Raw genomic sequence first — 60,948 nt, forward strand, 5'->3', positions numbered from 1 at the left:
TTCAATTTTTTTTTTCAAAAATAAAACATCATGAACCCTTGAGAATTTTTCGAGTTCTGTCAAACACAAAACACCAGGAACTCCAGAGATTTTTTAATTCTTTTAAAAATAAAACACTAGGATCTCCAGGATTCTTTCTCTTTCTTTTAAAAAATAAAACATCAGGAGGTCCAAAGATTCTTTCAAATTTTATCAAAAGTAAAACACCAGGAGCTCCTAATAGTTTTTCAAATCCTTTCTGAAATAAAACACAAATAATCATTCAGATTTTTTGAATTCTTACAGAAATAAAACACCAAAGCTCAAGTACTTTAAAAAATAAAACACCAGAGTCCCCTACGAATAATTCTAATTCTTTTCTAAGTTCTTTCAAATTCTTTCCAAAATAAAACACCTTGAGACCTCGAGAATCTTTCGAGTTCCATCAAACATAAAACACCAGGCGCTAAAGAAATGTTTTTGAATTCTTTTAAAAGTAAAACTCTATAATCTCTAGGATCCTTTCTAATTACTTCAAAAATGAAACACCAGGAATCATCGAGATTCTTTCGGATTCTCTTAAAAATAATACACCAACATCCCTAGGGATTCTCTCAAATTCTATCAAAAATAAAACACCAAGAATTTCCGAAATTCTTTCGGATTCTTTCAAAAATAAAACACCAGAGACCCAGAGATTTTTCGAATTCAAGTAAAAATAAAACACTTGGATCCCCCAGGAATCTCCCAAGTTCCTTCGAAAATAAAACACCAGAAGATCCCGATTTTTTTTTAAATTCATACAACAATAAAACACCCAGAATTCTCGAGATTCTTTCTGATTCTTTCAAAAATAAAAATTCCAGAACCCCTCAAGATTCTTTTAAGTTCTGTCAAAATTGAAACACCAGGAATCGTCGAAATTCTTTTGGATTCTTTCAAAAATAAAACAGCAGAAACCCCAAATATTTTTTAAAATTAGTATAAAAATAAAACACTAGAATCTCATAGGATTCTTTACAATTCCTTCATAAACAAAACACCAGGATCGTCGAAATTCTCTCGGATTCTTTCAAAAATAGAGCACTAGTATTTCTTAGATATTTTTCGATTTTTTTCAAAAATAAAACGCCAAGGAGGTTTGTGGTTTGTTTGAATCGAAAACAAAAATAAAACACCAGAATCCCTAAAGATTTCTTTCAAATTCTTTCAAAATTAAAACGCCAAGAATAGCCGAAATTCTTTCGGATTCTATCAAAAATAAAACACCAGAAATCCCAGAGGTTTTTTCGAATTCATGTAAAAATAAAACACTTGGATCCCCTAGAATTCTCCCTAATTCCTTCAAAAATGAAACACCAGGAAATCCCGGTATTTTTTCGAAAATAAATTACAAGGAATCGTTAAGATTCTTTAAAAAATAAAACACTAGAATCCCCTAGGATTCTTACTAACTCCTTCAAAAATAAAACACGTCGGATTCTTTTAAAAATAAAACATTAGGATCCTCTAGGATTCCTCTTAACTCTGTCAAAAATAAAACACTAGGATCATCCAGATTATTTCGGATTCTTTTAAAAATAAAATACCAGAATCCCAAAAGATTTCTTTCAAATTCTATCAAAATTAAAACACCAAGAATCACCGAAATTCTTTCGGATTCTTTCACAAATAAAATAGTTGGATTCCCTAGGATTCATAATAAAACACCTTCAGAAGGCTGCGAATTTTTTTCGAATTCACAGACAAATATAAAACACCAAGATTTGTCGAGACTCTTTCGGATTCTTTAAAAAATAAAACACTAAAGCTCCCAAAAATTTTCAAGCACTTTAAAAAAACATTAGGGTCCCCTAAGATTCATTCTAATTCTTCTTTATGGGTTCTCAAAATTCTTTCAATTTTTTTCAATCTATGAAATATAAAACACCAAAGGCTCCAGAGATTTTTTTCCAATTTTTAAAAAACAGAAGACTAGAATCTCTGGGATTCTTTCAAATTCCTTCAAAAATAGAACACCAGGAATCGTCGAGTCTCTTTCGGATTCTGTTAAAAATAAAACACCAACATCCCTTGGGATTCTCTCAAATTCTATCAAAAATAAAACACCAAGAATTTCCGAAATTCTTTCGAATTCTTTCAAAAATAAACACCAGGGACCCAGAGATTTTTCGAATTCAAGTAAAAATAAAACACTTGGATCCCCTAGGAATCTCCCAAATTCCTTCGAAAATAAAACACCAGGAGATCCCGAAATTTTTTCAAATTCATACAAAAATAAAACACCAAAAATTCTCGAGATTCTTTCTGATTCTTTCAAAAATAAAAAATTCAGAACCCCTCAAGATTCTTTTAAGTTCTGTCAAAATTAAAACACCAGGAATCGTCGAGATTCTTTCGGATTCTTTAAAAAATAAAACAACAAGAACTACAAATATTTTTTTAAATTAGTATAAAAATAAAATATCAGCAATCGGCGAGATTCTTACGGATTCTTTTAAAAATAAAACACTACCATCCCATAGGATTCTTTACAATTCCTTCAAAAACACCAGGATCGTCGAAATTCTCTCGGATTCTTTCAAAAATAGAGCACTAGGATTTCTTAGATATTTTTCGAAAATAAAACACCAAGCAGGTTTGTGGTTTGTTTGAAACGAAAACAAAAATAAAATACCAGAATCCCAAAAGATTTCTTTCAAATTCTTTCAAAATTAAAACGCCAAGAATCGCCGAAATTCTTTCGGATTCTATCAACAATAAAACACCAGAAAGCCCAGAGACTTTTTCGAATTCATGTAAAAATAAAACACTTGGATCCCCTAGAATTCTCTCTAATTCCTTCAAAAATCAAACACCAGGAAATCCCGGTATTTTTTCGAAAATAAATTACAAGGAATCGTTAAGATTCTTTAAAAAATAAAACACTAGTATACCCTAAAATTCTTTCTGACAATTTGAAAAATAAAACACCAGGGAGCTCCGAGGTTTGTACAAATTCATAGAAAAAAAATCCAGAAGCCCCCAAGATTCTTTCAAATTCTATCAAAATTAAAACACCAGAAATCGCCGAGATTCTTTAGGATTCTTTCAAAAATAAAACACTAGAATCCCCTAAGATTCTTACTAACTCCTTCAAAAATAAAACACTAGGATAGTAGAGATTATTTCGGATTCTTTTAAAAATAAAACACCAGAATCCCAAAAGATTTCTTTTAAATTCTATCAAAATTAAAACACCAAAAATCGCCGAAATTCTTTCGGATTCAATCAAAAATAAAACACCAGAAAGCCCAGAGACTTTTTCGAATTCATGTAAAAATAAAACACTTGGATCTTGAATTCTCTCTAATTCCTTCAAAAATGAAACAAGGAAATCCCGGTATTTTTTCGAAAATAAATTACAAGAAATCGTTAAGATTCTTTAAAAAATAAAACACTAGTATCCCCTAAGATTCTTTCTGACTATTTGAAAAATAAAACACCAGGGAGCTCCGAGGTTTCTACAAATTCATAGAAAAAAATCCAGAAGCCCCCAAGATTCTTTCAAATTCTATCAGAATTAAAACACCAGAAATCGCCGAGGTTCTTCTGGATTCTTTCAAAAATAAAACACTAGAATCCCCTAGGATTCTTACTAACTCCTTTAAAAATAAAACACTAGACTAGTCGATATTATTTCGGATTCTTTTGAAAATAAAACACCAGAATTTCAAAAGATTTCTTTCAGATTCTATCAAAATTAAACACCAAGAATCGCCGAAATTCTTTCGGATTCTTTCACAAATAAAACAGTAGGATTCTCTAGGATTAATAATAAAACACCTTCAGAAGGCTCCAATTTTTTTTAGAATTCCCACACAAATATAAAACACCAAGATTTGTCGAGACTCTTTCGGATTCTTTCAAAAATAAAACACCAAGGAGCTCCTCCAAGGTTTGTTCGAATTCATGCAAAAATAAAAGTCAGAATCCCAAAAGAATTCATACGAAAATTAAACACCCAAACTTTCTTCAAATTCTTTCAACATAAAACATCAGAGCTTCCAAAAAAATGTCAAGCTCTGTAAAAAATAAAACACTGAAGTCTCCTAAGTTTCATTCTTATTCTTTCAAAAAAAGAACACCAAAGTCCTCGAAATAATTCAAGATTCTTTCCCAAATTAAATACCACATTCCTCAAGAAAAATACAGAGTCTTTCAAAAATAAAACACCAGGGGCCCTCGAGTCCTATGAAACATATAAAACTCGAGGGTTTTAAGAATTTTTTAGGATTTATCTTAGGAACCCAACAATGGAATCTCTGATAATTTTTAGTAAAATATAAAGGTTGATTTAGCGGTTATTATAGGATATTAATGAGATTTTATTTATTCGTGTAATCCAAAAAAATAATGAAGTCCCATTATTTTAGGTTTAGACAAAAATTATAGTCTAAATCTTACAATTTGTCTTAGATTGACACGATGAACTCCTTCCAAAATCTATATCACCTGATTTTGAACAATATTTCTTGCCACGTCTTCAGCGTACTTTTAAGAACTTACACTTGCGCAAGCTTTAAATTCCACATTGTTTGGATAAACACCATACAAAACCGAATCGCTAAACTCCGCATTGTCCCCCAAATCTCTCCTACAAATCGAGCAAATAATTTTTTCAAAATCGTCACACCTTCGCTTTGTCCCCGTAATCCCACCACTCGAGTCCCTTTCGAAAAAGCCGCCAAAATCCGTCACGGTTTCTTAATTTCCATTGTGCCCCCGTAGACAAAGGTGCGAAAATCTCATTCAGAAATTCGTCCTCCCGATGTGTCGCTTTCAGCGTAAAATAGAACATTTTTTAAATTCCACACCAAGTGTTTATTGTACATTCGACAATGGTCCCAGTCCTTTGTTGCCTCGTAACAACGACAAGTGCAGGCATTCAATTGTTAAACGATGTTTCTTCAGGCGGCTTTCGGCCCAAACCTGCGAAAACACTCGACAATGCTCCAAAAATATTTTCACAAAACAGGCGATTTTCGAGTGGGTGCAATTCGCCAGCCGTCGTGGTATGCAACCAACAAAACGCAACTACCTATCGCGAAATTTTGATTCCCGAATCTACTTACACAATTTGGAAAAGATCTGCGGCGAGCGGAGAAAGGTAAAGGTAGTCTTCGATAAAGATCGGCTAATTGTCATTAACCTTTGTATAGTCGAGTGATTCTTTCACAATCGTGCGATCTAAATGCAGGAACGAGACACACAAAGATATAATTTAATAAGTGTGTTTGATAAAGAACCGCCACACATGAGAAGCTAACTGGATAATATTAATCATCGGGAATTACAATATCCGAAACCGACTCACTGTGTTATTATTTCAAGGAGTGTTATCTGCATGACGCAATTATACATATTAAAATTTGATTAAACTGTCTATCAGGGTTCAACGCAAGCAGAGGACCCATTAAAGGTTTCACACACCGACGGGCGCAGGTGTGGGCAATCGCGGCGAGCTCGACGCACGTGTGTGGTTTTTTATGCGCGGGTTAGCAAAATGGGACAGGTTTTTGCCGGTGCACGATTTGCCGATTAACAAGAGTGCTGGCTTCAAAAACGCACTTAGCGACAAGTTGAAAGTTGAGATTTCGGGGATTTTCGGTGGGATACAACACGTTATGCACATCCGCGACACGACAGTTTCGCGCTGAGAAACGAGTGATCAGCGGAGAAAAATTCAGCTTGTTTTTGTTTCTTTTTTTTTACATTCTACGGTAACTATCACCTTTGGTTGAGTGCTTTACTGGATGGCCAAAAACCTTTTGAGTCGGAGATGGCCTTTATTAGAATACTACATTTGGAATTTGTGGTGTGCTTATTCCTAATTTCATGATTAGACTCTCCCAAAATCACTAAACAACAAATACTAGGGGCTGTTGAATAAAAAAAAATACATCAAAGGTTGCCGAAATGTTTTCGAATTATTTAAAAAAACAAAAAACACCCTTCGAGATTTTTCAAATTCTTAAAAAAAGACGGTTGGGGGCCCCGAGATTCTTTAAATTCTTAAAAAAAAGACAATCGGAGATCCCACGAATCTTTAAATTTCTTAAAAAAAGACGTCTGGAAAAAATAATCGAATAGCCGAGAGTAATTAGAATTCTGAGATTCTTTAAAAAAAAAAAGACGTAGCCTCCGAGAATCTTTCAAATTCTTAAAAAAAAACAGTCAAGGTTCACACGATTCTTCTGATTTCTTAAAGACACTCGGGACCCCCAAGATTTTTTCGAATTCTTAAAAAATTTACACTAGGATCCCCGAGATTCTTTCACATTTTTCAAAAAAAGACACTCGGACCCCCAAGATTCTTCTGAATTCATGAAAAAATACACCGAACCCCCGAGATTCTTTAGAATTATTTAAAAAAGAGACAGGTGATTCTCCCAAGATTCTTCCAAATTTTTAAAACAACAGAGTCGGATCCCTCGGGATTCTTCCGATTTCTTAAAAAAAAAGACAGTCGGCACTCCCGAGATTTTCTCGATTTCTTTAAAAAATGATTCCAGGATCCCCGGGTTCTTTCAAATTCTTTAAAAAAAGACACTCAGGCCCTCTAGAACCCTTCCAAATTCTTAAAAAAAATCAAGTCTCCAGAAATTCTTCCCAATTCTTATTATAAAAGGGATACTCAAGTCCTTCAGGATTATTTCAAATTCTTAAAGAAAAGACGACAATCGCGACTCTCAAGGTTCTTTAAAATTCTTAAAAAAATACACTCAGTGTCCCCAAGGTTCCCCAAAATTCTTTTAAAAAAGATACTTCTGGTCTCTGAGATTCTCTCAAATTCTTTAAAAAAAAGACGGTCGGGACTCCCGAGATTCTTTAAATCAAATTCTTTAAAAAAAGATACTTGGGGCCCTTCCAGAATTCTTTAAAAAAAAGATAATCAATGCCCTTCCAATTCTTAAAAAGGGACTCAAGACCTTCAAGATTATTTCGAATTCTTAAAGAAAAAAAGACATCGGAGCTTCCAAGATTCTTTAAAATGCTTATTAAAAACACACTTAGTTTCTCCGAGATTCCCCAAAGATCTTTTAAAAAGACACTCATGGCCTCCGAGATTCTTTCGAATTCTTAAAAAAAGATACTTGGGGCCCCCAAAACCGTTCCGAGTTCCTAAAAAAAAAAGACAATCAAAGCCCCATAAATTCTTTCGAGATCTCAGAAGGGACTTCAAAATTATTTCGAATTCTTAGAGGAAATAGTCAGGGTTCTCAAGATTCTTTAAAATTCTCAAAAAGAAAGACACTCAGTGTCCCCGAGATTCCCCAAAATTCTTTAAAAAAGACACTCGTGGCCTTCGAGATTTTTTCAAATTCTTTAAAAAAAGTCAGTCGAGACTCCCGAGATTCTTTAAAATAAATTCTTTAAAAAAAGATACTTGGGATCCACAAGCCCTTCCAGAATTCTTAAAAAAACAGACAATCAATCCCCCCGAAAAACCTTCGAATTCTTAAAAAGGGATACTCAGGACCTTCAAGATTATTTCGAATTCTTAAAAAAAAAGACAGTCTCCGAGATTTCCCAAAAAAAAGACACTGGTGGCCTCAAAATTTTTTCGAATTCTTAAAAAAAGACAGTCGAGGCTCCCGAGATTCTTTAAATCAAATTCTTTAAAAAAAAGATATTTGGGGTCCCCAAAACCCTTCCGAATTCTTAAAAAAAAAGATAATCAAGGCCCCCGAAATTTTCTCGAATTCTTAAAAAGGGATACTCAGGGCCTTTAAGGTTATTTCAAATTCTTAAAGAAAAAAAGACAATCGGGGATCTCAAGATTCTTTACAAATCTTTAAAAAAAGACACCCAATGCCCCCGAAATTCCCCAAAATTCTTTAAAAAAAGGCACTCGGGACCTCCGAGATTCTTTCGAATTCTTAAAAAAAATACTCGAATAGCCGAGAGTGATTAGAATTCTGAGATTCTTAAAAAAAAGACGTAGCCTCCGAAATCTTTCAAATTCTTTAAAAAAACGGTCAAGGTTCACACGATCTTTCTGATTTCTTAAGAAAAGACACTCGGGACCCCCAAGATTTTTCCGATTTCTTAAAAAAATTACACTAGGATCCTCGAGATTCTTTCATATTTTTCAAAAAAAGACACTCGGACCCCCAAGATTCTTCTGAATTCATGAAAAAATACAGTCAGAACCCTCGAGATTCTTTGAAAAAAGATACTTGGGAACCACAAGCCCTTCCAGAAGTCTTAAAAAAAAAAGACAAATGATTGCCCCCGAAATTCCTTCGAATTCTTAAAAAGGGATACTCAGAGCCTTCAAGATTATTTAGAATTTTTAAAGAAAAAAGTCAGTCGGGGCTGCCAAGATTTTTAAAATTCTTTAAAAAAAAGACACTTAGTGTCCCCGAGATTCTTTACGATTCTTTTAAACAAGATATTCGTGGCCACCGAGATTCTTTCGAATTCTTAAAAAAATGACAGTCGAGGCTTCCGATATTCTTTAAATTAAATTCTTAAAAAAGATACTTGGGGCCCCCAAAATCCTTCCGAATTCTTAAAAAAAAAGGAATTCTTAGAAAAAGATACCCAGGACCCCTCAAATTCTTTCACATTCTTTAAAAACAACACTCCCAACATTCCCGAGAATTCTTAAAAAAAGACACTTGAGGCCCCCGAAATTCTTTCAAATTCTTAAAAGAAAGACACTCGAGCTCCACGAAATTCTTTAAAATTAAAAAAAAGACAGTCGGGGCCCCGGAATTCTTTCAAATTCTTAAAAAAAAAACAATCGAGATTCTCAAGATTCTTTAAAATTCTTAAAAAAATGTCTATCAAAAAATGTGTCAAATTTATAGGAAAAAGATATAGTCGAGACTCTCAACATCCCTTAAAATTCTTAGAAAAAAGTTCACTTCAAAACGACTGAGATTCTCTCACATTCTTTAAAAAACACAGTCGGAACCCTAAAACTTCTTTCAAATTCTTAAAAAAAAGACAATCGGGGTTCCTATAGGTTCTTTCTAGTTCTTTAAAACAAAAGACACTCGAGGGTCCCTGAAATTATTTAGAGTTCATAGAAAACATAGTCGGGCTCTCCGGAATTGTTTAAGATTCTTTAAAATTCTTTAAAAAAACCAATCGGAATTCCCTAGATTATTTAAAATTCTTAAAAAAAGGACTGTCAGGTCTACAAAAAATCTATCAAATTTGTATGAAAAAGATATAGTCGGGACTCCCAACATTCTTTAAAATTCTTAAAAAAAAGATAATCGGGGTTCCTACAGATTCCTTCTAGTTCTTTAAAATAAAAGACACTGGGCGCCCTGAGATTCTTTCGCATTAAAAAAAAAGACAGTCCGAGACCCCGAAATTTTTTTAAATTCTTTAAAAAAGAGACAATCAATTCCCCCGAAATTCATTCGAATTCTTCAAAAGAGATACTCAGGGCCTTCAAGATTATTTCGAATTCTTAAAATTAAAAAAAAACGCTCACTGTCCCCGAGATTCTTCACAATTATTTTAAAAAAGATACTCATAGTCTCCGAGATTCTTTCGAATTTTTAAAAAAAGAGACAGTCGAGGCTTCCGAGATTCTTTAAATTAAACTATTCTAGAAAGACATTCAGAGCCCCTGAAATTCTTTCGCATTCTTTAAAAAAGCCGTTCGGGACCCCCGACACTCCCGAGAATTCTTTAAAAAAAGACACTCGAGCCCCCCAAAATTCTTTCAAATTCTGAAATGAAAAACAGTCGCGGCCCCCGAAATTCTTCAAAATTCTCAAAAAAGAACAGTCGGAATTCCCAAGATTCTTTAAAATTCTATAAAAAAAACTCGGGACTACCGAAAATCTGTCAAATTCCTAAAAAAAAGATAGTCAGGACTTTCAATATCCTTTAAAATCCTTAAAAAAAATACACTTTGAAGCTTCCGAGATTCTCCCACATTCTTTACAAAAGACGATCGGAGCCCTCAAAATTGTTTCAAATTCTTTAAAAAAAAAAGACGATTGGGTTCCTACAGACTCTTCCGGGCCTTTCGAACTCTTTAAAATAAAAGACACTCGGCGCCCTGAGATTCTTTCACACTCTTTAAAAATCTTTAACAAATGGAGGCCCGGACTCACGAGATTCTTCCGAATACTTAAAAAAAAACAGTTTGGAGTCCAGATTGTATTTTTTTAAGAATGCGGAAGAACCTAACCTGATCTGACCTGATCTGACCTGACCTGACCTGACCTGATCTGTAAATCTTGTGCATTCTTAAAAAAAAGACAATCTGGACTTCCGAGATTCTTTAAAATCCTTAAAAAAAGACACTTGAGTTCCCCAAGATCCTTGCATTCTTTAAAAAGACACTTGGAATGCTCTTCTAAAGGTGTTATCTCCTACCCCATTACGGAACACAGAAAATAACTAATAAATATAACTATACGTATACAAAAAAAAAAAAAAAAACATTTAGTAAGCAAAGAATGAATTCGATATCGACCACCACCCTTTCCCGCTGAAACTCTGTCGAGCCAAGCCGCTCGGCCTCTCCGCGTGCGTCCCCCCTTAACCTGCGACAAATGGTGAACCGACGTACGTATTGTTTCTGCTCGGCTGGCCTGCCGTCAAGTCTTCTTATTGTGTTTCTGCACTCTCCGGTTTTGTCTATTGGACATCTTTAAGTAGCGTTAAATAAGACAGACCACTTGAACCGTGTCCATCAGCGTATATCAAGGCGCAGCAGAAATTACCGGCGCGCCGGTGGTCTCATCAAGATTACCTCAGCTAATTGCACTTTCTGCTACTTGCTTTCCGAAAACCGCCGCGTCAATCTCAATCCGACTTCCGATCTTTTTTCCACGGGAACACTCTTTCACCCTTTTCTCCGGGTGTCACAGCCAATTATGACGCTCGAGCATGCACAATGGGCTGCAACGCCGAAACGGGTCTAATCTTGTGTCTACAAGATTACGAGAGAAGTATGTGGAGGAAATAAATGGTAGGTGTTAAGGAGGATCGGAGGCGACGTTGCGTCACTTGTTCTTCTCGAGGTGGATACGCTGATAAAGAGGAATTCTAAGTAGTGATCGAAATCGGATTTAGTCAATTAAGGATGACGAGAATGATGGGCACGTGTGCGCTGATTGTTATTTATGGGGATTAGGAAAACGTACGCCGGTATTAACAGTTAACAGAAGCAGTTAATTGTAAGCCGCCGATGATGGTGGAAATTTTTGTTTAGAAGTGATTTTGATTGCAGGCGATAAAACAGGAGGAGAAAGCTTGATGTTTTACTGGTTGCCTACAACATAATAAATTTCTTCAATTGTAATTATTAATTAATATTGTTACCTGTGTGGCGCCATCTGTCTCACAAACGATGAAGTACAGCAGCGAAATGTCACTTTTATAACTAAAATGTTATGTAAACAAATATGTCAAGGGAAAATACCATCGCTTCTATATAGTTTGACTTCACTCTCAAGCATAAGCAGTTTCCTCCACTATCAAGAGAAGAAATCTGTAAATTTCGAATAAAATTTATTACACACTTATATTAAACGTATTTCTACAATGCAAAAAAAGTTTATATCTAAAGTCCCGATCTTTTCTATAGAACCACTCCCTAGTGTAAATTTTCAAAATTTGTTTGGTGTAAGTGACCTTGACGGGTTTCTGGGGGAAAACATATGTGTCAAAAATTTGACAGGTTAGATGACCCCATTGTCAATGTGGATCTTTTATTTTAAAAAAATAAATGAACAGAACATACAGTCTGCACGGGATACAGTGCGGCATAGCTGAGGGCAACCGAAACATTCGTGTTGTACTAATTTCGATTGCCATATCAACTACCGCTACCAACCGCGTTCGGCGTAAAGTACTAGATGACAGGGCTACCAACTTGACTTTTTATCGAGTGGTTCCGTAGAAATGACCGCTACTGTATAGCCAATTTTTAAAGCATTTTAAGGCACCCAGTTTTCTGTTTCTTTTAGAAAAACGAATTTACCACCTACATAGTGTTACCAAGGGTGGCTACCAGAAGGCGTTGGGGGTTGTTTCTTCCGACTACCCCTGTGCCCTAAAACCTATATTTTGATTTTGGGGCCCCCTTTTCGTTATCGCTTCTCGGCCTTCATGGCTTCGATCAAAGTGTAGTATCTGTTCTTATCAGCTTAATATCTGATACGCCCCCATGGGGGCCCAGTATATTAAACTGATTTTTGGAAATTGACGGAAAATGGGGCTTGCCCCTTTTCCGTCACGGGTTGACCCGACATTGCAGCACAGTCGGGATCGGCCCACCTCAATTAATCGAAATACAGGAAATAATCATCGAAAATTATAACCTCTTTGATTTTCGGACAATCGCAAAATTTTGTGGAGGTGAATTATAATTGGTTTTTAGATATAGTACATTTTTTGAAAAGAAGAGCGGACATAGAACTCATAGTTTGTTAAATAAATTTTATCAGGACAATGGCAGCCATTAGTCAGTACAATGGAATGGGATCTTGTGATATATGTGTATGTCGCTTGTTGACAAGTTGATTACAACTCTTATTACAACAAGGCGGCAAATTAAACAGCCACCTTGATTAATAAAGCAACCATCAATCAATTCCAAATTATTATTGTTTAGGTAAAAAAGGTGTCCTTTAAATGTCGCCGACCAGATTACACGGTTCAACATCTGCCACACTACCACAAACCGAGCTTCCAAAGGTCACATCATCAAAACAACTCATGTTTATTGTTTTTTGATTAAATTTGCGCACAAAACAGTAGCGTGCAATTAAAAAAACACTTTTCCAATTAATTTCTATTGAAAAACAACGTTGTAATCAATAGTGTGACAATAGAAGTTTATGCCTGTATAGAATAATTGCGTAAGCAGCCCACCATTCCGCTATAAACAATAATAATTTAACCGAAACCCCAATGTTCCGCCACTGTGAACACCGATAAGCTCGAACAAAGTGCGCAATCTACGATCACCCGATCCTGCAGCCGCTTCACGCTCCGCCTACGACTCTATCTCCGTCTTCTTCTGGCACGTGCAGCCGCGCCATTCACCGTCTCTTGTTACTAGTGTGGTTGCGCCACTGACCCGTCACTAGTGTCAACTGTCAATTATGCGTGATTATTTATTCTTTGCTTATTATAATGAACTTGATCCGTAATGAAAACACTTAGTTGATTGCTTCCGAACCGTCTCGCCAAATTTACAGTAAAATCCGCACTACGTTCTAGAAAAATGACAAAGTTACATAACCTCAAAATCGTTTGTTTATTTATGGTAATCGCCACAACCAGCGCCGGACTGAACCCAGTTTTGTTGATACCAGGCGATGGGGGCTCGCAAGTGGAAGCCAAACTCAACAAATCGTCAGTGGTTCACTACATTTGTGAAAAAACCACGGCAGACTACTTCAACATTTGGTTGAACATGGAATTGCTAGTACCCATAGTGATTGACTGCTGGATCGACAACATCAAGCTGGTGTATGAAAACGCGACGCGAACGACGCGCAATAACGACGGCGTGGAGACCAGGATACCGGGTTTCGGGGGTACAGAGACCGTGGAGTGGCTGGACCCAAGTCACGCGTCTACAGGGGCGTACTTTAACAGCATTGTAACCACTCTAGTGAGTCTGGGGCACGAGCGAAACAAAACGATCAAAGGGGCGCCCTACGACTTCAGAAAAGCTCCAAGTAAGTAACAAATTGTTGAAAGTTGGTTTGTAATGTGGGGTTGCAGACGAAAATCGGAAATGGTTCGAGGACGTGAAGACGCTGATTGAACAAACGTACGAAGAGAACAATAACCAGCCTGTCATGATCATAGCACACTCAATGGGGGGCCCCATGGCTTTAAATCTCCTCAACAACCAAACTCAACAGTGGAAAGACAAGTACATCAGGAGTTTGGTTACGTTGAGTGGGGCGTGGGGCGGCTCCGTGAAGGCCATCAAAGTCTACGCAATCGGTACTTTTTGTCGTTTTTTAAAATTACTTATCAAAAGTGTCGTTTTCAGGTGACGATCTCGGCTCCTACGCTCTCCGCGAGAGCGTCATGCGTCAGGAACAAATCACCAATCCCAGTCTGGCGTGGCTGCTTCCCTCCAAGCTCTTCTGGAAACCGGACGAAATCCTGGTGCAAACCGACCGCCAAAACTTTACCCTATCCAACCTCCAGTCGTATTTTAAAGCTCTTAATTATCCGCAGGGGTGGGAAATGCGCAAAGACACGGAAAGCTACCAGCTGGATTTCACTCCGCCGGGGGTGGAAGTGCACTGTCTGTATGGCGTAAGCGTCGACACGGTGGAGCGGTTGTTCTACAAGCCGGGGACGTGGCTGGATGGGTACCCCACTTTGATCAACGGCGACGGTGACGGCACAGTCAACAGACGCTCTCTGGAGGGCTGCTTGCACTGGAAGACGCTCCAGAAGCAAAACGTCTTGTGGAAGGCGCTACCCACAGTCGACCACATGCAGATACTAAAGGACAAAAACGTGCTGGAGTATATTTCGAATCTGATTAACCAAATTGAGTGATATTATAGTAGGACTAGCTGCGATTTTAATGTTTTCTTCCTGTTGCTTCCTTATTTATTTTTTTGTACTTTATATTTTGTGATATATACTAGATGAATAATAAAAGTGTGAAGTTTGATACGAGTTTTACTAGTAAAGTCGACTGAAGTTGTCGTGTAGCTTTGGTGGCTAAGAAATTGTGTAAGTAGGCAACCAACGTCACACTTGTGTAAGCACGGTCACCTAAATTAATTTTTTTTTTAGTGGTAATTTTTTTACAAACACAGTAGCTCGTTTTTGGAACTTAAAACAATAATTAAACGTTACAGCACCCAAAATTTTTCATTTATCGCTCTTCAAACGTGAACTTTGACAATCAGCTGATTGTGTTTACATAACCCTACTTTTCCACGTCCTTGCCATGACATTGCTTCTCGAACTGTGGATGCAAAAATAGCTGCTGCAGCATGACTGGGGCCAAAAGGTAAATTTGCGTCCTTTTTTTCATTTCTTTAATGTTTAAATTCCAGCCGCCTTTCCAGGCAAGCCAGCATCAGCAGCATCACTGAAGAAAACACCCACTTTGACCAGTTCCTCAAAGTCTCCAACTACGAGGACACCGTGCGCCAGCTGGACATCTACTACGGAATAGGTACCCCTTTAGTAGTTGTAGTTTCAGTTAAATAATCGCTTTGTAGTCAAACGGCAGCTGCTACTTTACCAGAGCCCCATAACGGGGCTTTTTCCCGTTTTATCCACTGATACGAAAATCGGGAGCGTGCGCGATAGCGTCTACTGTGCAGCGGCAGTATGGGGGCTGTATCAAGCGTACCGACGGATCGACGACGATAGAGGAAAGTCGTACGAGTTGGGGCAATCAGCTGTAAAATGCATGCGAGGTATTCTAGAGTGTTGGATCAAACAAGCCGCTCGAATCGAGTTATTCAAGAAGAATCAGTGCAACGCACATGCGCTCCACGTCAAGTTTCACCTAACCACAGGAAACGAGATTTATTCAGATGATGCCTACAACCACCTGCAAATTGACGTAGTTTCGATTTATTTGTTGTTTTTGGTGCAGATGATCACGTCCGGGATGCAAATAATTTACACACAGGTGGGTTAGTTACAAAAAAGTGTGTTGGCAGCACTTTTAGTTCAATTTTTGACAGGATGAGGTCGCTTTTGTTCAGAATTTAGTCTACTATGTGGAGCGGGCCTACCGGACCCCCGATTTCGGGATGTGGGAGAGGGGGAGTAAGTACAACGACGGGACTCCTGAAATTCATGCCAGTTCCATTGGGTTGGCCAAGTCGGCACTGGAAGCCATCAACGGTTGTAACTTGTTTGGGGAAAAAGGGGCCTCATGGAGCGTGGTTTATGTAGACATAGATGCCCACAATCGCAACAGGAGTATTTTTGAGACTTTACTACCACGAGAGTCAAGTTCTAAAGTATTACTTTTGTCGCACTAGTGTTTTCTTGTCATAATTATGTACTCCAGGGTGTTGACGCTGCACTTCTGCCAACTATTTCGTTTCCGGCTTTTGCCACCCACGAAGACCTACTATACACGGAAGCCAAGAATAACGTGGTCACTAAATTAAAGGGAAACTACGGCTTCAAACGGTACATCCGTGACGGTTATAAAACCGCGTCTGAAGATAAAACTAAGCGGTTTTACGACAAAGGCGAGATCAAACACTTCGAGAACGTCGAGTGCGAGTGGCCCCTATTTTACATGTTTATGATCATAGATGGCGTTTTTAAGTCGCTGCCGGATCAAATCTCTACGTATCAGGACTTGTTGAAAGATAGGATCTACTTGGATCAGAATGGAGGTGCGACTCAGTCAGTTTCGAGCTCTGTGGGTAAACGTGATTTTCAGATCCCGTTATCCCTCAGTACTACTACGTGCAGACTGAACACCTAGACAAAGAGAGACTCAACCCTAACACCACCCCTCGGAAACCGAGTCCCGACACAGGAATATTTCTCTGGAATCAGGCTATGTTCATTTTAGCTCAGCTCCTCACTGGTGGTCTCCTCCACATCAACGAACTCGACCCAATCAGGCGCTACCTCCCCTCCTACAACCGTCCGCGAAAAGGCGGCAGATACTCAGCCTTCCAGGTACGTATCCCCCATTTTTAGCCCCCCATAGTTCCGACACAACCAATAGTAATCACACTTTTGTTGCTTTCAGGCAAAGTTTTCAGTTGTAAGTAATCACACGCTTTGACCTAAAACACTGTTTTTTTATTAAAACAAATGTATTCGTTTTTGTACTGATTCGTTGTTCTGTGCTTCCAGGCCAAACCCTCCCTAGTAAGTAATTCACACTGTAAATATAGACTAGAGTCATTACTAACAGTCGTTCATTTGTGTCGAAATTGCCTGCGTTGTCCGCGTCTGCATGCCTGTTTTGTTTAAACTTGAGATAAATAGTGACCTGGTGCACTTCTTCAGGGTACGGCCACCGACCTCGTCGTCCAGATCGTGCTCATCGCGGAATCCATGCGTCTGCAAGCCATGATGGCGACGTACGGCATCCAGACCCAGACCCCGCACGAAGTCGAGCCCGTGCAGATTTGGTCTTCCACTCAGCTGGTTAAAGTTTACGAAAACTTGGGGGTTAATCACAAGTTGAAGCTGCAGGGGCGGCCTCTGCGACCGATCGGGAGCTTAGGCACTAGTAAAGTGTACCGAGTGTGTGGGGCCACCGTCCTGTGCTACCCGCTCATCTTCGAAGTGTCCGATTTTTACCTATACAGGGACATGGAGCTCCTAATAGACGACATAAAGACTGAATTGCAATTCGTGGGTAAGTACTGGAGGTTATCAGGGCGGCCAACCGTCTGTCTTTTGATACGAGAAGAGCACATGCGGGATCCACAATTCAAAAAAATGCTAGATCTGCTCGCCATGCTTAAAAAGGGATACTGCGATGGGGTGAAAGTGAGAGTCGGGAGGTTGCAGAATTTAATTTCGAGCTCTTGCGTTGGTAAGTGTGTTACTTAACTCACTCAGATGTGACAACATCGTTTCTAGAACATTTGGACTTCATGAACGTTTTGGACTTACCTAGTGATACTTACACTCAGTTTAAGCAGCTGCAGCATGACTATATAGGTTATCAGAGTTTGACTGACGTGCCTCGGGTACTTAATTATCAAGACCAACTCAAAGATTACTCGGTAGGGGGCGCCTCAAACCATTCCAATCACACTTAAGTCGTTACTTCCAGCACTTTAAGACTAAGTCGACTTACGAGATTATCGAAACGGTTAAGCACGTGGAGAGTTTGTATGCGAAGTGCCAATTGTTTGGAATTTTGTTAAAACGGGAAGGTGGGTCTTTCCTGGTTCTGGACCATTCGGTGGAAGAGCACCTTCACAGTATATACCATCAAGCTGGGTGTTTGAGGCACTGGGCGGCCGTACGCTATACCAGCAGCATGTTGTCGCACAACGTCGACTCGATTAGCCCCTTCATAACCGCGGTTCTTGTTCACGGAAAACAGGTACCAGGTAACCGAAACGTCGAACTTACCTTTATGAAAAAATTCCAGTTGACGGTGGGAGTTATCGGCCAAAAGGAAACCGTTTTTGACAAACCCTTGACCCCGGCTGAAATCCAGAACGTGGTCTACAACACCATCCAACCCTACGACGTCATTCAAGCAGTCCTCCAACAAGAGGTCATCCTGTATTGTGGCCGTCTCATCTCCACAAACCCCGAACTCTTCAAAGGGATTTTAAAAATACGAGTAGGTTGGGTGTTAGAGGCGATTCGTTGTTATTTAGAAATATTCGGACACACGAGAAAACTAGAGGACCACAGTCCATACGAAGTGAGGCAGCTTTTATACAAAGTGTTATCAATCAAAGAGTGGGGGTCCAAAGAAAAGTACTTAAGTCGTCTTTCACACAAATCCCAGTGGTATAAAGTGACTTTTGCAGGCTCACTCCATTCCAAAAACGCCGCCTCGAGGGTTGTTTGTGTCGCGTCCCCCAGTCTTTTTACCACCAGGTGTGGGACGTGATGACGCGGACTCCTCATGGTATCAAAATCAAGGAGAAAACACTCCCGCAGCAACCCACGATGTCCAACATGGCCCGCTCAGAGTTGACTTTCTCCCTTCTAGTGGAAGAAATGTTGAATTGTATCAATCAACCTGAGTATAGGCAACTAGTGGTCGAGTTGTTGAGCATCGTTTCGACTATTTTGGGGCGAAATCCGGAGTTGGTTTTCAGTAAGGTGTTGGATTTGGAGCAGCTGATTAAAGACGCGTCGGAGATGTACGCGAAGGTGATACTAACTCATGGGTGTGGGTGTCAGAGCTAAGATGGGGTGTGTGGTTTTTTCAGGACCATGGACTGCACGACGATTGCGTAAAGGTTCTCATGGAAGGACCGAAGATTCAGTCGACTGGGTACCTGGCGAGGGCTGTGGTTAATACTGTGTTAAAAGGGGGGCAGCTGAGTGACGTAGAGCTAGATTCTGAGTCATGTCTTGTTTCTTAAGTAGCATATGAATAAAATAAATTTGAGTTAGTTTCTTTAATTTTTTGATTTCGCAATCATTGTTTTGTTGTCCATCAGTCAATAATGTTTGTATAATCGTCGTTAAATTACAATTTTTAATTTTTAATGTTTCAATTTTCAATTGTTCGATTTTTCCGTTTTCGTTTGATTCGAAAAAGTGAGACCCCGCCCACCCACCCCAGTCTCAAATGTGATGAATATTTCATTGGTTGTCACACTGAGGGGCGGAGCTTAATTGTAACATCGATGTTTCCAAAAACAAAAATTTACCATTTTAAACGTTTTAAATATCTTGGGATGAAAATCTGTATTTCTCTACAAAATCGTCTAAAAATGATTTTCAGTATGGTGTTGAAAGAAACCTGTATATATTCAAATAAAAATCGAAAGGCCCACCCATCCACCCTTATCTCAGTTGTGATGAATTTTTCACCAAAACAAGTATTATTCTTCTCACTCTTACTACGTCAAGAATAAGAAAATATATTTCACATGGTAATTTCTTGTAAAGAAACAAAGATTTTGAAAACCGAAAAACTGGAAAATCAAAAGAGAATGTCGAGAAATCAAAATAATAAGAAATTCAAAAATCGAAAAATGGAAAAACTGAAAAATCAAAAGAGAATATCGAGAAATCGAAAAATGGAAAAATTGAAAAAAATAAATAATTTAAAGATCATAAAAAAAATAAAAATCGTAAAATTAAACACACGAAAAAATGTTCCATTTAAAAAATCGAAAAATCGAAGAACTGAGAAATCAAAAGGGAATGTCGAGAAATCGAAAGTTGGAAAAAATGAAACAATAAAAAATAGGAAATGGAAACATCAAAAAATTGTAAAATAAAAACAATGAAACATTCGAAAAACTGATAAATAAAAAAAAACGAGAAATTGGTAATTAGAAAAATCGAAATAATAAGAAATTAAAAAATCGTAAAATCGAAACATCAAAAAAAGTAAAATCCAAAAATTGAATACACGAAAAAATGTAAAATTTGAAAAAGCCAAAAATTGAAAACTGAAAAATCAAGAGAATCTCGAGAAATCAGAAATTCGAAAAATCGACATAATAAAAAAATTAATAATTTAAAGATCGGGAAATCGCAACATCCAAAAATCGTAAAATAAAAAAATTGAACATACGAAAAAATGTTAAATTTAGAAAATCGAAAATTCCAAAAATTGAAACAATAAAAAAACAAAAAGTAGGAAAATGGAAACATTAAAACATCGTAAAATAAAAAAATTGAAACATAGAAAAATGTAAAAATTAAAAAATTGAAAAACTGAAAAATCAAAAGATAATGTCGAGAAATCGAATTAATAAGAAATTAAAAATTCATAAAATCGTAACATCAAAAAATCCGAAATTCGAAAAATCGAAGTAATAAGAACTTAAAAATTCTCAAAATCGAAATATCAAAAAATTGTAAATTTAAAAAATTGAAACACTGAAAAATATAAAATTTAAAAAAATCGAAAAATAGATAAAAAGAAAAATTAAAAGAGAATATCGACAAATTGGAAATTCGGACAATGGAAAAACTTTAAAAATAAATTATTAAAAAATCAGGAAATCAAAAAATCGTAAAATTAAAAAATTGAGCACATGAAAAAATGTTACATTTAAAAAATCGAAAAATTGAAGAACTGAGAAATTAAATGAGAATGTCAAGAAAACTAAAGTTGGAAAAATTGAAACAATAAAAAACTGGGAAATGGAAACATCGTAAATAAAAACAATGAAACATTTGAAAAACTGATTAATAAAAAAAAAACGAGTAAATTGGTCGAAAAAATGTTAAATTTAAAAAATCGAAAAATCGAAGCACTGAGAATTTAAAAGAGAATGTCGAGAAATCGAAAATTCCAAAAATTGAAACAATAAAAAAATACAAAGTTGGAAAATGGAAACATTAAAACATCGTAAAATCAAAAAATTGAAACATAGATAAATGTAAAAATTAAAAAATTGAAAAACTGAAAAATCAAAAGATAATGTCGAGAAATCGAATGAATAAGAAATTAAAAATCGTAAAATCGTAACATCAAAAAAATATGAAATTCGAAAAATGGAAATAATAAGAACTTAAAAATTCGCAAAATCAAAACTCAAACAATAGTAAAATAAAAAAATTGAAACACTCAAAAATATAAAATTTAAAAAATCGAAAAATAGAAGCAGTGAAAAATCAAAAGAGAATAGCAAGAAATCTAAAAATCCAAAAATGGTAATTGAAATTGAAAAAATTAATAATTTAAATATCAGGAAATCAAAAAATCGTAAAATTAAAAAATTTAACACACGAAAAAATGTTCCATTTAAAAAAATCGAAAAATCAACTTTGAAGAACTGAGAAATCAAAAGAGAATGTCGAGAAATCGAAAGCTGAAACAATAAAAAATTCGAAAAACTGATAAATCAAAAAAAAAAACTGGTAATTCGAAAAATCGAAATAATAAGAAATTAAAAAATTGTAAAACCAAAACATCAAAAAAGTACAATCGAAAAATTTAATACACGAAAAAATGTAAAATTTAAAAAAACCAAAAATTGAAAACTGAAAAATTAAGAGAATCTCGAGAAGTCGGAAATTCGAAAAATCGAAATAATAAAAAAATAAATAATTTAAAGATCGGGAAATCGAAACATCAAAAAGAATAAGAAATTAAAAATCGTAAAATCGTAACATCAAAAAATCCGAAATTCGAATACTCCAAATAATAAGAACTTAAAAATTCGCAAAATTAAAAAATTGAAACACTGAAAAACATAAAATTTAAAAAATCGAAAAATTGAATAACTGAAAAATCAAAAAAGAAATCGGAAAATAAGAAATTGTAAAATCAAAAATTTTAAGAATCGAAAAAACTCCAAATTCAAAAAAAAAAACAAAAAATCGAAAAATTTAAATAATCAGAAATTAAGAAGTCGGAAAATCGAACACCAAAATTCAAAAGAAATGTCGAGAAATCGAAAATTCGCAAAAATGAAGCATTAAAAAACTAAAAATCGAGAAGTCGAAACACCAAAAATCTTCAAATCAAAAAACTTAAACATCGAAAAATGTAAAATTTAAAAACTCAAAAATTCGAAAAACTGAAATAAAAACCGAGAAATCGAAAATTGGAAAAATTGAAAATAATAAATAAAAAAAACGAGAAATACAAATATCAAAAAATAAAAACGAATCGTGGAAAAACGTGAAATTTAAAAAACTGAAAAATCAGTGCATTAACATTTTTTCAACTTTATGGAAGAAAAAAAATTGCAAAATTAAACTTACTTATATTCGGTTTGAAAATCTGAAACATCGAAAAACGGAAAAACCAAAAATTCTGAAAGTCGAAAACGCCAAAAATTGAAAAATAGAAAAATCTAAATACAAACCCCGCCCACCCACCCCTTTCTCAATTGTGATAACTGTTTTTATTCGTCGTGAGCTGAGAGCCGGAGCTTATTTGTAAAATTCTTGTGTTTCTACAAGAAACTATATATGTTAAGAGAAAACAAGTCAAAAATTAAGCCCCGCCCACCCACCCCAATCTCAAATGTGATGAATTTTTCATTGGTTGTCGGACCGGAGGAGCTTTAACTGTAAAATCGATGTTTCCAAAAACAAAATGTTTTCCATTTTTAACGTTTTAAATATCTTAAAGATCATTACATATATCTAGAAAAAAGGTAAAATTTTATCTCAGTTGTGTTGAATTTTTCACGGAAACATGTTTTAAGTATCATCATATTGTTCAAAAGAGAAACAAAGATTTTGAAATTAAGCTCCACCCTCTTCCCTCATCACAATTGAGACAGGGTGGGTGGGTGGGGCTTATAATTTGCTGTTTTTTTCATAATATTTGTAGTCTTCTTTTCACAATAAGAAACTTAAAACATGTTTAAAAGACGAAATGCAATTTATTATTATTTATGCAGTGTAACTCTAATAATAGCAGTATTTTGTTCCCAAATTTTGGGGAAAAATGAAGTGAGTCGTTCTTGATTTGCTTATGAAAATAAATTGCGTCATTCAAAATTTTTTTGAGTTCATTTTTACATATTATTAAATGTATAGAAAACTGAAACCAAGTGTCCAATTCAATAAGCTTTGTTTCTTGGAAAAATCGAGAATTCTCCTTTCAAAATAGAAAAACGAAAAGAATGATTAAAACATAATGTAGGTAAATGAAGAAAAATCTTGCTTCTCCGGTGGGAATCGAATCAGACGTTTACCGCTTGCCGGGTGGGTGCCCTTACCACTAGACTACGGAGAAGCTTATCTTTCTCCGCTTACCAATTTTTGTCAAATCACAGCAACATTACTTTAGCCATCCCACGTAGTTCATCAATAACCTATTGAATAAAACATTTTTTTGTTTTTGTTTTTATTGAATTTCGACTAAATTACAATTATTGAAATCGGTAGACCGTGACGCAGTCAAATGCGACGCTCATTGTTATGCGCTTAAATACTAAAATGTGCCCACGACGCACGTTCCGACAAAGCTAGTGAAATAAATAACAAATAAACTATCAACAAGGCCACAAAAGGTTACGTCATTGACTTGGCGTATTGCGTACACCGCTTAATTATCATTTTTAAACACACAGTTTAATAAATAGCCCTCGGTAAAAAATGGAATTGCACACGTTTTACGCATTACATAAGCAGGAATGTATGGAAAATACCCTCTGGTTGTCTTACGGCAAGCTGTGGAGATCATACAAAGTATACAAAGCTTCTATACGCACATACACCGCATCAGTAGCTTCCAAAGTCTTTGGTAACATTTCCAGGGCCACTTTCACGTCTTCTTCATTACCGCAAACCTTCCTGAGCAGCTGTTCTCGCGTCGGTAACGTATACATGGCGATTTGCGCCCCTTTTCGTATCACAAACGGGTGGAACTTCGCAAGCGTGCTGTCGTACGCTTCGCGACAAACAGTGCCCGTGTTGTCCTCGTCTTTTAAGTCGCCCACTTTTTTCAAAAACAGCCGAATAAAGTCTGCAAAGACAACGTTATTTTGTACGTTTTGCAGCTGAAGGCGTACCTAAGCCCCGATGCAACCGCAGTAAAGTGCGGCTACCGGACGTGTACCCCTTTTTATGGAGGAGTTGGTTGTCGCGCTCGTACTCCATCATCTTTTTCACGCTTTGAAAGTTGTCCGATGTTTTCTCGTTGGCGAGAAACTCCGACAATGTATCCATTTTGGACTTTAGATCTTTGCTCACGAATCCGAAGACTGTCCCCATTAAGTTGAAAAACCTTGAAATAATTAAATTGTAGACGTCGAATGAACACAAAGGGTGACTCACTTGTTAAGTTCTTCGTAACTTTTGAGGTAGTGCTCCAGGTGGACATCGTCTTCTTCGAGTATTGCCAGATTAAAACTCTTTTCCACAGCGTTTAAGTCGAATTTGTCGGAGTTTTCCACAGCCATTTTCGGACTTTTTTTTAAAAAAGGTGACAGCTGGAAGTGTGGTTAGCGGCCGGGGATTTTGTCGTGGCACGCGTGCGCACACTGCTTTACGTCACACTAAATTGTCAAGACAGGAGCGTACTCCACCTCGTTCGGGCCCCTTAATCACAGTTTACAATACTTCCATTTATTATCTTACATAAAATCACAGTACTCTTAGTTCAAGGCAATATACGATATGTTAAAGTGTATAATTGTATAAAAATATCAATTTGTGCTTAATTATTGGCTAAATAAAAACAATCATAGCGTCGTCGAGGTCACGGTGCTAACACCATGAACAAACATCGTCGGCGGCAAATTCCTCGAAATGACGTCCAACTTCTGGTAGTAGGCTTCGGCCAGCCCCTCGTCCACCGGCGGCGGCGGCAAATAAATAAACGTCACCACGGTATCGGAAGTTTGTTGTAAGATTAGGTTATTAACGCTGGAAATAAATGTCATGAAACATAAATTCTAGCAGCGTCTGCCGCTCAATCGATAGACGAATCGAAATTCGCTTCTGGGCGGGAAACGCCATTCTGGTTACCTTTTTAAGTACGTTTCCATGTGGTTCCCGTGGGATTCGATCACGTTGTTCCATCCCGGGACGGGATACAGCGTTGCCGCGATCCTCAGCTTCCTCAACAAGTAGTGCAATTTGTCAACGTGGCTCTGTCCGTTGGAGTTCATGCTGAAGCAAGTCTGTTTAGCTTCGTCGCATATGCACACCCGTAGTTTCAGGCGACTCCATAGAGGCACCATGTTCACGATGCACGCTAACTGCATCATGAACAAGGAAGTCGTGTCGAAAGCGTCGCCTTCGCCAGGGTTCAAGAAGTTGATCGGCCACACGTCAATGTATTTTTTGCTCCAGTTTCTACAACAACAATTTATTCTGTACTAGCTGACCCCGTGAACTTCGTTTCACCTACAATTTAATTAATTTTGAATCTGCAAAATCGAATGCTTTGATATCTTGCAGATGTTTTAAACATATGATAAGCATAATAAATTTTTATTCAAAATATATTTACTTATCCCCTCCAAAAAATTGATGACGTCAGCCCAAAATTTTGCCGAATGAATCCTATCTAAAATGTCCAAAATAGGATGAGACTATACTTGTGATTTATCATTCCATTCATATTTTTTAGTTTTGCTTATAGGGGGTGTCTCAAAAAAATTAATCACTGAGTCAATTTATTTTATTGATTGAATCAAGAATTGCAAAACTGAATTTTGAAATATTGCAGACGTTTTGAAGTTAGTGTTTGACATGCTAGGTTTTCAATCAAAATATATCTGTTTATCAAGCCCAAAAACTTGAAGACGTCATCTCAAGATTTTGCCGAATAAATCCTATCTAAAATGTGGAAAATATCATCAGTATATTTTCGTAATTTATCATTGCATTCATATTTTTTAGATTTGCTTTTCCAGTGACCCAAAAAAATATATGGATCAGTCAATTTATTTTAGTGAATAACTCAAGAGTTGCACAAATGAATGCTTTGAGATCTTACAGACGTTTTAAAGTTATTGTAAGCATGGTAAATTGTTAAGAGTATTTATTTATTCCCCCCAAAAAATTGATGGAATGGCTCACTCGATTTTCGCAGATAATTTTGGGAATACAACACAGTTATTTTTAGATTACACTGCACCAATCCAAGGTGGTATACGTGTTGATAGTAAATGTTGATTAGGTCATCACAAAATTGTGTGAAGAAAAGACTCAACTCGAAAATGCTGAATATGTTTCATTATACTTTTGGTGCGAAGGAAGTTCTGTCGAAACAACGTTCGATCAATTTTTTGACAATGGTTGATATAAATAAAACTCAGTAGATGCTCATACTCGAAATACGAAGTATCTACTCGAATATCAAATCAAAATATTTCTAGTTTTTCTAGATGATACTAATACTTCAGTAAGTAACAGTTGATGCTCAAGTAGCATCTCGATACAACAAAAAAGGACAACAGTGACAGTGTTCAACCATCAAGGCAAAAATCGAGTCACCAAAATATAAGTTAGTACGGGGTAGACACCTTGAGATGGCAATCTCTATGGCCAGTGTTAGAAAAAACGCACTGCACAATTTATGCATAAATAAAAGTTAATTACATGAAAAGTTTTCGATATTCCTGCTCCTAATGTGTTTTTCAAACTGAATGCACCTTTTGACGACGTTCCACGTTCATGAAAGTCACCATATTTAGTTAAAATTCACTCTTACAACGATCCTACTGGTTTTCGAAGCTGCTTTACAGACAGCTCATTTCTCGATTTCTAGATTAAATGCTCATAAAACGCTCAATGTTCAGTTTGTGTCCGGGGAGATACAATGTTTCCAAATAGGTACTCAGTACATAGAGTAGATGCTCAGGTATATAAGAATAATAATGAAGTAGGTACTTCGTACTTCGAATATGAGTATCTACTCAGTTTTATTCATACCACCCAATGTCTCGCTTCAATGTTTGATTATGTTGATTATGAGCACAACGCTGATCAACTTCCATATCCGAATTACCCATGAAATAAATCATTGCGGTTTGCACCTGAGGTAGTTCGTCGCACATTTGATTGACTTCGTGGACCTATGTGAGCTTGTCGTCTTCTCGGCATTTTAATGAATTTCATAAAACGACACAGAATTATTTTCACAGTCAATCAAATCTGTAAATTTTGTCTTGAGAATTTTAAAATATTGAAAACTTCAAATTAAATCCTCGAATAACGGTAAAGTTTGAGGTTTTGTCGAAACCAACAAAGTGAATATAGGTAAATAGAATGGCAGATCAAAATGAATAAGAAACTTTCGCAATGTGTAATTAAATTCACTTTAACCAAGACTTTTCTTAAAATAAACGACGTTTTTTTTTTACGAAAAAACAAAGAACGATTTGAAATGCAATATACTTTTCACAATCGCACGGAAGAATTAGTTTTGTGTGACACGTCAGTTAGACGACAGGTCCGTCAGAAACGCCAACTATTTCCTAATTAATTCGAAGTGGCGATTCCCATAAAACATTTTTAGAATTTTTTATTTTTTTACTGTTCTTTTAAGTTATCCTTATTTTTTTTATTTATAAACCATCCCCGTAATATAAAAAATTTTTCAAATCGGTCAAGCCGTTTTTGAGTCTTAGCGAGACTAACAGTAACAGCAATTAATTTTTATTTTATAGACGATTAAAAAATGGGGGTTGGTGGTAGAAAGGTGAAAATTTAGGGTTATGTGTATTTTTTGATGCCAAATCTTAAAAAAATAAAAATAAAAAATGTTGTCCAAAAAATAGACAAAAATTTTTTAGGGTGGGCCACCCTTATCACTTAGGGGTTTAAAAAATAGTTTACATCCTATTATCAGACCTACCGAATATATATAAAAAATTTCATACAAATCGGTCAACCCATTTCGGAGAAGTTCGGTTACAAACACTGTGACGCGACAATTTTATACATAATGCATTATTATTTTAGAACAAATTTCATTACCATAAAAAAGGTTATACTGACTCGACCTTAAAAGATAGACATATGCTGTCGCGGACTTTTCTTTAGAACTTTTAGAGGGGAACAATTTCGTCATACATGATTTTTACGTAACTTTAACCGTTTAAGCAGCGTAAGCAACGGAAGCTCTCAAAGGAGGAATAATTTTCCCGTTTTTCCGAACTTTTCCTTGCTACTTCGCTCCTAATGATCGTAGCGTGATGTTATATAGCCTATATGTAGATATCATACATGGACTATCCAACACAAAAAGATTTTTTGAATTTGAACCAGTAGTTTCTGAGATAAGCGTGTTCAAATAAACAAAAGCTTCAGCTTTATTATATAAGTATAGATGAATCTTGTCAACGGCGAATTGTAACCGTTACACTATACACAATTTACCTTCTCGTGTCCTTCTTCAGTTTGGAGAAGTTCCTACACAAGCAGAGGTTTTTGTTCATCTTGAGTACGTCAGCCATCATTTGGACGTACTCCAACGGCTCCAACGCGCTGAATGAATTCAGCGGGAAAATATCGTTTCCGAAGTCCTGACTGTGATAGGAGGAGTCGCTGCTTTGCAGGAAGTCCTGTTGACATTCCCCGTCCAAGAAGCCCAAAACCACAGTATTGGGTTTCATCGCCCCCATTCCCGAAAGTCTGGCTAAATGTCTTAAGCCGTCCCTGACGCTCGGAGCCACAGTCAGTTCCACGAAAGCTTTAACCTTCAAGTGGTCAATCAGGTTCAGCCAGTGCAGCTGCATGTCCAGGGTAGGATCAGGCCCGAGGTGGTTCGGGTCTTCTTTGACTACGTGCCCCAACACGTACAACCCCCCTTTCTTCAAGTCGTTGATAAAATCGATGAGAGGGCACGCCGATCGGGGGCTATTCACCAACAGCAACACCTGCGGTCTCCAGAATTTAACGTGGTCCTTTCGCGAATCCAAAAGCAGCAGATATTTCCTGACTTGGTGGAAAATCAAAGCTTGGGAGATGCTCCCCCAGTGCGCCTTCTTCGACGGGGAGAACAAGTGCAAGAACATCACCAGAAGGAGACAGAGGAGGATGCTGCAGGCGGCGTAAATGGGGTTAATCACGAACATCATAATCAGAGTACCGATCAACCCCAAGAAGGCCGTATGCCACGTGAAGTACTTGAACGAAGGGCGGAAATTAGGGGCGCTGGCTAGCTCCAGTCCTAGACACGCTAGATTCGTCGCTAAGTAGCTGAGTAGGAAAAGAACGGAGTTAAGTTGGGCGATTATGTTCAAGGAACCTATGAAAAGGACCAGTTGGACGAGGACCCACGAAACGAAGACGGCTGCCACGGGGTTACCCTTCCAAGTACCTCGAGGGATGAAAGACAGGACCGGGCCTGAAAAAAATCGTGTTCCAGAGTCGTCAAAGTGGTGCTGGAAGTACGAACCGAAAACGTTGTCTTTTGCTAGGGCTTCCAGGACTCGCGAGCCGCCGATGACGTTGCTGAGAGCCGCAGACCACGTGGCTGTTAATAAACCAATAGCCACACTCGGAGGGAAAACGCTCACTCCAGCCATGAAAAGGTAGTTGTTTTGCATCAAGTCGGCCGTGCACGTGAAAGCGGTGAACAGAGAAATAGTGACGTAGACGATGAGAGTGAAGCCTACAGCTGATAAGGTGCCCCTCGGGATCGACTTGCCTGGGTTTTTCAGCTCCCCTGAAACCACGAAACCATGAAACCATATACCGAGTTATCGCATCTGATTGGCCAATTTAAAAGAGGCGGGACTAAACAAAAACATAACCTTAAAATACCCACCGCTCATGTTAGCCCCGGCCATGATTCCCGTGACACCTGAAAACAGGACTCCGAAAACCGACGCAAACGTGACCAGTTCGCCATTTGCGGTGTAGTCTTTTCCATATTGGGGCCAAAAATTGTGTAGCAGAGTATACGCATGGAAGCCGGTGTAGTTCCCGTACGCGTGGAACGTCGAGTTTTGAATTAAAGTGTTCGAGTCCGGTACTGGCACTTCCAGTGATCCCTCGTACAAGAAACTGAAAAAGGTGATCCCCAGACAGGTACACACGATCGCTAAAATGAAGACCGTGGTTTTTGCGAACATGGAAGCTCCGATTAGACAAACTAGAAGGTTTAGGGTATTCAAGCTGACGCAGTAGAGAAACTGCCACCAGTGTCCGTCCTGGATCAAGCCCTTGACTAAATATCCAGAAGGGCCGAAGTTTTCCACCAGTCCTTCAACGCACCCTGATATACACAGAGCGCTGCTGACGATATTGGCTAGGAAGAACAGCGTGCCGATCGAACCGCCGAATTCCGGGCCAAGCGTGCGGCTTATCATAACTGTGATTGTTAAGCGACCACACGTGATTACAAAAAAACCCAGAGGTGTAGAGGTTTCTATTACACATGATAATAATTTTTGGTCAATACACCTCTGCCTAATGTAATTGTCTTGTTAAAAAGGATACAGTAAGCCCCTCCCCCTTCCACGGCCCCATTCGTCGAGATCGCACAAATCGACGACACCGTAAAGACCAGAATCAAGTAGGCGATAAAGAACTGCAGCAGCGTCACAAATAATCCCGCATTTCCGACGATGTATCCTACGATCAATCAACGATTATGAGATAAGAGATAAATCCGTACTTACCGATCCGAAGGAAGATTAAGGCGGAGAACATGGACAAGGTCACGGGGCTGAACACCCCCGCGAACGTCCCCAGGGTACGGGTCTCGGACTGCTCGGCGAACGAACCGAACTCTACGTACGTGGGGCCCGCATCGGAGGCTTGAGGGTGTCTCGGGGACAGCATTCCTGCGATTTTTCTGAAAAGGCCGGGGTTGCGTCCCACGAGCGGCGTCTTGTCGGCGGGTTCGGGACTGTTAGTGGAGCCTGCCTCTGGGGCCAACATTGTCACGGGTCGTGTTTGTTTCAGGAAAAAAACATCTGGACGTCACAACGGTGTTTTCACAATGATGACTAATAGCGAATTGACGTTTATTTGTTTTTGTGTCAAGTCTAGGGGGACAGGAATGCCAATCGTCGGGTAGGCAACCATGTTTGTAGAGGTTATGCAACCAAGAATACACCATTCACCACGAAAATCAATCAATGAGTGACGTTTGAGGTTATGTAGTGTCTGCAAAAATCGCAAAAACGCAGAAATGGCTGAAGAAGTGGACTCAGAGGGTGTGACGGACTCTCCCAAAAAAGGTAAACGTCTGTGGTTGCGACCCCGATAAAGATAACCCGTTTAGGTCCGACTCTGTCCACGTCGACTTCGAGCTTCGAGGCTCTGGATCCCCACGACCCGAATCTGAGTCGTCTAGCTACTACCATGTTCAACAAAACTTCTGACTATTTGTACGGGGAGCTGACTGCGTCTCTCGACGATTATCGCTTGCTTGAAAACATGAATCGCACCACCATCACCAAGTACTCGGACATGAAACACATAGCGGCCAACGTGGCTAAAAGCATGCACGAGCTGAACGAGAAATGTAACTAACGTAGGGGTTAGCAAGCACCGACTGATTGGTGAATTTCAGACACCTCCCTGCAGCCCTACTTGCAGCAAATCGACCAAATCGAAGACAGCGTCCTGAAATTAGAACAAGCGGCTTACAAACTGGACGTTTATTCAAAAAGACTAGAGGCGAAGTTTAAGAATTTGGAAAGGCGATAGTTAGGTGAAGAGTGTGTCCGTGTTGGGTCGTTTCTGTTTCATGGATTCTCGGATTTGTTCTTTGATTTTTCTGACTCTGACAGTGTCTACGCATTCGATGAAGTCGTTTATTTCGCGCTGACAATTTAACGAGCAGTGAGTGTTTTTGCGAAGACATTCTATCACCTTCAAATTTGTTAGTCGGTTGAATTTTCCAATCACCCACTTACCAGGTCCCTATTTCTGCAATAAACAGTTACTTTCTTAACTTCCATTGTCTCTTGTAAATCCGTAAAGAGCTTGTTGAAATTTTCTACCGTTAACCCGTACTGCTTGCTATGAGCGTCATCCAGGCACTTTAATTTTTCCTTCCAGCGGTTCTCAGCGGACGTTTGGTTTTCGGAATCGTCTGGAATGCGAGATTAGCGTTCGATTAGCATAAATTCGCTTTTACCATTTAGGAGCTGGTCGGCGCAATCTTTGGACAACTGAAATTTTTCGATATCGCATCTCTGGCAAAAAAACGAATTGCCCATTACGGGAATTTAAAGTGACACACGTTCGATTTCGAGAGGAAAAAAGCGTTTTCATGGTAATGGGATGAATTATGGAGTTGGGGCGCCCTTGACCTATGCGGTCACGGCTGAACAGGTGAATTAGCGGCCGGCAGAAGCCTCAATTTTCCAATGACGCATCCGCGTTTAATTTCATTTTTAATAAATTCAGCGCCGCGTAATTCGCTGAAAATTATTTCATCCGATCGCGCTTGATTTATCGCGAAAATAATTGTTTTTGCATAATGACGGAACGGGTTTTAACAAATGAATTCATCTGTTTACCGAAAATTCGGATAGCATCATCACGGCTCAATCAACAAACGATTTTAATTGGATTTTTTTACAAAGCAGGAGTCCATTTTATTGGGCTGTCAAGAACAGTAGCGGATTGTTCGGGATCGGATTTCGTGTGGAAAATTTGGAAAACGAGTTTCGTTTTTTTTTTTAGAAAATTTTGGAGACTCCTGGTCCGAGACAAAGCGCAAAAGACAACGGCTTTTAATGGAGGGGACAAAAAACGAACCCATCAGTCTCGGATATACATTAAAGTGACCAATTCCAAGGTCGGGCGAGATTTCTTTAAATCAAAAAATATATCCCGGAACCGCTTAATATTCTGAATATATTACGTATTCGTAAATGGATAAATTATTGGGTGATGTTCGTTTATTGTGTGGGAATAGCGATCACGTTCTGGGCAGCCCTGTTATTAGTACTTTTTTCCCAGGGATAATAAATGGCACGATTTCCGACGGCGTGATGAGATGATTAATTGCTTAATTAGCGAAATCGAGTAACCATGCGGTTTACGTGTGAGCGGTGGAACAGTTAAGTTAGACGGAAGTGACAACAAATTTATTTGTTTGCTTTTCTCTTTAATAAATTGTGACGAATTTTTCAAAAATAGTTGCACTTTTGTCTGAATAAAAATATTTTTATCACATTATAAATTCACTTTTTTAATTTAAATTTTGACTACTAAAAAATGCACAAATGACGACAAAAATATCACCAAATAAATAATAAAAGTTGAGCAACTGCGCCGCACGTTCCCGGATGTACATTCCATTTCAAAAGAGAATCTTTTTGAACATCTATATATTCTACGTAGTATCGAAATTTTGATTTAAAATAAATAAGCAAACCAAGACTCTGTCTTGTTGGGCATTTTTACCATTCAATTCTGCAACGCCAAAACGTCCGAAAGTTTCGAAAATAAATTAATTATGTTAAATTAAATAAAAAGAAGAGGTAAAGAGTAGTGAACGACGTCAAACACAGCTCATAGAACACCGATTCTAATGATAATGAAAATTAGTCACTTAACCATGAAACAAACAAAGTTATTCATGCATTTGCAAGCATTGATTAAACAACAATTTCTGGAAATCTCATTCTAATTTAATTACCTCGCTTAATTAACTTATCGTGCTGTGCACATTTTTGGCGATCTTTATCACCAAATTAAGTAAACAACAATAGCTGGAAAAACCAGCTACCAAATTTACACATCTTTTTAAATTAGATCCCAAAAAAAACTAACATTACGGTCAGAATTTTTTTAATAAACGTCTCCGTTTGATACCCTATTAGACCTACATTGTTATATGTTTTACCCAGAAAATAGTGGACTGCTTCGTCAATAAATTAGCTCTTTATGACAACAATAAAATTTTACAGTGTACATTCATTGGCTATTATAGTCCAACCAGTTTGCAATTACCTGAAGGTTAAAAATGTTCTCACTTGCTCATCTCAATGCCGCATCCACAACTTACAAAAATTACGCAGTTATGAATCAAACAAATGCAAATCCTGTTGTAATAATCGCCAACAAGTAATCGGCAAATATAGAACGTGTTTACTAAAAATAAGCATAATTAGCGTCGATTCTGGAACGGCACATTTTGAGCACCGCTGGTGGCTCATCTTCGCGGAGAGGGAAGATTACGGATTTAGCACGTATAAAAGCACAAGATTACGAAACTCGAATTATTTGTTAATTTATATTTAAGTAGTTGAGACGTGATAGTGCCATGAGGATCCCCGTGTCTGTGGTAAGTTTTTTCGGTAATGACCCCTAATTATTCCTTCCTGATTACGCTCGGATATTTCGCGAACTTGACATTTTCGGGGTTTTAGATTGCTTTCCTCGGCGCTTTACACTGCGCTTATAGCGAAGAAGTGCGATTGCTCAATCTGGACCCCCCGGAGGCGCAGCAATACATCGACAAACAGGACACAAGCCTGAAATATGCGCCGAAAATCGAGTCCAATGTGCCTGCGGTGAGGGTTCTGGGAAAGGAACCCCATAACGTGCTGGAGGATATTTATCTGGCGAACCAGTACCACGGGCAAGATGGCCTCGGGGGGTACTTGTATGGGTACTCGGTGCCCGATATCGCCAAGACCGAGAAGAAGAAGGCCGGCGGCGACTTGAGAGGGGCGTACAATTACATCGCTGGAAATGGCCAGGAGATTAAGGTAGGTGAGTAGGTTTTGGTTTAGATGGGGTGATGACTGTTGGGTGCAGGTGGAGTACTGGGACGATGGTAGCGGCTTCCATCAGGTGGATAACGTCCCTAAGGTTCTGCCTCAGCAGATCGACGATACGCCCGAGGTGAAGGCGGCCAAGGAGGAGCACCAGAGGATATGGAATGAGCAGGCGGAGAGGAACTCCAAGCCGATAGAGTAAGTTATGCTGTTTCGTCTTTAATAATTTGAATTATTTTTAAATAAATGGTGATGAATATTTCAAAATAAATCCCGAAGTTATGCAACCAGGTATACATTTTTTCGGATTGTTTAAAATAATTATGTAAAATATATAACTAACTTTTTTTTTGAGAATATAGATTAACTAATTACACTAAAATTTTACTAAAATATGCAAAATACGTACCGAGATTTTGTTGTACGATTTAGTTGGTTTCTGAAAAATTTTCATTACCACGTGAAGAAATTTAACTTTAGTAAAACCAATGATCGTATTTTTTTCGTCAGGAATCCTTACGACAGTAACTTCAATTACGCTCAAGGACCTTTATCCCCTCAAGGCCAAGCTCAAGCTCAACAGCTAGTCAATCAGTATGGTCAGCAAAAAAATCAGTTTCCCAATCCTGGTCAAAATGTCCATTATCAAAGTCAGTCGTCCCAGACTGTTAGCAAATATCAACCCGGTGGAGTAGGGGGTTCTCAGTTCGGAGGCGGACAATATGGCGGTGGCCAGTCGGGAGGTGGTGCAGGCGCCCAATTTGGAAGCCGACCTTCGGGAAGTGGGCAATATGGCGGCGGAGCGTCTGGGGGTGGACAATATGGTGGTGGAGCGTCTGGAACTGGACAGTCTGGCGGCGGGGCATTTGGAAGTGGACAACATGGCGGTGGAGCGTCTGGAAGTGGACAGTATGGTGGTGGAGCAACTGGAACTGGACAGTCTGGCGGCGGGGCATTTGGAAGTGGACAACATGGCGGTGGCTCTTCTGGAAGTGGCCAATATGGTGGTGGGGCAACTGGAACTGGACAGTCTGGTGGTGGGGCGTTTGGAAGTGGTCAGTATGGCGGTGGGTCTTCTGGAAGTGGACAATATGGTGGTGGAGCAACTGGAACTGGACAGTCTGGTAGCGGGGCGTCTGCAAGTGGACAATATGGTGGAGGAGCATCTGGAACTGGACAATATGGTGGTGGAGCGACTGGCGGTGGACAATTCGGTGGTGGAGGCGCTCAGTTTGGAAGTAGACCCTCTGGAAGTGGACAGTTTGGTAGCGGAGCGCCTGGAGGTGGACAATACGGGGGTGGTCAGTCTTCAGGAAGCCACTCCGGAGCTGGAAGTAGCAGTGGCCAATACGGTGGTGGAAGCCGGCCCTCTGGGAGTGGACAATTTGGCGGTGGACAATACGGTGGTGGTCAGTCTTCAGGAAGCCACTCCGGAGCTGGAAGTGGGCAATTCGGTGGCAGTCAGTCTTCGGGATCTGGTGGACAGTATGGAGGGTCATCCGGTGGAGGCAGTGGATATGGCACGGGTCAGTTTGGTGGCAGCCGGCCATCGGGTTCTGGGCAATACGGCGGAAGTCAGTCTTCGGGTGGTGGACAATATGGAGGTGGTCAAGCTTCCGGCGGCGGCTACTATGGTGGAGGCCAGTCTGGTGGTAGCGGCGGATTGTACGGTGGAAGCCAGTCCTCCGGTGGTGGACAATACGGTGGCCAATACAGTGGCAAATACTCAACCAGTAGCAGCCAAACTAGCAGCCAAACCAGCAGTCATGACGCCAGCGGTCAGTACTCCGGCGACGAGTCCGAGGGCAAATGGAACCCAGAAGAAGAAGAAAAAGGCCCTCCCAAAGGCTTCTTCTACAATTTCGATTACCCCGTGGGTATCATCGTGCAAAAAGACGGCGGTTCCATCCAGAAGCGCGAAGGCGACTTAAAAGACATCTACGCGACAAACAAAGCCGAATTCGAGAAGCAGCTCCAACAAGGACAGTTCGATAGGTCTTCCAGGAGCGCCTCAGGTTACTTAGTCGTCTAAAACCTATCTTTTGTTATTAATTTATTGAATAAATTTTCTACAAAATAAATAATTTTTGGCACTACGTGTTTTAATTAAGGGTACATGGGGACTATATTGTTGTCCATCCCGTCGTAAGGGTTGAATTGGGCACCGCGTCTCACCGGCATCGGCACCATCCACACATGCTGCGCGTGCGGCTTCTGCGGAGAATGTGCCACGAACCTGTTAAAAAACGGCAGCCCTTGAATCCAGTTCCCGAAGGCGTCGCTGAAATTCATGAACCCCGTCGATAACCCACTGCCGATGGCCGAAATCGTGTCCGGGATGTTGATTTCGATGGGAAACCACTCGGACGACTGGATCCAGCTGCCGATGAAATCTTGCCTCGGGAGTTTAGCCGGAACGTTGACGAGCACAGGAACATACCTAAAAACACCAATCGCGTCACATTTCCAACAAGCCGAGACCCACCTTCCGAGCGCTTGGTGAAAGCACAAAAGCACAACAAGAACAAAACACCTCATCGTGCGTCCGCAAAAAGACTAACTCCTTCCGATCGAAAGTGCTAAGAACGCAACTCCATTCTCTATGCCGAGCGCATCGTCAGCCTCTTATTTGGTGAAAAGCGAATAAAAATAGAGGTGAAAAAATGGGTGTCGATGCGGGTCATCCGCCGATAACGGAACTCGTGCATACGACACGAGATCGATTTGGAGACATCAGGCGATTAATTATCGTCAGATCCCGTTGGGCTTACCTTACGCCGTACGCGGAGCGCTTCCGGTGATTACTTCGAAGAATTTCTCGGTCGTTTCCTCCAGCTCTTCGTACTCCCACGGATCGGGCGTCGTCGTGGGCGCCGTTGTGGTGGTCGTCGGCGCCGCTGTCGTCTGCGTCACACTTTCGGGGTTCGCGGTCAGATGATAGTCTTCGGGGGCTAGAGTGTAAACTGGTTTCTCCCAAGTAGGCGGCCGGCTCAAGTCCTCGTAGACGTAATTGGAATTCAGGCTTTGTATTCTCTGCACGAAGAATTCGATGATTGGTGGGAATTTGCTCACGGTGCCGTTGTTACTATTGCTCCAGAATAACTTGGTCACCGTTAAGACAAATCCCGGCCGCTGCTCGTAAGACGCCACCAGAGATATTACCAACAAAATTGAGACTGTTTTCAGCATCGCAACTACCGGACTTGGCTAACTGTAAACAAATGAGCGAAATCTCCGGAAAGTGTGTTATGATTAAAAGTGGAACAATATCCCCACAGGTGATTTTTAATGAACGATGTAATAAGTGACATAGTAACAAAACGAATAAACAAAAACACCTAAAAGAAACCGAAAAGGTTATTTTTAGTTTGCGAACGTAAGAAATTGAAACTGGTGCTGGGGTTTTCATCAGTCGCTTGATTTAAAGGCGGTTGTCCAAAATTACGACCTGGAAGAAAAAGTTGACTGGATGTAGTTCGACGTAGCGGAACTTACTAAATGATGTATCCAAGTCGAAAACTGCTTCTAAAAAAAAAATGATAAATTAAATCGATCTTGGAAAGTTTCTTTTTTACCATTTCTCTTTTCTGAGGCGTCACCGTAGGTGCTAAAGGTCGTAGGTCCCGTTGCCTCGCTGAAGCTTACATTATTCGTGGTATTACCTGTTTCAGCCGTGCTCTACGAATCATTTATTTTTCTTTGTTTTACTCCAAACTTGTTTACGTACCTCTGTTTCCATAAACGACTCTTTCTTTGTAGTTTCGTCCTCGTAATTAAAGGGTCTGTGAAAAATGTTCATATCTGTAACAGCTGTCATAGGTTCTCTTTTTTTTTCTTCCATCGCAAACAGCTGAAACTGCACACCCTGCTGTGGTACCGTTTTGACTTCACTTTGAAACGTCACCGTTTTTTTCATGGGATTAAAAAATTTCGAGACACTTCCTTGTTTATCCATCATGTCAACATTATTCTGACTGAGATGTTTCAATATTGAACTATTCTCAGTTTGATTTTTAATAATTCCTTCAGGAATTTTTGGCGTCAGCTTTTCCTGCGAACTTCTTATTCCTCTTTCACTACGTTGGCTCTCGTGGAATGTGAAACCCGGTTGCAGTTGATTCTGTGGGCGCAAATTCGTCTTAAGCCGTGGCTGTTGTTGTTGTTGTTCTGAGCTCATCCTGATCTGCGATTGTTGTTGTAACGTTGGCTGTGAATTCGCCTTAATCTGAGATTTCTGCGGTTGCGAATTTTCTATCTGCGGTCCTGCGTCTAGATTTTGCCGTGTTCCAGCCGGAGTTGCGCTCTTCTGAGTGCTTTGGACAGAAAGCGACTTTTGACTGAACTGAAACGAGTTGCTTCTTTTTATTTCGTTCTTCGCTGCTTGCATTATCTCTTCCATTTTTTTTCTGAACTCGGGGTTGGGTTTCCTGACTGGAGGAGGTCTAGACAGCGGTTTAACAATGATGTCGTCCAGAACCCTCACTTTTGAGTAATCTCGATTAGTGACAACCCTCGAAGTGCAATCGATTGGGGTTAAACTACAAGGAAGAATTTCCTCGTTGAGGAATTTCTGTAACTTGTCGACGGTGTCGTTGGAAGCACGAGTTGGATGAGGGTTGTCGATGGATGTATTAATCGCGGCTGTTCGTTTTTGAAATTCAATTTTTTTCAATTTCACTGTGTCAAAAATACGAATTATGAAATATTTTTTCCAAAAATAAAAACAATACCTGCTTCAGCCAATCGCATGTGCTGTCTTAACAACGCCTGTTCTTCCTTTTTTCTTTGTTCGACTAGTCGTTGCGTTTTTTCTCTCTCGTGATACAGAATATAAAATTGTGCAAATTTCACCATGGTCGTGTAGAAAATCCGCTCCTGGATGTCTCTAAACTGTTTCTGACTTCTCTTCAAACCCTCCACTTTCGCATCCATCATCATCTTCTTAACCTCGAGTTTCTTCAATTCAGTCTGCTGGGTTTTCAGCTCCTTGTAACCCGGAGACGCGTTCTGGTACATCTCTCGATATTCCTTTAGTTCATCTTCATACATCTCCAAAGTCTTGTGGTACGAATTTTGAAATTCAGCCGCCTCTTGAAGAAGACTATTTTTGTACGTCGTCTCTATAACGACGGACCGTTCGCTCGTTCTCAGAGTTTGCTTCTGACTAAAGAAAACACAATCAGTTGAACAATTATTGGGGACACCAGTACCAGTACGTACATAGCTATAGTCTGCTCGAGTTCCGCCAACTGCTCTTTCAGAATTCTATTTTCTTGCTTTTTTTCAACGGCGGCGGCTTTCATTCGCGCTATCTCGCTTTTAAGCTTGTCGGTGTGTTTTTGGATACCTGGAAAATTTTGTGGAAAAGCTGCAAAATCGACGGACGACTTACATGTGCTGTGGGCCACATTTTCCCAAATTTTTAGGTCGCGTTCACTCACTGTGGACGAAATTTGCTTGAGGTTTTGAAGGTTCTCGGTTTCCGACATTTTACACAAACACAAGTAGGTTTGGACGTAAAAAATGTATCTGCTTGGAAAAGTTTTATGTGAGGAAAATTTTAGTTTCAAAGTTGGGTATTTTTTTTTTTCACTAATATACCTAATCGTCACGGCACACCGCGTTAAAATCGATTTGGGTTTTTTTTTTTAGTTTTTCGCACTTTAAAGGATTTTCCGGGCGTTTTTATCTAGAAATATCATTTTTTTTGTGAGAATAAACCCAGGGTGAGGGTTTTTTCTTGAATAAAACCAAATTTGTAACAATCGTCACAACACTCTAGGTTAGTGTGATTTTCACCTACCTGGAATTTTTCGGTGCGCACCCAGGAGGGACAATTTTCTTTTTCCAGACTTGAGCAGCTTCCCGTAGTTGTGTTTTCTTGCAAAGTGTTTGTTCTTTGGATTTTTGATAATAACCGGAAGCGTGATAATAATTTACACCAGTTTTATTGCAAATAAAAATTTGACATTTCGTCGTCATAGCAAACTATGTTAAACTAATTTTCTATTTCGGCGCAAATTTTTCATAGTTTTTTTTACGTATTTTTAAACATTATCTCTTATTCATTATTCACTATCTTAACAACTCGTGAAATCTTTTGTAGCGCCGATTTTTCCGAAAACAAAAATTCGGTGGTTGTTCAAAAATTCACCCCGAGGGAAGACTTGAATTTCTCATCTGTCACTCGAAATTAAAAACCGCGTTTCCTAAACAGCTACAATATCCGTTTTCTCATAATTCATAATAATTTCAGCATTGTTGGGGAAAATTGACCGAGTTAGCTAATTTTTGCAGGCTTTTAAATAACTTATCACTGTTGCATCATGCAGCCGAACGTGACCGAACCCGACCGGAAAAGCAGATCTACACGTGGTCGGTGTCAGCGGCACTTGACTCCAGACAGCAGGAATAAAAGGCTGCTTTTTGCAGGATTCAGAACACTGTTGCAGGACTTGCCACATACGAAACATACCAGAAAACAAGTGAGTTTAATTCATTATTTTCCCTTGCACTGATTATTTTTTCTGCTATCGCGCTTTTGTGGGGTTAACTGAATGATGCAATACCACTCCAAATTCCATTATTATAACAATTTTAAGCACCGTGGTCTTTTTGCTTGTTCTTATGCTTTGACTGCTTTTAAAAATTAACAAGTGTGTTATAAGTCGCCAAGTTGGCACAAAAAAAACAAATTTATTTTTTTTATCACGAAAAATACATTTTCCTTATCGCTTACTTAAGCCACCAATGTCACTTTTGAAAATGCATTGCTCCTATTAATTAAAATTGTATAGCACTCAATTTATCCATTTCAATTGCATTGACCTTCACCGCATTCATGTCGCTCGGTTGGCACCCCTTTTCCCGCCACTGTCAAACTCAGGCGCCAACTTCAATTTTCAGTGTGCGGAATCTGGGCCCTTTTCCACCCCCGCGCCGGGAACGTGCTCCTGAAGGACTGCTCCGACAACTTCATGAAGATAGCCCACCGCGGCCCCGACGCGTCTCGCGTGGAAACAGATAACCGAATTAAGGTTAGTACCCCCGGGGTTATCTCAATCAATTATATCTCGTCGTTTATAGAACTGCTGCGTCGGCTTCCACCGTCTGGCCATCGTCGACTGCACTTACGGCATGCAACCCATGAAGTTGCACCAGTTCCCCATGACCATTCTCTTGTGCAACGGTGAATTGTACAACTGCAAAGAAGTAGGTTGGTAATTGCGCCAAATTTGGTTTTATTGGGTGTAATTGCAGCTGGAGAAGCAACACGGCTTTAAGTATGAGACCTTCTGCGACGTGGAATGCATCACTCACTTGTACCACAAGTACGGAATCGAGGAATGCGTCAAGAATTTAGATGGGGTGTTTGCGTTCGTTTTGGTGGATATGGAGAAGCAGAAGGTGTTTGTGGGGCGGGACCCGTATGGGGTGAGGCCGGTTTTTAAGCTGACGGGGTCCTGTGGGATGCTGGGGCTGTGCTCGGAAGCGAAAGGTTGACATTTACCCGCGCTTGCTTCAATGTGACTGATGGTGTTTGTGTGTTATAGGTCTAGTGGGTTTGGCTAATGGGCAAAACGGTGACAAGAAGACGATTGAGCCCTTCACCCCCGGGACTTTCGAGGAGTACGATATTCTGGAGAACGGCGGCGCCAAGCTAGTGCGCAGCCAAATTTTCCACCTTCCAGGGGATCGTCCTTCGTTCCAGCCCTTCGTGCTCTATGAGGAGCTAGGTAGCGACCCGTTCGAGAATATTCGGGCGCTGTTAACCTCGGCGGTGAAGAAGCGCCTCATGGCGAACCGCCGCCTCGGGTGCTTTTTATCCGGGGGGTTGGACTCGTCGCTTATCGCTTCGCTGCTGGTGCGCGCCGCCAAAGAAGCCGATTTGCCTTACACCATCCAGACCTTCTCCATCGGCATGAGCGACAGTCCTGATGTTCGCGCCGCTCGCGAAGTTGCCGATTTTCTGGGTACGGATCACCACGTAGTCACGTTCACTGAAGAGGACGTGGCGCGCGTGCTCGACGACGTGGTGTACTCGCTGGAGACGCCCGACATTACGACGGTACGGGCGTCCCTTCCGATGTACTTGTTGTCGAGGTACGTGGTGGAGAACACGGACACGACGGTGCTCTTCAGCGGAGAAGGCGCCGATGAGGTTTGTCAGGGCTACATCTACTTCAGAGACGCGCCTGACCCGCAAGCCGCCCACGACGACAGCGTGAGGTTACTACGGGAGATTTACTTGTTCGACGGGTTGCGGGCAGACAGGACGACGGCGGCGAGCAAACTGGAGCTGAGAGTACCATTTTTGGACCTCCAGTTCACGGATTACTACTTGGGTTTGGACCAGAAGCTCAGACAGCCGAAGGACGGCGTCGAGAAGTTTATGCTGAGGAAGGCCTTCGATAAAATGGGGGTGTTGCCGGACCGGATATTATGGAGACACAAAGAGGCTTTCAGGTGAGGGAAAAGTTTGAGGTTTGGGGAGCTTCATTCTATTTTTTTTTGTTTGTTTGTAGTGACGGCGTAGCTTCCAAGAAAAAATCTCTTTTCCAAGTTTTACAAGATATTGTCGAAAAACGAATGCCGGAACCTTTTGATCCCCTAGTTACTAAACAAAAATATCCTCATTGTACTCCCACGAGTAAAGAAGCGCTCTACTATAGAGAAGTCTTCGAGAAAAGTTTTCCTGGGGCTGCGGATAAGTTTGTCCCGTATTACTGGATGCCTAGATGGGTGGAAGGAGTGACGGACCCATCGGCCAGATTTATCAAACACTATGCGGCACCCCAAAAGTAATATTTTCTGTTTCTTACGTATTTAATGCACACTGAAATTCCACCACATTGTATGCTGTATTATATTGTCATAACAATTAAAATAAAAATATTTTCAAGGAGTTGTCTTGACTTTTTGTTGAATAGTCGTACTATGAATAAAAAAAAAGTTCTGAGAGTTTTTTCTCTGGCCAACAGAAGTTTTTGGAAAACAGTTATAAATTGTAACATCATTTCACACTAAAATCGTCCAACGAAGTGAAAGTAAGTGGTTTTGTTCCTAAACAACGTGCCGTTTTTGAGTTTTTGCGAATTTTGACGAATTTTTGGAAAATAATTGTGACTTGAAAGATGCATTGTGACACATCATTTCTCACTGAAATTGTCCAACTAAGTGGTAGCAAGGGTTCTTGTTCGTAAACAACGTAGCCTTTTCGAGTTTTCGTGAATTTTGACGAATTTTTGAAAAATAAATTTCGAAATTTTGTTCGTGTTCTTAAATGTCGTTGGTTGGACAAACCCGCATCTCGTCATCAAAGTGTAATCAAATGCGTGCATCGTGCATTTTCGTGTTTTTCGTTCGCCTCTGTGCCCACTCTTCGCCTCCTCCTCCTCCGCCCCGGCCGGCCGCCGCAAGTGTCGCCGTTATTAAAATTCGGCAATAACCTCGGTCCTAAACACCGTCCGCATTCTTTTCTCTCTCCCGTCGATATAATTAATTAAGCAAACGGCAGCAATTAAAATTTTGCTCTCAGTCCTGGCTACAGTCCTGTAAATTCCTGAACGCGGGAAGAGCAGCCGGCTTCGGTTTAATTTGTAACTTTTATGATGATTCCGAAAGTGAGAACATAGCAATTTCTAAATTAACTATCGCAAAGATTGACGAGCGGGGCTCCCGAAATTAAATCGGCGGCCAATCTGGGGTGCAAGCAGGTTCGAGGTGCTCCTGCTGCCGCTGCTGGTGGCGGTGGCACGGCGGTGCGATGGCAGCAGACTGTACCGGCTAAATTGGTTTGTGTGTTTTTATGACTGTGTTTTAGTGCCGGCCCCGCGCGCGCCTTGGATTGCTATTGGGTTAACAGGACGAAAAGGGCCGGGGTCAGCCGCCAGGAAGCTGCAAGCGACGCGGAAGCCGGGGGACGCGCTAAACGAGCGCCAAGGGGCCGAATCATACCGCGACAACACTTCAAGATCGAGTTATGGCGAATCGCGAATTTTGACTAATTTTGACGAATTTTTGGAAAAGTAAGTGGGGGAATTGGACCCAAGTGTGGCACCTTGTTTCACGCTACCACGTCCCGACTGACAAGAATATGGGGGCGACAACTGCCTGGGGTTCCCCTGTGGGTAAAAAACACCCATTTTTAGGCTCATTTTTACAGCGTTTTTGTTTAGTGTCAACTTGATACTCATTCTGGAGCGAACTGTGTAATTTAGCGCGATTTCGTTAAATTTTTCGCAAGTGACGGCGGGTGTCTCGGTCCGTCAAAGTCGGAATTGGGGTGAAGTGTGACCCATCGTTTCGCGCTAAAATTGTCTGACTAGTGCGAATATGTGGTTGTCGCTGCGCGACAACTAGTCAGTTTCGATTTTTGGCGATTTTTGTCGATTTTTGACGAATTTTGGAAAGTAAATGTGGTAATTTCGGTTGGAACGTTCCGCGTGGTCCGAAAAAGGTGTAGTCGGCGGGCGCCAACTGTCGTATCGACGTTTGTCGGCGTTATTTTTAAAAGCAAAGTAGACCGGCCCATTCCGGCGCCGCGTCCGGCCGTGTATTTATAGTGTCGCTTTCACCTGAGACGTTTGTCGAGTTCGAAGGGTCGACTCGGTGCTTTTCCGGCTTTTTTCCTTTAGATCGTGCTCACCCGCTTAATAAAATAACGCGCGCGACGAAGCGTTCCGGCGTCCACTTTCGCTTTCGGCGTTCCTTTGTGGATGACGCCGTCGCTAGGTGTATAGTGCGGGCGTAGCGCGGCGAGAGGGTGCGAGGGTGTAAAAATAAAATAAGAAAATTCAATCTAGTAGCCCCTACGCAACGTTTAGCTTGCATGCGGGAGTTCGGGGGCCTCGGGGATTCGGAACCGCCGCTCCCGTCCTTGACGACGTCCTTGGATTAGCGAACGTCACGGTTTTATGTCGAGCGTAAAAATTTTGACAGAACGACTGCGGTTTAAATTTTTACAGGATTAATCCCCTATCGAACCGAGGAAAAAAGATAATATATTTGGCAGCGGCGTCGACTTCATTTAAATGTGAATGCGAATGGCCTTTCAAATTCTGCACAACGCTTTAATATGAGATTCGTGAGATGCGTACATTCCTGCGGCGAGGAGGGGCGGCTCCGCAGGAACTATTCGGGTGGGGAGGGGGCGATCGGAGGGGCGGCTGCACTGATTGAAAAATTTAAGCAGGTAGCCAGAGATACGCTTCAATTATTAAAAACTGAGAGGTTATGCAACACATTAAACGTGGGTTTTTTGCCAACTTTCGAAAAAACGCACGATTTCGAGGGGCAACTGTGTCGTGCCCGTTCGTTGACCCCGGAGTTCAAAATTTTTGGATTTTTCCGGACAAGGGTGGAATTTCTTGGTGCGTTGCGTCCGTTTAATTCAAATGCGTGCCGTTGAAAATTAAATGTTGTATTATATTTTTGCCAACTATTATGTTTGGTCGTGGCGAGCCCGAGCGGTTCATAAAGGCGGTAAAGCGGATTACCACCTTTATGAACCGCGCTTATGAAATTCCGAAGCCGGAGAACATTAGTTGACACCGATATTTATTCAGTGGGATGATAATAAAGGCAATATGGACATGTTTGTTTTGGACGAAAGCGGGGAGCCCGAAGCCACATTATTGCGAAATTTTGACGAACTGAAAGCGAAAAACCACAAACTACGGTGATTTTTCCCGACGACAACGACAATTTTTAAAATTTTGACGAAATTTTGAAAACTCAAGTCGAAAATAGAGCCCAAGTGTGACACATCTTTGCACGCTAGAATTTTCCAAGCAATCCAGAGGTGGTATTTTTTTCTCTCGACAACTATTTTTTTTCGGGAAAATTTAGGCTGGTCGATTAATAATTCGCATAACCCCCACCCGCGGCCGTTTTATCGCTTACCCATCTTTATCTCGCCTTATTTTACGTCGCCATAAAAACAATTATCCTCTCCTTCAGAGCGGGTCATCGCCGAAACGGCGTATGTGTTAAGAATGCTAGACGCTAGTGCCTTAGCCATCCCATATTCGGGCTGTGATCCCGTTAACCTATTAAGACGATATACTGCAAAGTGAAAATGTAAGGTGTAGGACGTGTGGCGGCGGTCTGGGGCGATATAACGTATAATCCCCGAGGGCACCACCGTTTAAGGGAAGCCACTCACTCCGCGTTCACTCTGCGCTATCGAGAAGAGCTGCTGGCATGACAGACGGGCCTATGCGGCCCCATTCACCGGATCCAATTAAACTATTACACTTCTCTACTCTGGACGGCCCTGCACATCAAGATAACGGCGACGCATTATTAGTGGCTTGACCTGGCGCTAGGGACGCGTAATATCAAAGGGACAGAATTAGAGTGGGGCTCGCTTCATGCCAAACATTCTTGACTACGTACACACGCGCTGAGGGGATGTTTTGCAAGATTCTTAACGCCGGGCGGGGGAAGGAGCCGACTCGAAAAAGTTTAATCAAGTTTGCGGCTTTCGTTTTTCTAATGGGGCGAAGTCTTAGAAAATAAACTCAATTAAGAATGGGGAAATGGGAGAAATAAGAACGCACGACATGGTCGTTATGACAAAAAAAATCGAATTTTGACGAATTTTTGAAAAACCAACCATTGAAATTTTTCAACCAACCTATACATTTGAATTTTAGAACTTTTGGTCACTTTGGTCCAGTGACGAGCCTCTTGCTAGCTCGCAACCCCCATTCCTCCTAGATAAAGAATGCGTTATTTTTTATCAACGTGTTATATGATCCCCGCATGCAAAAGGGAAACACTTGTTATAAAACTCCCCGAAAAAAGCCGGGACGCACTTTCGTCAATATTTATAGACGATCCTGAATATTTTATAAGATGAAGGACCTGCTTTTGGCGTGCTCTCGCCTATGCGTGTCAATTTTATGGCCTTAATTATTCACATATTTCCGAATTTATTTTACATTCGAATGATTGACAAGCGGGTGCAATATTGATGCTCCCGACACGTCCGCCCTTAAAGGCCAGACGATTTTATCTCATTCTTTTCCCGAATGAATATCTGGGTCAAAGTTACGCGAACTCGTTACAAGGATAATGGGCTCCGGGGTTATGGCGGGTTATTGGCAATGAGCTCACGGATTAATACGTTCTCTTCACCTGCTTTGCATTATTTATTGATTTATTATTGGCCGAATTGGGGAGGTCTTTATCGGGCTCGGGCGATCGCTTTTTTAACGGAATGGATTGATTCATTCTTATAAGTTTTTGCGGAGGGAGGCATAAATATCGGCACGTCGGAGGGACGCAGCGCCGGATGTGTATTCAAATAGGGGATCAATTTCACACCCTCGTTCCTTGGGATAAGAGGGCGACAATTATAACTTATTAGGCGGGGTTTGACCGATTTTTCCGTGTAGGTTTTTCTTGTGGGATTCGTGCGGTTATTAGTGGCGGCGTGCTCGTAAAAACACTTGCTGATGTCGATTCTGGCCGATCAAATTTTTATGCTTCTTTGGACGTTTTTCATAAATTCATAAATGTGTAAATACAACGGGCGTCAAGTGGCGGCACGTACGGCGTTTTATTTGCGTTTTTCGATGAGTGACGGCTTTTTGACGCTTGCTTTGCAGTGGCGTCGCTTCAAAGAATTTTATCACCCCTTGCTGCTTCCAATAATTAAACGCGCTCTACTCGACTTTTATTTGCGGGGTAATGAAGCACTTTTTACTTTATTTGCATAGGTTGCTCTCGCCGAGATGAAGAATGCTGGCTTACGGAACGAGATGTAGACATTGATTTTTTTTTTTTTTTTTTTGTTATAAAAGAATACAAATTTGACAACGTCTTGTATATATTCTGTGAAATTTTTACTCATTTAGATAGAATTGTCACACTCAATTAGTATGACAAATACGACACTATTTCTATGGGTGATAACTTGCTATTTTTAAGTTTTTTAAAATTTGGACGAATTTTTGAAAAATAAAGTCAACACCTATTTCACAATCGCATGATCAGATACATCCAAAAATGACATTTTATTCAGTGTTGTGGCAAGTTGGTTCCAAAAAATGACATTATCAAAAAATATTTTTTTTATGAAAAAGTATAAAAATAACGACAATTCTGATGTACTAGAGATTCAAATGTCAATCACTTGGCTTCAGTTGTCACACTAAAACAATCTCGTTACATAAATGGTAGTATTTTTCGTCTAGAATTACTTATTATTTTTGAGATTTGCAAAATTTTGACGAATTTTTGACAAAATGAAGTGAAAATTCAACTCCAGTGTGATACATTTCACATTGGCATGTTCGAACAAATCCAAAAATGCTACCTTGAGTCTTTGGCAACACTTTAGACTCGTATAAATTTTGCTTACTCTTGAAATTAAGATTATGAATATTTTATCATTATTTTGAAGTTTATTTATATGAATTCCTCTAATCTGAAAGAGACTTGTTAATAAAAAATTAAATAAAGTTGACAAAAAAAATGAAAAAGTATAAACAAAAATAATAAGATCGATGTTGGCAAATGACAAACCTTGTAAGAAAAGAGAGGGTGGGTGGGCGGGGCTAGTAGCTGACAAGGTAAGACTAATTTTGCCAAATGATATGCACTCCACCCTTCATTTTTTTAGAGAGTAAGTAGGTCATATGCCAATATTTGTCTTAGGAGGTACTATCCCCGCCCACCCACCCTCTCTTTTCTTACAAGGGTTGTTATTTGCCAAAATTGATTTTATTTTACCAGGTAGTAACCCCGCCCACCCACCCTCTTTTATTTTGAAGTTTATTTAGCTGAATTTCTCTAATCTGAAAGAGACTTGTTAATAAAAAATTAAATAAAGTTGTAAAAAAAAATGAAAAAGTATATACAAAAACAATAAGATCGATTTTGGCAAATGACAAACCTTGTAAGAAAAGAGAGGGTGGGTGGGCGGGGCTAGTAGCTGACAAGATAAGACTAATTTTGTCAAATGATATGCACTCCACCCTTCATTTTTTTAGAGAGTAAGTAGGTCATATGCCAATATTTGTCTTAGGAGGTACTATCCCCGCCCACCCACCCTCTCTTTTTTTACAAGGGTTGTCATTTGCCAAAATCGATTTTATTTTACCAGGTAGTAACCCCGCCCACCCACCCTCTTCTATTTTGAAGTTTATTTAGCTGAATTTCTCTAATCTGAGGAAGACTTGTTAACAAAAAATTAAATAAAGTTGTCAAAAAAAAATTAATGAAAATGTATACCGGGTGTCTGCAAAACGACGGATTAATTTTCCGCTACGCTGTTAACAATCAACTAGTGAGTCTGGGAAAATAGTAAAAATAAATCCTTCTCACAATTTAGTGGAGTTATAATGATTTTAAAATTTGTCAAAATCAGACTTATTTTACTACGTACTGGCAACGCCCACCCACCATCTCTTTTCTTAGAAGGTTTGTCATTTGCCAAGATCGATCTTATTTTAGCAGGTAGTAACCCCGCCCACCCACCCTCCCATTTTTAGAGGGTATCTCATTTGCCAAAATCAGTCTTATCTTAGCAGGTACTGGCCCTCTAATAAAATAAAAGGCGGGTGGGCGGGGCTAGTGCTTGGCAAGATAAGACTGATTTTGGCAAATCACCTACTGTCTAAGAAAGGAGAGGGTGGGTGGGCGGGCCTAGTACTTGCTAAGATAAAACTGATATTGCCAAATGGCCTACCCTTGAAGAAAACAAAGGGTGGGTGGGCGGGGTCAATACTTGCCAAGATAAAACTAATTTTGCCAAATAAAATGTCCTCTACCTTTCTTTTTTTTAGAGAGTAGATCATTTGCCTATCAGTCTTATCTTAGCAGTTACTAGCCCCACCCACCCACCCTCTCTTTTCTTACAAGGTTTGTCATTTGCCAAAATCGATCTTAATTACCAGGTAGTAACCCCGCCCACCCACCCTCTTTTTTCTCAGAAGCTATCTTATTTGCCAAAATCAGTCGTATCTTAGCAGGTACATACCCCGCCCACCCACCCCCTCTTTTCTTAGAAGGTTTCTCATTTGCCAAAATCGATCTTATTTTAGCAGGTACTAACCCCCACCACCCACCCTCTCTTTTCTTAGAGGGTATCTCATTTGCCAAAATCAGTTTTATCTTAGCAGATACTAGCCCTCTAAGAAAATAAAGGGCGGGTGGGCGGGGCTAGTGCTTGGAAAGATAAGGGTGATATTGCCAAATAACATACCCTCTATGAAAATAAAGGGCGTTCGAGTGGGGATAGTTCTTGCCAAAAAGATTGATTTTGGCAAATGACCTAATGTCTAATAAAAGAGGTGGTGGGTGGGCTGGACTAGTACTTGCTAAGATAAAACTGATATTGCCAAATAACATACCCTTAAAAAAAATAAAGGGTGGGTGGGCGGGCCCAAGACTTACCAAGATGAGACTGATTTTTCCCAAATTATCTGCCTTCTACCTTCCATTTTTGAGAGAGTACGTCATTTGCCAATATCAGTCTTATCTTAGCAGCTACTAGCCCCGCCCACCCACCCTCTCTTTTCTTAGAGGGTTTTATCGTAGCAAGTACTGATGACTAACTTCTACAAAAAATGATCAAAATTTGGAAACATTTCGAGCTTACTGATATGCACAAGGAGTAATATTTGCCGCCTAGAATAATTTACTAATTTTGAAATTTTCAAAATTTTGACGAATTTTTGAAAAAGTTAAGTTAAAATTCAAGTCAAGTGTGACATTATTTCACACTGTCATGTTCGAACAAACCCAAAAATGCCATTTTTAGTATTTAACAACACTTCAGAATCGAATATTTTTCTTACTCTTGAAATTAGGATTATGAATATTTTGTCGTTATTTTGAAGTTTATTTAGCTGAATTTCTCTAATGTGAAGAAAACTTGTTAACAAAAAATTAAATAAAGTTATCAAAAAAAAATTAATGAAAATGTATATATGTAATAAATATAATATAATGGCAATTCTGATATACTACACATTAAATTCTCAGTCACTTGGCTTCAATTGTCTCACTAAACAATCTCGTTACAAAAATAATAGTATTTTTCGTATAGGATAACGAATTGTTTTTGAGATTTTCAAGATTTTGATGAATTTTTGAAAAATAAAGTTAAATTTTCGACTAAAGTGTGACACATTATTTCACACTGGCAGGTTCGAACAAATCCAAAAGTACCATTTTCAGTCTTTGACAACACTTTGGTTTCGTATAAATTTTGGAAATTCTTGAAATTTCGAGTATGAATATTTCACCGACATTTCGAAGTTAATTTGACCTTAGTTTCTTTGACTTGAGGGAAAATTGCTTACAAAAAATTAAATAAAAGTATAAAAAATTGTTTTAATAAAATACTAAAAAATGATAATTCCGATAAAATACTTATTAAATTTTCAGCCACTAGGTTTTAGTTATCTCTCTAAAACAATCCCGTCACAAAGATATTAGTATTTTTCGTCTAGGATAACTTATTGTTTTTGAGATTTTCAAAATTTTGACGAATTTTTGAAAATTGAAATTTAAAATTGAAGTATCATTTCACATTCGAACAAATCCAAAAGTGCTGTTTTCAGTCTTTGACAACCCTTCAGTTTCAGACTGTTTTTGTTTCCAAAATTTGAAATTTTTGGAAATCTTGTATTAAAATTTTATGAAGGGTGACCCATTTTCACACTAAAATTACCCAGGTCACCCAACGCTAACAATGCCAGCGTGCGACAACTTACCATTTGCGAAATTTGCCAAATTTTGACGAATTTTGAAAAATAAAAGCAAAAATTGGATACAAGTGTGACACATGTTTTCACACTGAAATTTTCCAAATAAACGAAAGGTGTGATTATTGCACCTCGACAACTACTCAGTGTGGCAAATATCCCTGAAATCTCCTAGTTAAAGGCGTTTTCACCCCCTCTTTGTTTGTTAACGAAGCGGCGGCAATACATTCCAAGAAAAAACTTTGCTTTGGAAGATTTCGCTGCCAACTACAAAAACTTTAACGTCGTCAAAGAATCCGAAAACTTACGTAATACAAAACTTAGACTTTCTGAGATCAGGTTTAGCATAATATTGTAAGTTATTGAATAAGTTAGGTAAGTGTACTATGATGTTTACGAAATCCTTACTACAATGGGGGTGGGATATTTTCTGAACAAATATCTCGATTGAGATGTTTACAAATAATTGGCTCCGCAACCATTAGTGTAACCGTATGTATGCTAATGGACTTTATCTCTTTGAAAGGACGATTTTAGAAACTGAGGTTAAAACAATAAATTAACTAAGCTGAGTTCTAATAAATTTAATTCTCGTACCTCGCGTGTCGTTTTTGACCGGTCCACAAACATGTAGTAAAGTTGAAAATATGAAACCGAACAAAAGGAAATCCGAAGATATATTTCTTCGGTTTGCGTATTCGGGCTATTACAGACGCCACCGCCGCTCGTGCACGTCTTAATCCACTTCGCCCGGCCGTCCGTCGTTGTTTTTCCTTTTTCCCACGTCCCGGAAGGGCCGATTGATAACGAGACGCAAATTCGAGTCCATCAGGCCGTTGTTATTCCAGCTCCCTTGTAAAGGGAGTCTATCTAACACATCCATCTATCTGTCGTAGTCTCAAACCTAGGCCCGCTCCACAAAGCAAACCAGCAAAGGCCGGAGGCAGTAATGTAGTCCTGGATCTGAGGTATTGATTGAGCTCGGGCGATGTCCATTCTCGCAACCGCGCGTCTAAATTATGCGTGAGCTGAGTATATGCGTGGCAGGCGCGTCAATCCGGCGGCGGCGGCGGCGGGGCGGGGGCGGGCTATGTCTTGGACGCGAGAGCCTGCAGGACTTTGATGTTCACTCTCGCACCCTGCCGCCCCGCCGCCCCCGCCCCACACACTCCATGCATGATTGAGAGCGCGTATTGAAATTGAATTCGCAGCCAGTGCCGGACCGGGCCTTGATAAGCTCGGCGCGGGTCACATGTCTTTTGAACTTGCACACAGCTACACGCTCTCCTTTACAAATATTTATCTTCTTCTACTTGATTTAAATTGTTTGTGATGGACGCAGCGGCGGGGGCGGCCACTCTTATTTTCGGGATAATGAAACATCTTCGCGGAAGCGGCATGCGTGGGATCGGCTCGTTCTCGGCCTTCCGAGGAACCGAAAGTTCGGCCACAAGGGGAGACAACTTAATACACGCGACATTTAAGAATTTTGACGAATTTTTGAAAAATTCAGTTGAACTTCTAATACAAGTGTGACATATGTTTTCACACTGGCCTGGTCTAGAAAGACCAAAAGTGTTATTTTTTACCGTCGACAACATCCCACAGCCTCAACATTCTAGAAAATTTGAAATTTATTTTTTTAAAGAAGTTTTTGTCTTTATTAAAATATTTATATGTCTAACGAAGTTACAAATTCAACTGGCACAAAAAGTAAATCAAAAGATAATGTTTACAACAATCGAGGAGAATTTTAGTACAATAAACATTTTTTCTGTATTATTATTAATTTATTAAAAAAGTGTGCGAACGTCATAAAGAGTCTTCTATGTTGTAGAACACCCGGTAGAAGATGGGTGGGTCGGTGGGCAACTCTTATTTTCATGTAAATGAAGTATTCCGGTCTCATTTCTTTGATAACTCCAACCGTTTTTCCAGAATCGCCCATTGAAATATCGCAAATTTTTAAAATTTTAAAAATTCGCATTTCACACTGAAAATTTCGAAAATATTCTTCTGTGACCCTAAACACGCTATATTTTTTTATTCAGCACGTCGCGATCTATAACCTTCAATTTTTTGAGAATTTTTAGACGACTTTTTCAAAAATGAAATTTTCCACTTTTCTTCCAGACCATTTAAAAGTATATTTTACTGTTCTGGCAGTGAGAGTCTAAAAATTCTCAGAAAATTCAGGGATGTAGATCTCGACGTGCTTATTGCGGAAATATGGCGCATGTATGTTGATCGCCAATATTTTCAAAATGTTGGGTTTTAAAGACAAATTTTCTAAAAATTGGAAAATTTCGATATTTCAAATTTCCGATTCTGGAAAAACTGTCAGAGTTATCAAGGATACGAGGCAGGAAGTGAGTTCTAGGGCTGGAAATCTATCAGAAAACGTGTTTAGTTAAGTTTCGAAAATGGCAAAAATGGTTGAAATTTGAAGAAGGGGAAAAATTGGAAAAATTTCTCTTTTAAAAAACAAGGACCACATTAGTACACAAATAGTAAATAAAAAGTTTTAGTTTAAGATAATGTTTGCAACATACTTGCTTTTATTTTACATTCGGGCAAAAATTTTAGGTTAATAAACAATTTTTCTGTAGTATTACTAAATTATTAGAAAAGTCTACGAAGATCAAAAAAACTTTTTATGCTATAAAACAAGTTATCCGATTTATAAAAAATGTGCTTACAACCTGGTAGAAATTTATTTTTCATTCAGTATAACCTCAATAATCCGAATCTTAAGCAACAATAAATAATAATAGATACATTTGAAAGAAATTTTACTCCGTTACCATAAACACGTTATATTTTTGGAATCATCATCTCAAAGTCTATAACTCTGATTTTTTTTGAGAATTTTTAGGCGACTTTTTCAATAATAATTAACTGTTCTTCACATATGCAATTTTCGACTCCTTTCGGCGATTTTCGAAATTCAACTAAATACATTTTCTTGTAGATTTCGGGCCGCAGAACTCATTTCCGGTCTCATTTTTCCTATAACACTAACAGTTTTTCCAAAATCGCCCATTGAAATATCGCAATTTTTTAAATTAAAAAAAAATTCGCATTTTACGCAGAGTATTTCGAAAATTTCGAAAATTTCGTGACCCTAAACACGTTAAGATCTGTAACCCTGAATTTTTTGAGAATTTTTAGATGACTATTTGAAAAATGAAATTTTCCGCTATGTAATATTACTAATTTATTAAAAAAGTCTACGAACATCAAAGAGAGTCGTTTATGTTATAGAACACCCGGTAGAAGATGGGTGGGTGGGTGGGGAACTCTTACTTTCATGTTAATGGAGTATCTTTGGTAAAGCTGTCTTTTATAAAATTTTATTACTAGTATCAATACTATTATACAACATTTTGTAATTTAATTTTGAAACTGCAAAACCACATGCTTTGAAATCTTGCAGATGTTTTAAGGCATGATAGATTTTTATATATATTTTCTTATCCCCTCAAAAAATTGATGACGTCACTACAAAATATTGCCGAATTTGTCCTATCTTAAGTGTGCAAAATATGATCAGTCTATACTTGTAATTTACCAAATTTTAATTTATCATGTGTTTTAGATTTGCTTATACAGGGTGTTTAAAAAAAATGACTCAGTCAATTTATTTTATTGAATAAATCAAGAATTGCAAAACTGAATATTCCGAAATCTTGCAGACGTTTTAAAGTTATTGTAAGCATGGTAAAATTTAATCAAAATATATCTGTTTATTTCTCCCCAAAAATCGATGACGTCATCTCAAAATTTTGCAAAATGTAATGAGTTTTTACATGAGGTTAATTATTGCATATATATTTTTTAGAATTGCTTAAACACGTGGTTCAAAAAATTTATGAATCAGTCAGTTTATTTCATTGATTAAATCAGGAACGGCTCATTCCATTTTCCCAGAAAATTTTGAAAATACAATAGTGTTATTTTTAGTATTACACTGCACCAATCCAAGTCGACATACGTGTCCCTGTAAAAATGTTGATGACATCATCAGAAAAATGTGTATAGTAAAAACTCAACTCGAAAATGCTGGATTTGTTTCATTGTACTTCAGGAGCGAGGGAAGTTCTGTCTAAACAACTTTCGACCAATTTTTTTTTCAGAATGTGAAACCTTCTTGGGGGTCTCAAATGTATTTTTTTAAGAATACGAAACTTTCTCGGGGATCCCAATTGTCTCTTTTAAAAATGTAAAACCTTCTCGAGGACCCCAATTGTCTCTTTTAAAAATGTAAAACCTTCTCGGGGACGCCAATTGTCTGTTTTAAAAATGTACAACCTTCTCGGGGGTTTCAACTTTTTTTTTAATGTAAAACCTTCTCGGGGGCGTTAATTGTCTCTTTTAAAAATGTACAACCTTCTCGGGGGTAGCAAGTGTTTTTTTAAAAATGTAAAACCTTCTCGGGGACACCAATTTTCGCTTTTAAAAATGTACCACCTTCTCGAGGGTTTCAAATTTTTTTTTTAATGTAAAACTTTCTCGGGAGTTCCAAGTGTCTTTTTTAAAAATGTAAAACCTTCTCGGGGACGCCAATTGTTTCTTTTGAAAATGTAAAACTTTCTTGGGGACGCCAATTTTCTCTTTTAAAAATGTACAACCTTCTCGGGGGTCGCAAGTGTCTTTTTTAACAATGTAAAACCTTATCAGGGACGCCAATTTTCTCTTTTAAAAATGTAAAACTTTCTCGGGGACGCCAATTGTCTGTTTTAAAAATGTACAACCTTCTCGGGGGTTTCAATTTTTTTTTTTATGTAAAACCTTCTCGGGGACGCCAATTGTCTCTTTTTAAAATGTACAGCCTTCTTGGGGGTCCCAAGCGTCTTTTTTAAAAATGTAAAACCTTCTCGGGGACGCCAATTTTCTCTTTTAAAAATGTAAAACCTTCTCGGGGACGCCAATTGTCTGTTTTAAAAATGTATAACCTTCTCGGGGGTTTCAACTTTTTTTTTAATGTAAAACCTTCTCGGGGACGCCAATTGTCTCTTTTAAAAATGTAAGACCTTCTCGGAGGCCCAAAGTGTCTTTTTTAAAAATGTAAAACCTTCTCGGGGACGCCAATTTTCTCTTTTAAAAATGTAAAACCTTCTCGGGGACGCCAATTTTCTCTTTTAAAAATGTAAAACCTTCTCGGGGACGCCAATTGTCTGTTTTAAAGACGTACAACATTCTCGGGGGTTTCAACATTTTTTTTAATGTAAAACCTTCTTGGGAGTTCCAAGTGTTTTTTTTTTAATGTAAAACCTTCTCGGGGACGCCAATTTCCTCTTTTAAAAATGTAAAACCTTCTCGGGGACGCCAATTGTCTGTTTTAATAATGTACAACCTTCTCGGGGGTTTCAATTTTTTTTTAATATGAAACCTTCTCAGGAGTTAAAAGTGTTTTTTTTTTTCAATGTAAAACCTTCTCGGGGACGCCAATTGTCTCTTTTAAAAATGTAAGACCTTCTCGGATGTCCAAAGTGTCTTTTTTACAAATGTAAAACCTTCTCGGGGACGCCAATTTTCTCTTTTAAAAATGTAAAACCTTCTCGGGGACGCCAATTGTCTGTTTTAAAAATGTACAACCTTCTCGGGGGTTTCAATTTTTTTTTTAATGTAAAACCTTCTCAGGAGTTAAAAGTGTTTTTTTTCAATGTAAAACCTTCTCGGGGACGCCAATTGTCTCTTTTAAAAATGTAAAACCTTCTCGGGGACGCCAACTGTCTCTTTTAAAAATGTAAAACCTTCTCGGGGGTCCAAAGTGTCTTTTTTACAAATGTAAAACCTTCTCGGGGACGCCAATTTTCTCTTTTAAAAATGTAAAACCTTTTCGGGGACGCCAATTGTCTGTTTTAAAAATGTACAACCTTCTCGGGGGTTTCAACTTTTTTTTTAATGTAAAATCTTCTCGAGAGTTCCAAATGTTTTTTTGTTTAATGTAAAACCATCTGGGGACGCTAATTGTCTCTTTTAAAAATGTACAACCTTCTCGGGGGTTTCAATTTTTTTTTTAATGTAAAACCTTCTCAGGAGTTCCAAGTGGTTTTGTTTCAATGTAAAACCTCGGGGACGCCAATTTTCTCTTTTAAAAATGTAAAACGTTCTCGGGGACGCCAAATGTCTGTTTTAAAAACGTACAACATTCTCGGGGGTTTCAACATTTTTTTTAATGTAAAACCTTCTTGGGAGTTCCAAGTGTTATTTTTTTTATGTAAAACCTTCTCGGGGACGCCAATTTCCTCTTTTAAAAATGTAAAACCTTCTCGGGGACGCCAATTGTCTGTTTTAATAATGTACAACCTTCTCGGGGGTTTCAATTTTTTTTTAATATAAAACCTTCTCAGTAGTTAAAAGTGTTTTTTTTTCAATGTAAAACCTTCTCGGGGACGCCAATTGTCTCTTTTAAAAATGTAAGACCTTCTCGGAGGTCCAAAGTGTCTTTTTTACAAATGTAAAACCTTCTCGGGGACGCCAATTTTCTCTTTTAAAAATGTAAAACCTTCTCGGGGACGCCAATTGTCTGTTTTAAAAATGTACAACCTTCTCGGGGGTTTCAATTTTTTTTTTAATGTAAAACCTTCTCAGGAGTTAAAAGTGTTTTTTTTTCAATGTAAAACCTTCTCGGGGACGCCAATTGTCTCTTTTAAAAATGTAAAACCTTCTCGGGGACGCCAATTGTCTGTTTTAAAAATGTACAACCTTCTCGGGGGTTTCAACTTTTTTTTTTAATGTAAAATCTTCTAGAGAGTTCCAAATGTTTTTTTGTTTAATGTAAAACCATCTGGGGACGCCAATTTTCTCTTTTAAAAATGTACAACCTTCTCGGGGGTTTCATTTTTTTTTTAATGTAAAACCTTCTCGGGGACGCCAATTTTCTCTTTTAAATATGTAAAACCTTCTCGGGGACGCCAATTGTCTGTTTTAAAAATGTACAACCTTCTCGGGAGTTTCATTTTTTTTTTTTAATGTAAAACCTTCTCGGGAGTTGCAAGTGTTTTTTTTTTATGTAAAACCTTCTCGGGGACGCCAATTGTCTCTTTTTAAAATGTACAACCTTCTCGGGGGTTCCAAGTGTCTTTTTTAAAAATGTAAAACCTTCTCGGGGACGCCAATTTTCTCATTTTAATATGTAAAACCTTCTCGGGGGTTTCAACTTTTTTTTTAATGTAAAACCTTCTCGGGAGTTTCAAGTGTTTTTTTTTAATGTAAAACCTTCTCGGGGACGCCAATTGTCTCTTTAAAAATGTTCAACCTTCTCGGGAGTCCCAACTGTGCTTTTTAAAAATGTGAAACCTTCTCGGGGACGCCAATTTTCTGTTTTAAAAATGTTAAACCTTCTCGGGGACGCCAATTGTTTCTTTTGAAAATGTAAAACTTTCTTGGGGACGCCAATTTTCTCTTTTAAAAATGTAAAACCTTCTCGGGGGTTTCAAATGTTGTTTTTTTTAATATGAAACCTTCTCGGTGCTCCTAACTGTCTTTTTTAAGAAGGTGAAAACTTCTTTTTTTCTATTACTCTGTGACTAGTACCTTAGAAGAGTCTCGAAGCGTCAAAAAGATTTTTTTTGCTATAAATCATACAATAAAGGAAGGGTGGGTGGGCGGGGAACTTTATTTTCATGATTATAAAGGATCATTTTTGAAGTTCGTTTTCGTAAGTTTGTCTCATTTCTTGAAAATCTGTTTAAGATAAATTAAAAAAAAAAACAAAACACTAACGCGTGACGCATTTTGACATTTTCTAGAAAATCCAGAAGTAGTAGCTTGTATTCTAATTTAGTTTGTTCCAGATTATTTAAAAAAATATTTTAGTGTTAGAGATACTCATTTAGGAAGACAAAATAATAAATGTATTCGTTCGTGTCACTTATTTACCTGAAATAGTCAACTATGTCAAAAATAGCAAATTAAGGACCCGGCCACTGATAAACCGTGCGTGGGTCAAATGTCTTTTGAAGTCCCACACAGCTACACACTCTCCTTTACAAATATTTATCTTCTTCTACTTGATTTAAATTGTTTGTGATGGACGGCGCATTAGGAGTCGGGGGGGTGGGCGGGCAGTCGGGAGCACACGGGCAGTTCTTTGTCGTAAAATTCGAAACGCGCGTTTTGTCCACATTTTGCACCTCTGAATAATACCGTTGTTCTAAATTTCTGGCGTATCGCAATGCCGGATAAAAATAACTCTAGTAATCAAAGATTGATCTTCGAGCTGACAATCACCGCCGGTGGTATTAGCGTTTGTTAAAGATTCATACTCTTTGTGCTCGGCAACTGCGTGTGGAAAGTGCGCCGAAAATTATTTAGATTCGGCTTATTAGTGTTTAACAGTTTATGGGGGCTGCCACACAAATACTGCGATCGTTTGTTTGAATTAAAAATTATGCCTGCGGTGGTGGAAAGGAGGTAAAAATCCGAAATCTAAATCAGTCGCCGCCGAGAATGAATGATCATCCGCCGTT

The 60,948-nt window shown here is 39.1% G+C and overlaps 8 protein-coding genes and 1 non-coding gene across 14 annotated transcripts; 6 read left to right on the forward strand and 3 right to left on the reverse strand.

Annotated features, from left to right (window-relative positions):
- The first annotated feature begins 12,094 nt into the window (after window positions 1-12,094).
- LOC135144098 (U2 spliceosomal RNA) lies at window positions 12,095-12,284 on the forward strand. Its single transcript, XR_010282968.1, has one exon. It is a non-coding gene; the product is annotated as a U2 spliceosomal RNA (small nuclear RNA).
- Window positions 12,285-13,057: 773 nt separating this feature from the next.
- LOC135144030 (phospholipase A2 group XV-like) lies at window positions 13,058-14,653 on the forward strand. The gene is made up of 3 exons (XM_064075966.1): window positions 13,058-13,691; window positions 13,738-13,965; window positions 14,015-14,653. The coding sequence occupies exons 1-3, from the start codon at window positions 13,232-13,234 to the stop codon at window positions 14,533-14,535; spliced, it is 1,209 nt and encodes a 402-aa protein (XP_063932036.1). The 5' UTR covers window positions 13,058-13,231; the 3' UTR covers window positions 14,536-14,653.
- Window positions 14,654-14,796: 143 nt separating this feature from the next.
- Window positions 14,797-19,075, forward strand: LOC135143982 (probable phosphorylase b kinase regulatory subunit beta). Of its 5 annotated transcripts, none has more exons than XM_064075890.1 (14): window positions 14,797-14,998; window positions 15,057-15,166; window positions 15,213-15,631; window positions 15,687-15,968; window positions 16,019-16,355; window positions 16,403-16,647; window positions 16,721-16,735; window positions 16,828-16,842; window positions 16,984-17,518; window positions 17,566-17,711; window positions 17,762-18,037; window positions 18,086-18,423; window positions 18,477-18,825; window positions 18,885-19,075. In XM_064075890.1, exons 1-14 carry the CDS (start codon window positions 14,982-14,984, stop codon window positions 19,038-19,040), a joined length of 3,240 nt encoding a protein of 1,079 aa, XP_063931960.1. In that variant the 5' UTR covers window positions 14,797-14,981; the 3' UTR covers window positions 19,041-19,075. The 5 variants fall into 5 exon arrangements, with proteins under 5 accessions (XP_063931960.1, XP_063931959.1, XP_063931962.1 ...); XM_064075889.1 differs by having other exon boundaries at window positions 14,798-14,998; window positions 15,045-15,166; XM_064075892.1 differs by lacking the exon at window positions 16,828-16,842 and having other exon boundaries at window positions 14,798-14,998; window positions 15,045-15,166.
- A 4,353-nt stretch (window positions 19,076-23,428) lies between these two features.
- LOC135144008 (ceramide-1-phosphate transfer protein-like) lies at window positions 23,429-24,591 on the reverse strand. Its single transcript, XM_064075925.1, has 3 exons — window positions 24,379-24,591; window positions 24,114-24,328; window positions 23,429-24,067 (listed from the first exon to the last, which is right to left on the reverse strand). Exons 1-3 carry the CDS (start codon window positions 24,501-24,503, stop codon window positions 23,763-23,765), a joined length of 645 nt encoding a protein of 214 aa, XP_063931995.1. The 5' UTR covers window positions 24,504-24,591; the 3' UTR covers window positions 23,429-23,762.
- Window positions 24,592-24,653: 62 nt separating this feature from the next.
- LOC135144003 (solute carrier family 12 member 9) lies at window positions 24,654-31,048 on the reverse strand. Of its 2 annotated transcripts, none has more exons than XM_064075921.1 (7): window positions 30,684-31,048; window positions 30,502-30,636; window positions 29,828-30,373; window positions 29,456-29,725; window positions 28,435-29,404; window positions 25,084-25,401; window positions 24,654-24,969 (listed from the first exon to the last, which is right to left on the reverse strand). In XM_064075921.1, the coding sequence occupies exons 1-7, from the start codon at window positions 30,943-30,945 to the stop codon at window positions 24,786-24,788; spliced, it is 2,685 nt and encodes an 894-aa protein (XP_063931991.1). In that variant the 5' UTR covers window positions 30,946-31,048; the 3' UTR covers window positions 24,654-24,785. The 2 variants fall into 2 exon arrangements, with proteins under 2 accessions (XP_063931991.1, XP_063931990.1); XM_064075920.1 differs by having other exon boundaries at window positions 25,072-25,401.
- A 51-nt stretch (window positions 31,049-31,099) lies between these two features.
- LOC135144009 (biogenesis of lysosome-related organelles complex 1 subunit 2) lies at window positions 31,100-31,966 on the forward strand. The gene is made up of 3 exons (XM_064075926.1): window positions 31,100-31,247; window positions 31,292-31,534; window positions 31,583-31,966. The coding sequence occupies exons 1-3, from the start codon at window positions 31,199-31,201 to the stop codon at window positions 31,717-31,719; spliced, it is 429 nt and encodes a 142-aa protein (XP_063931996.1). The 5' UTR covers window positions 31,100-31,198; the 3' UTR covers window positions 31,720-31,966.
- Window positions 31,967-33,920: 1,954 nt separating this feature from the next.
- On the forward strand, window positions 33,921-36,841 carry LOC135144004 (loricrin-like). Its single transcript, XM_064075922.1, has 4 exons — window positions 33,921-34,312; window positions 34,398-34,739; window positions 34,789-34,946; window positions 35,259-36,841. Exons 1-4 carry the CDS (start codon window positions 34,292-34,294, stop codon window positions 36,778-36,780), a joined length of 2,043 nt encoding a protein of 680 aa, XP_063931992.1. The 5' UTR covers window positions 33,921-34,291; the 3' UTR covers window positions 36,781-36,841.
- Window positions 36,842-37,739: 898 nt separating this feature from the next.
- LOC135144005 (hyaluronan-mediated motility receptor-like) lies at window positions 37,740-40,722 on the reverse strand. The gene is made up of 8 exons (XM_064075923.1): window positions 40,552-40,722; window positions 40,141-40,277; window positions 39,969-40,095; window positions 39,479-39,912; window positions 38,476-39,425; window positions 38,324-38,426; window positions 38,244-38,273; window positions 37,740-38,196 (listed from the first exon to the last, which is right to left on the reverse strand). Exons 2-8 carry the CDS (start codon window positions 40,235-40,237, stop codon window positions 38,087-38,089), a joined length of 1,851 nt encoding a protein of 616 aa, XP_063931993.1. The 5' UTR covers window positions 40,238-40,277; window positions 40,552-40,722; the 3' UTR covers window positions 37,740-38,086.
- Window positions 40,723-41,093: 371 nt separating this feature from the next.
- Window positions 41,094-43,653, forward strand: LOC135144007 (asparagine synthetase [glutamine-hydrolyzing]-like). Its single transcript, XM_064075924.1, has 6 exons — window positions 41,094-41,233; window positions 41,655-41,785; window positions 41,835-41,960; window positions 42,009-42,246; window positions 42,302-43,214; window positions 43,274-43,653. Coding segments are annotated over exons 1-6 (1,689 nt in total). The 5' UTR covers window positions 41,094-41,232; the 3' UTR covers window positions 43,554-43,653.
- Window positions 43,654-60,948: the final 17,295 nt, after the last annotated feature.

This window comes from Zophobas morio, unplaced genomic scaffold (genome assembly GCF_036711695.1).
Source record: "Zophobas morio isolate AGI-343-1 ecotype UQ-CSIRO unplaced genomic scaffold, CSIRO_AGI_Zmor_V1 ptg000081l, whole genome shotgun sequence".
Taxonomy (NCBI): domain Eukaryota; kingdom Metazoa; phylum Arthropoda; class Insecta; order Coleoptera; family Tenebrionidae; genus Zophobas; species Zophobas morio.

Bases quoted from the DNA above. Each gene is read 5' to 3' on its own strand.
- LOC135144030 (XM_064075966.1), top strand. From the start codon at position 13,232: ATGACAAAGTTACATAACCTCAAAATCGTTTGTTTATTTATGGTAATC. The intron at 13,692-13,737 runs GTAAGTAACAAA...GTGGGGTTGCAG, and splicing joins CGACTTCAGAAAAGCTCCAA to ACGAAAATCGGAAATGGTTC. The intron at 13,966-14,014 runs GTACTTTTTGTC...TGTCGTTTTCAG, and splicing joins CATCAAAGTCTACGCAATCG to GTGACGATCTCGGCTCCTAC.
- LOC135143982 (XM_064075889.1), top strand. The intron at 17,712-17,761 runs GTAGGGGGCGCC...CGTTACTTCCAG, and splicing joins ACCAACTCAAAGATTACTCG to CACTTTAAGACTAAGTCGAC. The intron at 18,038-18,085 runs GTACCAGGTAAC...AAAAAATTCCAG, and splicing joins TTCTTGTTCACGGAAAACAG to TTGACGGTGGGAGTTATCGG.
- LOC135144008 (XM_064075925.1), bottom strand. From the start codon at position 24,503: ATGGCTGTGGAAAACTCCGACAAATTCGACTTAAACGCTGTGGAAAAG. The intron at 24,329-24,378 runs GTGAGTCACCCT...AATTATTTCAAG, and splicing joins AGTTACGAAGAACTTAACAA to GTTTTTCAACTTAATGGGGA. The intron at 24,068-24,113 runs GTACGCCTTCAG...TTGTCTTTGCAG, and splicing joins GCGGTTGCATCGGGGCTTAG to ACTTTATTCGGCTGTTTTTG.
- LOC135144003 (XM_064075920.1), bottom strand. From the start codon at position 30,945: ATGTTGGCCCCAGAGGCAGGCTCCACTAACAGTCCCGAACCCGCCGAC. The intron at 30,637-30,683 runs GTAAGTACGGAT...GATTGATCGTAG, and splicing joins CTTAATCTTCCTTCGGATCG to GATACATCGTCGGAAATGCG. The intron at 24,970-25,071 runs GTAACCAGAATG...ATTTATTTCCAG, and splicing joins ATGGAAACGTACTTAAAAAG to CGTTAATAACCTAATCTTAC.
- LOC135144009 (XM_064075926.1), top strand. From the start codon at position 31,199: ATGGCTGAAGAAGTGGACTCAGAGGGTGTGACGGACTCTCCCAAAAAA. The intron at 31,248-31,291 runs GTAAACGTCTGT...TAACCCGTTTAG, and splicing joins GACGGACTCTCCCAAAAAAG to GTCCGACTCTGTCCACGTCG. The intron at 31,535-31,582 runs GTAACTAACGTA...GGTGAATTTCAG, and splicing joins GCACGAGCTGAACGAGAAAT to ACACCTCCCTGCAGCCCTAC.
- LOC135144004 (XM_064075922.1), top strand. From the start codon at position 34,292: ATGAGGATCCCCGTGTCTGTG. The intron at 34,313-34,397 runs GTAAGTTTTTTC...TCGGGGTTTTAG, and splicing joins TGAGGATCCCCGTGTCTGTG to ATTGCTTTCCTCGGCGCTTT. The intron at 34,947-35,258 runs GTAAGTTATGCT...TTTTTTCGTCAG, and splicing joins AGGAACTCCAAGCCGATAGA to GAATCCTTACGACAGTAACT.
- LOC135144005 (XM_064075923.1), bottom strand. From the start codon at position 40,237: ATGTCGGAAACCGAGAACCTTCAAAACCTCAAGCAAATTTCGTCCACA. The intron at 40,096-40,140 runs GTAAGTCGTCCG...AAAATTTTCCAG, and splicing joins AAATGTGGCCCACAGCACAT to GTATCCAAAAACACACCGAC. The intron at 39,426-39,478 runs GTATTGTTTTTA...TTTTTGACACAG, and splicing joins CATGCGATTGGCTGAAGCAG to TGAAATTGAAAAAAATTGAA.
- LOC135144007 (XM_064075924.1), top strand. The intron at 41,961-42,008 runs GTAGGTTGGTAA...GTGTAATTGCAG, and splicing joins AATTGTACAACTGCAAAGAA to CTGGAGAAGCAACACGGCTT. The intron at 43,215-43,273 runs GTGAGGGAAAAG...GTTTGTTTGTAG, and splicing joins AGACACAAAGAGGCTTTCAG to TGACGGCGTAGCTTCCAAGA.